Consider the following 72,089-nt stretch of genomic DNA (forward strand, 5'->3'; position numbering starts at 1 on the left):
AATTTATAAAATGATAGAAGTAGAACTGAAAGATGTGCTGTCAAGCTCCGATCGAGAAGAAAATAAGACAACGATGGCATCGGTCATATTCAATAATTAAAACGATTAAAAAACACACCAAATTCTAATGGCGTAAACCTTAACTTTTTTTTAACTTTTACTTTAAATTGTTTTAGACTTTACTTTTAAATTAATTTAGAATTTATTCAAAATTAAGTTAAACAGGAACAAAGACGTCAGCGCTAGCAGATAAATTCACTTTAGCGCCAGTACCATCTATTAGGGGCATATTTGTTATAAAACTGATTAAAAAAATTACGTTTTTTGATAGTCGTGGAGTTCGACACTATAGTGTTCTTCTTGTTAAGATTCTTGTTTCTATACATTTTCAATTTAAAATATAGTGATTTGAAATAACGTTCAAAGAGGAATGAAGAGAACCAAAGATAAAAACAAACTTTATACCCGTTACTCGTAGAGTAAAAGTTTAGTTGTTCATGAGAACTCCAGCGTTTGAATCTCTAGCTTAGTTCGTCCGTTTACTAAAAATATTCTAAGCATTCTGTGACATCATTTCGTGAACCACTGTACTTTGAAAATAAAGTTTTTTTGTACTTAAATTTACTTTTCATTAGACTTTGAAAGGCGTATTGTATCCATAATATTAGTTTTCCGAAAAGCCAATGAAAAGCATTAACAAAAAACATTTTTATCCATGAAAATCAAATTTTGGTTTGGATACTAAAATACAGAGAAGTTTAATCATCAACACCAAGTATGTATATGGTGAATAATAATACTATTAACATCTCACAGCTTATTGAACCATATTTTTACTCCGATTTCTCGGAACTCGTTGAACGAATTACGGGAATTCCTTTTGCTACATATGTCTTCATTCGTGTTCGAAGGAATTTGTTTCCTAAATTTTAGCCATAATTCGACACTGTCGAAGAACGGGAGATATCCGGCAAATAAGCTTTATAGGTAACTCTTTGAACACGTCATGGGCTTTTGTATCTTTGAAACCCGTTGAGTTAAGAACCTTAAAATCGACACATATAAAAAGTGCAAAGGATCCGTATCAGTTTTATAAGTTTGTTAAACCCATCTTACTTTACGAATTACGGGTATACAAGGTATAAAATAAAACATCAAAATATATTGCAAAATTAAAATTTTCATATTTTTGATATAGAAATCTCGGGTAACAATTTTTGATGGTTCCCGTTCCATCATTTCGTTAACCACTTTACATTGAAAATAAGGTTTTTTCCGAGTCATTCTTTTTCTTTTCGTCAGACTTTCATAGGCGTATTAGTTAATTTTTGCGGAAAGCATTGACAGAAAAAAACCTTTTTAAAAAAAAAAATTTGGTTTCGATAAATAACTACAGTGACACACAGCTTATTTGACCCACATTAAACAGCTATAACTCCAGAACCATAAGAGATACCCATAAAAATAAAACGCAGAAAGGTTAACTTTTGTTTTAACTTAAAAAATATGTTTTCATTTATTTATTATAGCAAGGAACTTCTTAATGAAACAATAAAAACAAAAAATACTGCCTTTTTCAACATCACAGCTTTTCAACATGACCCAGTTCATCAAATTAATTATAAAAAATTGCTCATTGGACCCCAAAATATTACGTCATTTTCGCTGATGAGTAAAAAATTTTATATTTTTGGGTCCGAAGGACGTTCTTACGTATTGCGTAAAGCCAATACAGAGCTGCAGGACAAACATCTAAAACCCACCGTTAAGCATGAAGTTCCTTGATATAATAAATAATTGAAAAAATATTTTTTAAGTTAAAACAACAGTTAACCTTTCTGCGTTTTATTTAATGGGTATCTCTTATGGTTCAGGAGTTTTACCTGTTTAATGTTGAAAAATAGGTGTGGGTCAAATAAGCTGTGAGCCACTGTATCTATACATATATATATGAAAAGAGGAGGCGACTGAGCGGTCGCGCATGCCAGACATGCCGTCTCAGCACTGTCCAGGCCCATAGAAGCGGGCGTTCCACAAGGTAGTGTGCTTGGCCCTACATTGTATACACTATTCTCTGACGACATGCCAAACCACTCGTCAATCACAGCACTTGCAGGAAGGGATACGCTGGTTGCAACCTACGCTGACGATACCGCGGTGCTCACCAGAAACAGCTCCATAGACCTGGCAAAAATAGGTCTCCAAGAATATCTAGATGCATTTCAGGAATGGGCTAGGATTTGGAACGTGTGCATCAATGCAGATAAATGCGCAAACGTGACCTTCGCAAATCGGGCGCTAAACTGCCCGAGTGTGACGCTTAATGGTAGAGTGTTAACTCACTCAACATCACACAAATATCTAGGAGTCATTCTAGACAGAAAGCTCAAACTCGAAAGCAATGTCAAGTCGCTGCTGCATTCTTATAGAACTAAGTTAAATCGCATGTCCTGGCTACTCTCCGCTAAAAACAAGCATATTTGTTATAAAACTGATTAAAAAAATTACGTTTTTTGATAGTCGTGGAGTTCGACACTATAGTGTTCTTCTTGTTAAGATTCTTGTTTCTATACATTTTCAATTTAAAATATAGTGATTTGAAATAACGTTCAAAGAGGAATGAAGAGAACCAAAGATAAAAACAAACTTTATACCCGTTACTCGTAGAGTAAAAGTTTAGTTGTTCATGAGAACTCCAGCGTTTGAATCTCTAGCTTAGTTCGTCCGTTTACTAAAAATATTCTAAGCATTCTGTGACATCATTTCGTGAACCACTGTACTTTGAAAATAAAGTTTTTTTTGTGCTTAAATTTACTTTTCATTAGACTTTGAAAGGCGTATTGTATCCATAATATTAGTTTTCCGAAAAGCCAATGAAAAGCATTAACAAAAAACATTTTTATCCATGAAAATCAAATTTTGGTTTGGATACTAAAATACAGAGAAGTTTAATCATCAACACCAAGTATGTATATGGTGAATAATAATACTATTAACATCTCACAGCTTATTGAACCATATTTTTACTCCGATTTCTCGGAACTCGTTGAACGAATTACGGGAATTCCTTTTGCTACATATGTCTTCATTCGTGTTCGAAGGAATTTGTTTCCTAAATTTTAGCCATAATTCGACACTGTCGAAGAACGGGAGATATCCGGCAAATAAGCTTTATAGGTAACTCTTTGAACACGTCATGGGCTTTTGTATCTTTGAAACCCGTTGAGTTAAGAACCTTAAAATCGACACATATAAAAAGTGCAAAGGATCCGTATCAGTTTTATAAGTTTGTTAAACCCATCTTACTTTACGAATTACGGGTATACAAGGTATAAAATAAAACATCAAAATATATTGCAAAATTAAAATTTTCATATTTTTGATATAGAAATCTCGGGTAACAATTTTTGATGGTTCCCGTTCCATCATTTCGTTAACCACTTTACATTGAAAATAAGGTTTTTTCCGAGTCATTCTTTTTCTTTTCGTCAGACTTTCATAGGCGTATTAGTTAATTTTTGCGGAAAGCATTGACAGAAAAAAACCTTTTTTATAAAAAAAAAATTTGGTTTCGATAAATAACTACAGTGACACACAGCTTATTTGACCCACATTAAACAGCTATAACTCCAGAACCATAAGAGATACCCATAAAAATAAAACGCAGAAAGGTTAACTTTTGTTTTAACTTAAAAAATATGTTTTCATTTATTTATTATAGCAAGGAACTTCTTAATGAAACAATAAAAACAAAAAATACTGCCTTTTTCAACATCACAGCTTTTCAACATGACCCAGTTCATCAAATTAATTATAAAAAATTGCTCATTGGACCCCAAAATATTACGTCATTTTCGCTGATGAGTAAAAAATTTTATATTTTTGGGTCCGAAGGACGTTCTTACGTATTGCGTAAAGCCAATACAGAGCTGCAGGACAAACATCTAAAACCCACCGTTAAGCATGACGGCGTACACGTTATGGTTTGGGCCTGTAAGTCCGCAGCAGGAGTCGGAAACCTTAAATTTATTGAAAACACAATAGATAAAAATGTTTATCTCAATATCCTTAAGGATAATTTACTCCAAAGTGCTGAGAAATTGGGAAAAAAAACAGGGTTCTACCAAGACAATGACCCAAAGCAAAAATCGAGTATAGTTCAATATGGGCTGGGTTATAATTGCCCCCATATAATGAAATCGCTAGCTCAGTCACCCGATTTTAATGTTATTGAGAATTTGTGGGCTTTGCTGGACTCAAAAATTCGGGAGCGCAATATTTCCAATAAAAATGACTTGAAGACGGCTTTGCTCTAAGAATGGGCTAAAATCACCCCAGAAACCACAAAAAAATTGGTCGAATCTATTCCCAATCGACTGAAGTCGGTTGTGGACCAAAAGAGCGGACATACCAAATACTAAAAGTTAAAAAAATATTTTTTTTGCAATTTTTTATAATTAATTTGATTAACTGGGTCAAATAAGCTGTGACGTTGAATAAGGCAGTATTTATAGTTTTTATTGTTTAATTAAGAAGTTCCTTGATATAATAAATAATTGAAAAAATATTTTTTAAGTTAAAACAACAGTTAACCTTTCTGCGTTTTATTTAATGGGTATCTCTTATGGTTCAGGAGTTTTACCTGTTTAATGTTGAAAAATAGGTGTGGGTCAAATAAGCTGTGAGCCACTGTATCTATACATATATATATGAAAAGAGGAGGCGACTGAGCGGTCGCGCATGCCAGACATGCCGTCTCAGCACTGTCCAGGCCCATAGAAGCGGGCGTTCCACAAGGTAGTGTGCTTGGCCCTACATTGTATACACTATTCTCTGACGACATGCCAAACCACTCGTCAATCACAGCACTTGCAGGAAGGGATACGCTGGTTGCAACCTACGCTGACGATACCGCGGTGCTCACCAGAAACAGCTCCATAGACCTGGCAAAAATAGGTCTCCAAGAATATCTAGATGCATTTCAGGAATGGGCTAGGATTTGGAACGTGTGCATCAATGCAGATAAATGCGCAAACGTGACCTTCGCAAATCGGGCGCTAAACTGCCCGAGTGTGACGCTTAATGGTAGAGTGTTAACTCACTCAACATCACACAAATATCTAGGAGTCATTCTAGACAGAAAGCTCAAACTCGAAAGCAATGTCAAGTCGCTGCTGCATTCTTATAGAACTAAGTTAAATCGCATGTCCTGGCTACTCTCCGCTAAAAACAAGCTTTCGCTGGACAACAAGGTTCGAATTTTCAAGTGCATTCCAGCTCCGAACTTTTTTTACGCAATACAGGTGTACGGTATCACAGCTAAAACCCACCTCAACAAAATACGGGTACTTCAAGCCAAGACGCTGAGGAGGATTTGAAATAACGTTCAAAGAGGAATGAAGAGAACCAAAGATAAAAACAAACTTTATACCCGTTACTCGTAGAGTAAAAGTTTAGTTGTTCATGAGAACTCCAGCGTTTGAATCTCTAGCTTAGTTCGTCCGTTTACTAAAAATATTCTAAGCATTCTGTGACATCATTTCGTGAACCACTGTACTTTGAAAATAAAGTTTTTTTGTGCTTAAATTTACTTTTCATTAGACTTTGAAAGGCGTATTGTATCCATAATATTAGTTTTCCGAAAAGCCAATGAAAAGCATTAACAAAAAACATTTTTATCCATGAAAATCAAATTTTGGTTTGGATACTAAAATACAGAGAAGTTTAATCATCAACACCAAGTATGTATATGGTGAATAATAATACTATTAACATCTCACAGCTTATTTGAACCAACCACTTCTTACTCCGATTTCTCGGAACTCGTTGAACGAATTACGGGAATTCCTTTTGCTACATATGTCTTCATTCGTGTTCGAAGGAATTTGTTTCCTAAATTTTAGCCATAATTCGACACTGTCGAAGAACGGGAGATATCCAGCAAATAAGCTTTATAGGTAACTCTTTGAACACGTCATGGGCTTTTGTATCTTTGAAACCCGTCGAGTTAAGAACCTTAAAATCAACACATATAAAAAGTGCAAAAAATCCCTATCAGTTTTATAAGTTTGTTAAACCCATCTTAGTTTACGAATTACGGGTATACAAGGTATAAAATAAAACATCAAAATATATTGCAAAATTAAAATTTTCATATTTTTGTTATAGAAATCTCGGGTAACAATTTTTGATGGTTCCCGTTCCATCATTTCGTTAACCACTTTACATTGAAAATAAAGTTTTTTCCGAGTCATTCTTTTTCTTTTCGTCAGACTTTCATAGGCGTATTAGTTAATTTTTGCGGAAAGCATTGACAGAAAAAAACCTTTTTTATAAAAAAAAATTTGGTTTCTATAAATAACTACAGTGACACACAGCTTATTTGACCCACACCTAATTTTTAACATTAAACAGCTATAACTCCTGAACCATAAGAGATACCCATAAAAATAAAACGCAGAAAGGTTAACTTTTGTTTTAACTTAAAAAATATGTTTTCATTTATTTATTATAGCAAGGAACTTCTTAATGAAACAATAAAAACAAAAAATACTGCCTTTTTCAACGTCACAGCTTATTTGACCCAGTTCATCAAATTAATTATAAACAAGAAAGGAAAGCTAACTTCGGGCGGAGCCGAAGTTGATATACCCTTGCAGAATACTCTGTATATTATATTCTCCAAAATTATTCATATGATGCATTCTTAATACTTATAAAATATCCCAACTTCCTAACTTTAAGAACACCAAAGTTATGGCATTTATGATTGTTCAGTTATATGGCAGCTATAGGATATAGTCGGCCGATCCTTATGAAATTTGATAGGTCGGATTGATTGACCAAATATAAAACCCATAGGAAATTCCAGCTTCCTAACTTTACAAACACCAAAATTATGGCATTTCCGATCAATCAGTTATATGGCAGCTATAGGATATAGCCGTTCTGACATATATACTGCGTGCAAAGGAAAGAAGGGTGTGTGCAAAGTTTGAACTCGATAGCTTTAAAACTGAGAGACTAGTTTGCGTAGAAACAGACAGACGGACAGACGGACAGACGGACATGGCTATATCAACTCAGGAGGTGATCCTGATCAAGAATATATATACTTTATAGGGTCGGAGATGTCTCCTTCACTGCGTTGCACACTTTTGACCAAAATTATAATACCCTCTGCAAGGGTATAAAAATTGCTCATTGGACCCCAAAATATTACGTCATTTTCGCTGATGAGTAAAAATTTTATATTTTTGGGTCCGAAGGACGTTCTTACGTATTGCGTAAAGCCAATACAGAGCTGCAGGACAAACATCTAAAACCCACCGTTAAGCATGACGGCGTACACGTTATGGTTTGGGCCTGTAAGTCCGCAGCAGGAGTCGGAAACCTTAAATTTATTGAAAACACAATAGATAAAAATGTTTATCTCAATATCCTTAAGGATAATTTACTCCAAAGTGCTGAGAAATTGGGAAAAAAACAGGGTTCTACCAAGACAATGACCCAAAGCAAAAGTCGAGTATAGTTCAATATGGGCTGGGTTATAATTGCCCCCATATAATGAAATCGCCAGCTCAGTCACCCGATTTTAATGTTATTGAGAAATTTGTGGGCTTTGCTGGACTCAAAAATTCGGGAGCGCAATATTTCCAATAAAAATGACTTGAAGACGGCTTTGCTCTAAGAATGGGCTAAAATCACCCCAGAAACCACAAAAAAATTGGTCGAATCTATTCCCAATCGACTGAAGTCGGTTGTGGACCAAAAGAGCGGACATACCAAATACTAAAAGTTAAAAAAATATTTTTTTTGCAATTTTTTATAGTTAATTTGATGAACTGGGTCAAATAAGCTGTGACGTTGAATAAGGCAGTATTTATAGTTTTTATTGTTTAATTAAGAAGTTCCTTGATATAATAAATAATTGAAAAAATATTTTTTAAGTTAAAACAACAGTTAACCTTTCTGCGTTTTATTTAATGGGTATCTCTTATGGTTCAGGAGTTTTACCTGTTTAATGTTGAAAAATAGGTGTGGGTCAAATAAGCTGTGAGCCACTGTAACTATACATATATATATGAAAAGAGGAGGCGACTGAGCGGTCGCGCATGCCAGACATGCCGTCTCAGCACTGTCCAGGCCCATAGAAGCGGGCGTTCCACAAGGTAGTGTGCTTGGCCCTACATTGTATACACTATTCTCTGACGACATGCCAAACCACTCGTCAATCACAGCACTTGCAGGAAGGGATACGCTGGTTGCAACCTACGCTGACGATACCGCGGTGCTCACCAGAAACAGCTCCATAGACCTGGCAAAAATAGGTCTCCAAGAATATCTAGATGCATTTCAGGAATGGGCTAGGATTTGGAACGTGTGCATCAATGCAGATAAATGCGCAAACGTGACCTTCGCAAATCGGGCGCTAAACTGCCCGAGTGTGACGCTTAATGGTAGAGTGTTAACTCACTCAACATCACACAAATATCTAGGAGTCATTCTGGACAGAAAGCTCAAACTCGAAAGCAATGTCAAGTCGCTGCTGCATTCTTATAGAACTAAGTTAAATCGCATGTCCTGGCTACTCTCCGCTAAAAACAAGCTTTCGCTGGACAACAAGGTTCGAATTTTCAAGTGCATTCCAGCTCCGAACTTTTTCTACGCAATACAGGTGTACGGTATCACAGCTAAAACCCACCTCAACAAAATACGGGTACTTCAAGCCAAGACGCTGAGGAGGATCTCAGGAGCTCCATGGTACATGAGAACGGCGGACATCGAGCCCGACTTCAAAGTACCAAAAATTGGGGATAAAATTCGGGCGATTGCACAAACATACACGGAGAGGCTTGGAGGTCATCCTAACAGCCCAGCTAGGCGACTAACGCCGAGTCATCGCACTACGGTCAGGAGAATACTGAAACGCCATCATCCTCAAGACCTGCTGGCTCGGGTCTTGACCTAATGATTACCAGCAATGCTAAACTTAAATTTCTCGCATTTCCATAGCCTCAATGTACATAATTTTTCTATAATTTATATTTATTATGTGCTGCTGACATAACTAATTTTTCTGTATATTATTTCTGATTTGCTTAAGTTGCCCAGTTATGTAGGTAACAGTGCACCTATATTTGTTACCATTTCGTTATTATTTCACAATAAATTATTATTTCACAATTACGCATTATGCCTCGGAACCCATTTGTTTTGGTATATTAATAAGTATGCTGTCATCATACTGTTGTTTTTATTAGTGGTTGCACCTGCTATTAAAAACTTTTCCCTGAGTGATTTATTGATGGGCACTTATGTTGTCCTGATAATTTCCTGTTTATGAAATAACGTTGAACGATACGGAAGCAGATATATATAGTGGTTAATTGTAAATAGTGAACAAAACTGCCCCTGAGTTTAACGTTTATTTTATTCGTTAACAAATAGGGTCTATCGAGAAATATAATCATAGGAGGACCAAGTTTTCTATTATGGCTATTAATTAAATTCACATCTATAAATCTTAAAAAATGTGGCCATATACATATAGGTACAGACTTTCGTCTTATTGGCAAGATACAGTGTCGTTATACATAGTAGAAATCGAACATTTAGGAAAGCTCGATATCATTTTTATTTTTAAAATATTTATGGTCCCTGCACGCTATCGTAGTCACGCTTGATGGCGTCTTCCCACAGATATCCATATACCATCTACCATCCGTTGAACGGATTGTCCATTGTGCAAGCAGCACAGAACAAAACAAAAAGTAATCATTTTTTAAAATTTTTTTTCTGATTGTTCCTTTGGCAGCTATATGATATAGTCGCCCGATCCGGCTCGTTCTGACTTATATACTACCTGCAATAGAAAGACAACATTTGGGAAAGTTTCAATCAGATAGCTTTAAAACTGAGGGACAAGTTTGCGTAGAAACGGACGGACCGACGAACGGACGGACAGACGGACAGGGCTACTCTCCTGTTTTTGGGTTGTCCTCTTAAGCCGAGAACAAAAGCTCTTTTTAGTGGCTGTGAGAGCGATATTTGTATTTTATGCTCAATATTGCGTAACGCACAAACATGCGGTTCAATTCTGGAAAAACTAAGCTAACACACTAAGTCAGGGACCTACCACCTTATTCGATATTGTCGACTACGCAGATCTATTTTTGATAAGGTCGGATATCTGTTAAACTCATTGTTGTGCTAGACTCAAAGTATACCAAAGCTAAGGAAAGTACCATAGCTGAAGTAAAGACCAACGAAGGAGCTGGACAATTTATATCGAAATTAAGAACAACCGATCAAGTTTTTCCTCATCATCTTAAACCGGTTGCACAAAATCTACACAAACTTGACTGATACTCCGTTTTTTGCACGAATTTATAAAATGATAGAAGTAGAACTGAAAGATGTGCTGTCAAGCTCCGATCGAGAAGAAAATAAGACAACGATGGCATCGGTCATATTCAATAATTAAAACGATTAAAAAACACACCAAATTCTACTGGCGTAAACCTTAACTTTTTTTAACTTTTACTTTAAATTGTTTTAGACTTTACTTTTAAATTGTTTTAGAATTTATTCAAAATTAAGTTAATCAAGAACAATGACGTCAGCGCTAGCAGATAAATTCACTTTAGCGCCAGTACCATCTATTAGGGGCATATTTGTTATAAAACTGATTAAAAAAATTACGTTTTTTGATAGTCGTGGAGTTCGACACTATAGTGTTCTTCTTGTTAAGATTCTTGTTTCTATACATTTTCAATTTAAAATATAGTGATTTGAAATAACGTTCAAAGAGGAATGAAGAGAACCAAAGATAAAAACAGACTTTATACCCGTTACTCGTAGAGTAAAAGTTTAGTTGTTCATGAGAACTCCAGCGTTTGAATCTCTAGCTTAGTTCGTCCGTTTACTAAAAATATTCTAAGCATTCTGTGACATCATTTCGTGAACCACTGTACTTTGAAAATAAAGTTTTTTTTGTGCTTAAATTTACTTTTCATTAGACTTTGAAAGGCGTATTGTATCCATAATATTAGTTTTCCGAAAAGCCAATGAAAAGCATTAACAAAAAACATTTTTATCCATGAAAATCAAATTTTGGTTTGGATACTAAAATACAGAGAAGTTTAATCATCAACACCAAGTATGTATATGGTGAATAATAATACTATTAACATATCACAGCTTATTTGAACCAACCACTTCTTACTCCGCTTTCTCGGAACTCGTTGAACGAATTACGGGAATTCCTTTTGCTACATATGTCTTCATTCGTGTTCGAAGGAATTTGTTTCCTAAATTTTAGCCATAATTAGACACTGTCGAAGAACGGGAGATATCCAGCAAATAAGCTTTATAGGTAACTCTTTGAACACGTCATGGGCTTTTGTATCTTTGAAACCCTTTGAGTTAAGAACCTTAAAATCAACACATATAAAAAGTGCAAAGGATCCGTATCAGTTTTATAAGTTTGTTAACACCAATCTTACTTTACGAATTACGGGTATACAAGGTATAAAATAAAACCTCAAAATATATTGCAAAATTAAAATTTTCATATTTTTGATATAGAAATCTCGGGTAGCAATTTTTGATGGTTCCCGTTCCATCATTTCGTTAACCACTTTACATTGAAAATAAGGTTTTTTCCGAGACATTCTTTTTCTTTTCGTCAGAATTTCATAGGCGTATTAGTTAATTTTTGCGGAAAGCATTGACAGAAAAAAACCTTTTTTATAAAAAAACAAGAAAGGAAAGCTAACTTCGGGCGGAGCCGAAGTTGATATACCCTTGCAGAATACTCTGTAAATTATATTCTCCAAAATTATTCATATGATGCATTCTTAATACTCATAAAAAATCCCAACTTCCTAACTTTAAAAACACCAAAGTTATGGCATTTCCAATCGTTCAGTTATATGGCAGCTATAGGATATAGTCGGCCGATCCTTATGAAATTTGATAGGTCGGATTGATTGGCCAAAAATAAAACTCATAGAAAATCCCAACTTCCTAACTTAACAAACACCAAAGTTATGGCATTTCCGATCAATCAGATATATGGCGGCTATAGGATATAGTCGGCCGATCATATGAAATTTGGTAGGTCGGATTGATTGGCCAAATATAAAACCCATAGAAAATCCCAGCTTCCTAACTTTACAAACACCAAAGTTATGGCATTTCCGATCAATCAGATATATGGCAGCTATAGGATATAGTCGGCCGATCCTTATGAAATTTGGTAGGTCGGATTGATTGGTCAAATATAACACCCATATAAAATCCCAACTTCCTAACTTTACAAACACCAAAGTTATGGCATTTCCGATCGTTCAGTTATATGGCAGCTATAGGATATAGTCGGCCGATCCCGGCCGTTCCGACTTATATACTGCGTGCAAAGGAAAGAAGGGTGTGTGCAAAGTTTCAATTCGATAGCTTTAAAACTGAGAGACTAGTTTGCGTAGAAACAGACAGACGGACAGACGGACAGACAGACGGACAGACAGACGGACATGGCTATATCAACTCAGGAGGTGATCCTGATCAAGAATATATATACTTTATAGGGTCGGAGATGTCTCCTTCACTGCGTTGCACACTTTTGACCAAAATTATAATACCCTCTGCAAGGGTATAAAAATTTGGTTTCGATAAATAACTACAGTGACACACAGCTTATTTGACCCACACCTAATTATACCCTTGCAGAGGGTATTATAATTTTGGTCAAAAGTGTGCAACGCAGTGAAGGAGACATCTCCGACCCTATAAAGTATATATATTCTTGATCAGGATCACCTCCTGAGTTGATATAGCCATGTCCGTCTGTCCGTCTGTCCGTCTGTCCGTCTGTCTGTCCGTCTGTCTGTCCGTCTGTCTGTTTCTACGCGAACTAGTCTCTCAGTTTTAAAGATATCGAATTGAAACTTTGCACACACCCTTCTTTCCTTTGCACGCAGTATATATGTCAGAACGGCTGGGATCGGCCGACTATATCCTATAGCTGCCATATAACTGATTGATCGGAAATGCCATAACCTTGGTGTTTGTTAAGTTCGGAAGTTGGAATTTTCTATGGGTTTTATTTTTGGCCAATCAATCCGACCTGCCAAATTTCATAAGGATCGGCCGACTATATCCTATAGCTGCCATATAACTGATTGATCGGAAATGCCATAACTTTGGTGTTTGTAAAGTTAGGAAGGTGGGATTTCCTATGGGTTTTATATTTGGCCAATCAATCCGACCTACCAAATTTCATAAGGATCGGCCGACTATATCTTATAGCTGCCATATAACTGATTGATCGGAAATGCCATAACTTTGGTGTTTGTAAAGTTAGGAAGTTGGGATTTTCTATGGATTGTATTTTTGGCCAATCAATCCGACGTTCCCAATTTCATATGGATCGGTCGACTATATCCTATAGCTGCGATATAACTGAACGATCGGAAATGCCATAACTTTGGTGTTTTTAAGGTTAGGAAGTTGGGATTTTTTATGGGTTCTATACTTGGCCAATCAATCTGACCTACCAAATTTTAAAAGGATCGATCGACTATATTCTATAGCTGCCATATAACTGAACGATCGGAAATGCCATAACATTGGTGTTTTTAAAGTTAGGAAGTTGGGATTTTTATGGGTTCTATAGTTGGCCAATCAATCTGACCTACCAAATTTGAAAAGGATCGGTCGACTATATTCTATAGCTGCCATATAACTGAACGATCGGAAATGCCATAACATTGGTGTTTTTAAAGTTAGGAAATTGGGATTTTGTATTGGTTTTTATACCCTTGCAGAGGGTATTATAATTTCAGTCAAAAGTTTGCAACGCAGTGAAGGAGACATTTCCGACCCTATAAAGTATATATATTCTTGATCAGGATCACCTCCTGAGTTGATATAGCCATGTCCGTCTGTCCGTCTGTCCGTCCGTCTGTCCGTCCGTCCGTCCGTTTCTACGCAAACTAGTCCCTCAGTTTTAAAGCTATCTGCTTGAAACTTTCCCAAAAGTTGTCTTTTTATTGCAGGTAGTATATAAGTCGGAACGAGCCGGATCGGGCAACTATATCATATAGCTGCCATATAACTGAACGATCGGAAAAGCCATAACTTTGGTGTTTTTAAAGTTAGGAAGAAGGGATTTTCTATGAGCTTTATTTTTGGCCAATTAATCCGACCTACCGAATTTCATAAGGATCGGACGACTATATCCTATAGCCGCCATATAACTGATTGATCGGAAGTGCCATAACTTTGGTGTTTGTAAAGTTAGGAAGTTAGGATTTTCTATGGGTTCTATTTTTGGCCAATCAATCCGACCTACCAAATTTCATAAGGATCGGCCGACTATATCTTATAGCTGCCATATAACTGAACGATTGGAAATGACATAACTTTGGTGTTTTTAAAGTTGGGAAGTTGGGACTTTTTATGAGTATTAAGAATGCATCATATGAATAATTTGGGAGAATATAATTTATAGAATATTCTGCAAGGGTATATCAACTTCGGCTCCACCCGAAGTTAGCTTTCCTTTCTTGTTTAAAATGGAAACATAATTTCTAGGATATGTAGTATCACAAAAGTTATGGCATATCCGATCAATCAGTTATATGGCAGCTATAGGATATAGTCGGCCGATCCTTATGAAATTTGGTAGGTCGGACTGATTGGCCAAATATAAAAGCCATAGAAAATCCCAGCTTCCTAACTTTACAAACACCAAAATTATGGCATTTCCGATCAATCAGTTATATGGCAGCTATAGGATATAGTCGGCCGATCCCGGCCGTTCTGACATATATATTGCGTGCAAAGGAAAGAAGGGTGTGTGCAAAGTTTGAACTCGATAGCTTTAAAACTGAGAGACTAGTTTGCGTAGAAACAGACAGACGGACATGGCTATATCAACTCAGGAGGTGATCCTGATCAAGAATATATATACTTTATAGGGTCGGAGATGTCTCCTTCACTGCGTTGCACACTTTTGACCAAAATTATAATACCCTCTGCAAGGGTATAAAAATTGCTCATTGGACCCCAAAATATTACGTCATTTTCGCTGATGAGTAAAAATTTTATATTTTTGGGTCCGAAGGACGTTCTTACGTATTGCGTAAAGCCAATACAGAGCTGCAGGACAAACATCTAAAACCCACCGTTAAGCATGACGGCGTACACGTTATGGTTTGGGCCTGTAAGTCCGCAGCAGGAGTCGGAAACCTTAAATTTATTGAAAACACAATAGATAAAAATGTTTATCTCAATATCCTTAAGGATAATTTACTCCAAAGTGCTGAGAAATTGGGAAAAAAAACAGGGTTCTACCAAGACAATGACCCAAAGCAAAAGTCGAGTATAGTTCAATATGGGCTGGGTTATAATTGCCCCCATATAATGAAATCGCCAGCTCAGTCACCCGATTTTAATGTTATTGAGAAATTTGTGGGCTTTGCTGGACTCAAAAATTCGGGAGCGCAATATTTCCAATAAAAATGACTTGAAGACGGCTTTGCTCTAAGAATGGTCTAAAATCACCCCAGAAACCACAAAAAAAATTGGTCGAATCTATTCCCAATCGACTGAAGTCGGTTGTGGACCAAAAGAGCGGACATACCAAATACTAAAAGTTAAAAAAATATTTTTTTTGCAATTTTTTATAATTAATTTGATTAACTGGGTCAAATAAGCTGTGACGTTGAATAAGGCAGTATTTATAGTTTTTATTGTTTAATTAAGAAGTTCCTTGATATAATAAATAATTGAAAAAATATTTTTTAAGTTAAAACAACAGTTAACCTTTCTGCGTTTTATTTAATGGGTATCTCTTATGGTTCAGGAGTTTTACCTGTTTAATGTTGAAAAATAGGTGTGGGTCAAATAAGCTGTGAGCCACTGTATCTATACATATATATATGAAAAGAGGAGGCGACTGAGCGGTCGCGCATGCCAGACATGCCGTCTCAGCACTGTCCAGGAACATAGAAGCGGGCGTTCCACAAGGTAGTGTGCTTGGCCCTACATTGTATACACTATTATCTGACGACATGCCAAACCACTCGTCAATCACAGCACTTGCAGGAAGGGATACGCTGGTTGCAACCTACGCTGACGATACCGCGGTGCTCACCAGAAACAGCTCCATAGACCTGGCAAAAATAGGTCTCCAAGAATATCTAGATGCATTTCAGATAAATGCGCAAACGTGACCTTCGCAAATCGGGCGCTAAACTGCCCGAGTGTGACGCTTAATGGTAGAGTGTTAACTCACTCAACATCACACAAATATCTAGGAGTCATTCTAGACAGAAAGCTCAAACTCGAAAGCAATGTCAAGTCGCTGCTGCATTCTTATAGAACTAAGTTAAATCGCATGTCCTGGCTACTCTCCGCTAAAAACAAGCTTTCGCTGGACAACAAGGTTCGAATTTTCAACTGCATTCCAGCTCCGAACTTTTTCTACGCAATACAGGTGTACGGTATCACAGCTAAAACCCACCTCAACAAAATACGGGTACTTCAAGCCAAGACGCTGAGGAGGATCTCAGGAGCTCCATGGTACATAAGAACGGCGGACATCGAGCCCGACTTCAAAGTACCAAAAATTGGGGATAAAATTCGGCCGATTGCACAAACATACACGGAGAGGCTTGGAGGTCATCCTAACAGCCCAGCTAGGCGACTAACGCCGAGTCATCGCACTACGGTCAGGAGAATACTGAAACGCCATCATCCTCAAGACCTGCTGGCTCGGGTCTTGACCTAATGATTACCAGCAATGCTAAACTTAAATTTCTCGCATTTCCATAGCCTCAATGTATATAATTTTTCTATAATTTATATTTATTATGTGCTGCTGACATAACTAATTTTTCTGTATATTATTTCTGATTTGCTTAAGTTGTAGGTAACAGTGCACCTATCTTTGTTACCATTTCGTTATTATTTCACAATAAATTATTATTTCACAATTACGCATTATGCCTCGGAACCCATTTGTTTTGGTATATTAATAAGTATGCTGTCATCATACTGTTGTTTTTATTAGTGGTTGCACCTGCTATTAAAAACTTTTCCCTGAGTGATTTATTGATGGGCACTTACAGTCAACACAATATTTATTCGGACACCCGTGATTTTGATTTTGATTCATTAATAACTCAACAAAAACGTAATGAAAACAAACAATTTATATTTCATCGTGAAGGTTAACATTCTTAGAATATATTTTAACAAAAAAATAAGGAACTTTCAACAGTAAAATTAGATATTTTCTTAAATTAACTTGAAAAGTCATAATTTTACGCACAGAAATTATTCGGACACTTCATATAATATTAAAAAAAACATATTTCTTGATGTTTTAATATTTTTAATATTTGGTGGGTCCTCCACTAACATCAATGACAGCTTGTAAGCGTCGACCCATGCTTTTTACCAAGTTGCTTGTCTCATTAGCGCTAATTTGACCCCATTCAGCCATCAATGCAGTTTTTAAGGACTCCCTGGACGAAATGACGTGCTTCCGAATCCTTTTCTCAAGAATATCTCAAACATGTTCTATGGGACTTAAATTAGGTGACTGGGGAGGTGTTTTCAGCTGCTTGCAGTGATATAAAAGCCACTCTTGCACCAAAGACGAAGAATGTTGTCTTGTTGAAACAACAATGTCTTCGGATCTAGACCAAGTTTTATATCACTTGGAATCAAATTTTCGCTTAAAATGTTTTTGTAGATATTCTTATTAATTTTGTCGTCAATAAAGACCATTTGACCGACTTCTTCTACCGATACACACCCCCAAATCATTACATTCCCGCCACCATGCTAAACAGTTGGAATTAAGTTCTTCTCATTCATGGCTTCATTTGGTTTCCTCCACACTTTCGAGGGCCCATAGTGTCCAAATATGTAAAATTTGGATTTGTCGCCTAAAACTACGTTCTCCCAAAACGAATCCGGGTGGTTATATGCAGTTTTCCAAACTCCAAATGCTTTTTTTTGTTGATGGCAGAAAATAATTGCTTTCGACGAGCAACTCTGCCATGTAAGCCAGCCTTGTACAGGTAGTTTCGGATGGTTGTGGCCCAAACTTTTTTTATTTTCGCTTGCTCTACATTCTTTTGAATTGTTGTAGATGTTGTTTTCGGATTTTTCAGGACTGTAGACATAAATTTCCGTCCCTCACGTGAGTACAGAATCTTAGACCTTCTAGCTTTCTTGTGATTTGAAGCTCATTATTCCGTTTTTAAGTATTTTTGGATTATACTATGTATTGTGGAAGGTGATTTTTCCATTAATACGACCGATTTCGCGATAACTACGATTTTCCAAAAATGAATTTAAGATAGGTTTTCGAAAATCTAGTGACAAATCTTGAACTCCTTTCATCACCAATCGTATCAAAAAAACACATAAAAACTAACAAAAAAAAAAAAAAAAGCACGCCGAAAATTACTCCGAAGTAATTTCAACTAAACTACTTTAAAAAGAATCGCCTATTACCGTTGAGCTCAGAAATAAACACAATAAATGAGAAATGTACGAATAATTTTTGTGCAACATTTTAGCAACTTTTTGCTTTTCTTTTAATATTTTTAAGGCTAATTTAAAAAATTACATTTTTGTTTGTGTAATGTCTTCTGAAAATCACTGTTTCTATGATAAGTACAAAAAAACCTGCTAAAATTACGAAAATTCCGGCAAATAAGCTGTTAAACTTGATAATAGTCAGTGTCCGAATAAATTTTGTGCTGACTGTATGTTGTCCTGATAATTTCCTGTTTATGAAATAACGTTGAACGATACGGAAGCAGATATATATAGTGGTTAATTGTAAATAGTGAACAAAACTGCCCCTGAGTTTAACGTTTATTATATTCGTTAACAAATAGGGTCCAAGTTTTCTATTATGGCTATTAATTAAATTCACATCTATAAATCTTAAAAAATGTGGCCATATACATATAGGTACAGACTTTCGTCTTATTGGCAAGATACAGTGTCGTTATACATAGTAGAAATCGAACATTTAGGAAAGCTCGATATCATTTTTATTTTTAAAATATTTATGGTCCCTGCACGCTATCGTAGTCACGCTTGATGGCGTCTTCCCACAGATATCCATATACCATCTACCATCCGTTGAACGGATTGTCCATTGTGCAAGCAGCACAGAACAAAACAAAAAGTAATCATTTTTTAAAATTTTTTTTCTGATTGTTCCTTTGGCAGCTATATGATATAGTCGCCCGATCCGGCTCGTTCTGACTTATATACTACCTGCAATAGAAAGACAACATTTGGGAAAGTTTCAATCAGATAGCTTTAAAACTGAGGGACAAGTTTGCGTAGAAACGGACGGACCGACGAACGGACGGACAGACGGACAGGGCTACTCTCCTGTTTTTGGGTTGTCCTCTTAAGCCGAGAACAAAAGCTCTTTTTAGTGGCTGTGAGAGCGATATTTGTATTTTATGCTCAATGTTGCGTAACGCACAAACATGCGGTTCAATTCTGGAAAAACTAAGCTAACACAATAAGTCAGGGACCTACCACCATTTTATTTGGTATTGTCGACTACGCAGATCTATTTTTGATAAGGTCGGATATCTGTTAAACTCATTGTTGTGCTAGACTCAAAGTATACCAAAGCTAAGGAAAGTACCATAGCTGAAGTAAAGACCAACGAAGGAGCTGGACAATTTATATCGAAATTAAGAACAACCGATCAAGTTTTTCCTCATCATCTTAAACCGGTTGCACAAAATCTACACAAACTTGACTGATACTCCGTTTTTTGCACGAATTTATAAAATGATAGAAGTAGAACTGAAAGATGTGCTGTCAAGCTCCGATCGAGAAGAAAATAAGACAACGATGGCATCGGTCATATTCAATAATTAAAACGATTAAAAAACACACCAAATTCTACTGGCGTAAACCTTAACTTTTTTTTAACTTTTACTTTAAATTGTATTAGACTTTACTTTTAAATTGTTTTAGAATTTATTCCAAATTAAGTTAAACAAGAACAATGACGTCAGCGCTAGCAGATAAATTCACTTTAGCGCCAGTACCATCTATTAGGGGCATATTTGTTATAAAACTGATTAAAAAAATTACGTTTTTTGATAGTCGTGGAGTTCGACACTATAGTGTTCTTCTTGTTAAGATTCTTGTTTCTATACATTTTCAATTTAAAATATAGTGATTTGAAATAACGTTCAAAGAGGAATGAAGAGAACCAAAGATAAAAACAAACTTTATACCCGTTACTCGTAGAGTAAAAGTTTAGTTGTTCATGAGAACTCCAGCGTTTGAATCTCTAGCTTAGTTCGTCCGTTTACTAAAAATATTCTAAGCATTCTGTGACATCATTTCGTGAACCACTGTACTTTGAAAATAAAGTTTTTTTGTGCTTAAATTTACTTTTCATTAGACTTTGAAAGGCGTATTGTATCCATAATATTAGTTTTCCGAAAAGCCAATGAAAAGCATTAACAAAAAACATTTTTATCCATGAAAATCAAATTTTGGTTTGGATACTAAAATACAGAGAAGTTTAATCATCAACACCAAGTATGTATATGGTGAATAATAATACTATTAACATCTCACAGCTTATTTGAACCAACCACTTCTTACTCCGATTTCTCGGAACTCGTTGAACGAATTACGGGAATTCCTTTTGCTACATATGTCTTCATTCGTGTTCGAAGGAATTTGTTTCCTAAATTTTAGCCATAATTCGACACTGTCGAAGAACGGGAGATATCCAGCAAATAAGCTTTATAGGTAACTCTTTGAACACGTCATGGGCTTTTGTATCTTTGAAACCCGTTGAGTTAAGAACCTTAGAATCAACACATATAAAAAGTGCAAAGGATCCCTATCAGTTTTATAAGTTTGTTAAACCCATCTTACTTTACGAATTACGGGTATACAAGGTATAAAATAAAACATCAAAATATATTGCAAAATTAAAATTTTCATATTTTTGATATAGAAATCTCGGGTAACAATTTTTGATGGTTCCCGTTCCATCATTTCGTTAACCACTTTACATTGAAAATAAAGTTTTTTCCGAGTCATTCTTTTTCTTTTCGTCAGACTTTCATAGGCGTATTAGTTAATTTTTGCGGAAAGCATTGACAGAAAAAAACCTTTTTTATAAAAAAAAATTTGGTTTCGATAAATAACTACAGTGACACACAGCTTATTTGACCCACACCTAATTTTTAACATTAAACAGCTATAACTCCTGAACCATAAGAGATACCCATAAAAATAAAACGCAGAAAGGTTAACTTTTGTTTTAACTTAAAAAATATGTTTTCATTTATTTATTATAGCAAGGAACTTCTTAATGAAACAATAAAAACAAAAAATACTGCCTTTTTCAACGTCACAGCTTATTTGACCCAGTTCATCAAATTAATTATAAACAAGAAAGGAAAGCTAACTTCGGGCGGAGCCGAAGTTGATATACCCTTGCAGAATATTCTGTATATTATATTCTCCAAAATTATTCATATGATGCATTCTTAATACTTATAAAATATCCCAACTTCCTAACTTTAAGAACACCAAAGTTATGGCATTTATGATCGTTCAGTTATATGGCAGCTATAGGATATAGTCGGCCGATCCTTATGAAATTTGATAGGTCGGATTGATTGACCAAATATAAAACCCATAGGAAATTCCAGCTTCCTAACTTTACAAACACCAAAATTATGGCATTTCCGATCAATCAGTTATATGGCAGCTATAGGATATAGTCGGCCGATCCCTGCGTGCAAAGGAAAGAAGGGTGTGTGCAAAGTTTGAACTCGATAGCTTTAAAACTGAGAGACTAGTTTGCGTAGAAACAGACAGACGGACAGACGGACATGGCTATATCATGGCAGATCAAGAATATATATACTTTATAGGGTCGGAGATGTCTCCTTCACTGCGTTGCACACTTTTGACCAAAATTATAATACCCTCTGCAAGGGTATAAAAATTGCTCATTGGACCCCAAAATATTACGTCATTTTCGCTGATGAGTAAAAATTTTATATTTTTGGGTCCGAAGGACGTTCTTACGTATTGCGTAAAGCCAATACAGAGCTGCAGGACAAACATCTAAAACCCACCGTTAAGCATGACGGCGTACACGTTATGGTTTGGGCCTGTAAGTCCGCAGCAGGAGTCGGTAACCTTAAATTTATTGAAAACACAATAGATAAAAATGTTTATCTCAATATCCTTAAGGATAATTTACTCCAAAGTGCTGAGAAATTGGGAAAAAAACAGGGTTCTACCAAGACAATGACCCAAAGCAAAAGTCGAGTATAGTTCAATATGGGCTGGGTTATAATTGCCCCCATATAATGAAATCGCCAGCTCAGTCACCCGATTTTAATGTTATTGAGAAATTTGTGGGCTTTGCTGGACTCAAAAATTCGGGAGCGCAATATTTCCAATAAAAATGACTTGAAGACGGCTTTGCTCTAAGAATGGGCTAAAATCACCCCAGAAACCACAAAAAAATTGGTCGAATCTATTCCCAATCGACTGAAGTCGGTTGTGGACCAAAAGAGCGGACATACCAAATACTAAAAGTTAAAAAAATATTTTTTTTGCAATTTTTTATAATTAATTTGATTAACTGGGTCAAATAAGCTGTGACGTTGAATAAGGCAGTATTTATAGTTTTTATTGTTTAATTAAGAAGTTCCTTGATATAATAAATAATTGAAAAAATATTTTTTAAGTTAAAACAACAGTTAACCTTTCTGCGTTTTATTTAATGGGTATCTCTTATGGTTCAGGAGTTTTACCTGTTTAATGTTGAAAAATAGGTGTGGGTCAAATAAGCTGTGAGCCACTGTATCTATACATATATATATGAAAAGAGGAGGCGACTGAGCGGTCGCGCATGCCAGACATGCCGTCTCAGCACTGTGCAGGCCCATAGAAGCGGGCGTTCCACAAGGTAGTGTGCTTGGCCCTACATTGTATACACTATTCTCTGACGACATGCCAAACCACTCGTCAATCACAGCACTTGCAGGAAGGGATACGCTGGTTGCAACCTACGCTGACGATACCGCGGTGCTCACCAGAAACAGCTCCATAGACCTGGCAAAAATAGGTCTCCAAGAATATCTAGATGCATTTCAGGAATGGGCTAGGATTTGGAACGTGTGCATCAATGCAGATAAATGCGCAAACGTGACCTTCGCAAATCGGGCGCTAAACTGCCCGAGTGTGACGCTTAATGGTAGAGTGTTAACTCACTCAACATCACACAAATATCTAGGAGTCATTCTAGACAGAAAGCTCAAACTCGAAAGCAATGTCAAGTCGCTGCTGCATTCTTATAGAACTAAGTTAAATCGCATGTCCTGGCTACTCTCCGCTAAAAACAAGCTTTCGCTGGACAACAAGGTTCGAATTTTCAAGTGCATTCCAGCTCCGAACTTTTTTTACGCAATACAGGTGTACGGTATCACAGCTAAAACCCACCTCAACAAAATACGGGTACTTCAAGCCAAGACGCTGAGGAGGATTTGAAATAACGTTCAAAGAGGAATGAAGAGAACCAAAGATAAAAACAAACTTTATACCCGTTACTCGTAGAGTAAAAGTTTAGTTGTTCATGAGAACTCCAGCGTTTGAATCTCTAGCTTAGTTCGTCCGTTTACTAAAAATATTCTAAGCATTCTGTGACATCATTTCGTGAACCACTGTACTTTGAAAATAAAGTTTTTTTTGTGCTTAAATTTACTTTTCATTAGACTTTGAAAGGCGTATTGTATCCATAATATTAGTTTTCCGAAAAGCCAATGAAAAGCATTAACAAAAAACATTTTTATCCATGAAAATCAAATTTTGGGTTGGATACTAAAATACAGAGAAGTTTAATCATCAACACCAAGTATGTATATGGTGAATAATAATACTATTAACATCTCACAGCTTATTTGAACCAACCACTTCTTACTCCGATTTCTCGGAACTCGTTGAACGAATTACGGGAATTCCTTTTGCTACATATGTCTTCATTCGTGTTCGAAGGAATTTGTTTCCTAAATTTTAGCCATAATTCGACACTGTCGAAGAACGGGAGATATCCAGCAAATAAGCTTTATAGGTAACTCTTTGAACACGTCATGGGCTTTTGTATCTTTGAAACCCGTTGAGTTAAGAACCTTAGAATCAACACATATAAAAAGTGCAAAGGATCCCTATCAGTTTTATAAGTTTGTTAAACCCATCTTACTTTACGAATTACGGGTATACAAGGTATAAAATAAAACATCAAAATATATTGCAAAATTAAAATTTTCATATTTTTGATATAGAAATCTCGGGTAACAATTTTTGATGGTTCCCGTTCCATCATTTCGTTAACCACTTTACATTGAAAATAAAGTTTTTTCCGAGTCATTCTTTTTCTTTTCGTCAGACTTTCATAGGCGTATTAGTTAATTTTTGCGGAAAGCATTGACAGAAAAAAACCTTTTTTATAAAAAAAATTTGGTTTCGATAAATAACTACAGTGACACACAGCTTATTTGACCCACACCTAATTTTTAACATTAAACAGCTATAACTCCTGAACCATAAGAGATACCCATAAAAATAAAACGCAGAAAGGTTAACTTTTGTTATACCCGTTACTCGTAGAGTAAAAGGGTATATTGTATTCGTGCAAAAGTATGTAACAGCTAGAAGGAAGCGTTTCCGACCCTATAAAGTATATATATTCTTGATCAGGGTCACTAGCCGAGTCGATATAGCCATGTCCGTCTGTCCGTCTGTCTGTCCGTCTGTCCGTCTGTCTGTCCGTATGAACGCTGAGATCTCGGAAACTATAAAAGCTAGAAGATTGGCATTTTGCATGCAGATTCTAGGAGTTCCTACGCAGCGCAAGTTTGTTTCAAAAAGGTGCCACGCCCCCTTTAACGCCCACAATCGCTTATATACGATTTTAAAAATTTAAATATTTCGGAAAAGTAAAAATGCAGTTTTATTGTGTTTATCAATACCTATCGAAATGTAGAAGAACTTTTTCAAATCGGAACATTCGTTAAAAAGATATGCGTGATCAAAGTTTCTAACTCCATCTCCCTCGCACTCCCTTTACCTGAGTAACGGGTATCTGATAGTCGGGGCACCCGACTATAGCGTTCTCTCTTGTTTTTCATTATACCCGTTACTCGTAGAGTAAAAGGGTATATTGTATTCGTGCAAAAGTATGTAACAGGTAGAAGGAAGCGTTTCCGACCCTATAAAGTATATATATTCTTATTCAGGATCACTAGCCGAGTCGATCTAGCCATGTCCGTCTGTCCGTCTGTCTGTCCGTCTGTCTGTCCGTATGAACGCTGAGATCTCGGAAACTATAAAAGCTAGAAGATTGGCATTTTGCATGTAGATTTTAGGAGTTCCTACGCAGCGCAAGTTTTTTTCAAAATCGTGCCACGCCCCCTCTGACGCCCACAAGCCACAAGCTGTGGCCACAGTTTTGATGCTATTCTGAAAATTTTAATTGATATGTATTTGTTTCGTCAATACCTATCGATTGGCCTAATAAAAGTTTGCCACGCCCACTCTAACGCCCAAAAACCCATTAAACGCTTAAGCCTGGCTACCGCCTACATTTCCGCCTTTCATGGCCCGTAGCGCCATCTAACGGATGACTTTGGATCAGCTGGCCAAGGTGCTAATTCGAGCGGCGAAAAACATACAAGAAGGCATATTTATATTAAGTTGTTTAGCTGAGTAACGGGTATCTAATAGTCGAGGCACTCGACTTTAGCGTTCTCTCTTGTTTTAACTTAAAAAATATGTTTTCATTTATTTATTATAGCAAGGAACTTCTTAATGAAACAATAAAAACAAAAAATACTGCCTTTTTCAACGTCACAGCTTATTTGACCCAGTTCATCAAATTAATTATAAACAAGAAAGGAAAGCTAACTTCGGGCGGAGCCGAAGTTGATATACCCTTGCAGAATATTCTGTATATTATATTCTCCAAAATTATTCATATGATGCATTCTTAATACTTATAAAATATCCCAACTTCCTAACTTTAAGAACACCAAAGTTATGGCATTTATGATCGTTCAGTTATATGGCAGCTATAGGATATAGTCGGCCGATCCTTATGAAATTTGATAGGTCGGATTGATTGACCAAATATAAAACCCATAGGAAATTCCAGCTTCCTAACTTTACAAACACCAAAATTATGGCATTTCCGATCAATCAGTTATATGGCAGCTATAGGATATAGTCGGCCGATCCCTGCGTGCAAAGGAAAGAAGGGTGTGTGCAAAGTTTGAACTCGATAGCTTTAAAACTGAGAGACTAGTTTGCGTAGAAACAGACAGACGGACAGACGGACATGGCTATATCATGGCAGATCAAGAATATATATACTTTATAGGGTCGGAGATGTCTCCTTCACTGCGTTGCACACTTTTGACCAAAATTATAATACCCTCTGCAAGGGTATAAAAATTGCTCATTGGACCCCAAAATATTACGTCATTTTCGCTGATGAGTAAAAATTTTATATTTTTGGGTCCGAAGGACGTTCTTACGTATTGCGTAAAGCCAATACAGAGCTGCAGGACAAACATCTAAAACCCACCGTTAAGCATGACGGCGTACACGTTATGGTTTGGGCCTGTAAGTCCGCAGCAGGAGTCGGAAACCTTAAATTTATTGAAAACACAATAGATAAAAATGTTTATCTCAATATCCTTAAGGATAATTTACTCCAAAGTGCTGAGAAATTGGGAAAAAAACAGGGTTCTACCAAGACAATGACCCAAAGCAAAAGTCGAGTATAGTTCAATATGGGCTGGGTTATAATTGCCCCCATATAATGAAATCGCCAGCTCAGTCACCCGATTTTAATGTTATTGAGAAATTTGTGGGCTTTGCTGGACTCAAAAATTCGGGAGCGCAATATTTCCAATAAAAATGACTTGAAGACGGCTTTGCTCTAAGAATGGGCTAAAATCACCCCAGAAACCACAAAAAAATTGGTCGAATCTATTCCCAATCGACTGAAGTCGGTTGTGGACCAAAAGAGCGGACATACCAAATACTAAAAGTTAAAAAAATATTTTTTTTGCAATTTTTTATAATTAATTTGATTAACTGGGTCAAATAAGCTGTGACGTTGAATAAGGCAGTATTTATAGTTTTTATTGTTTAATTAAGAAGTTCCTTGATATAATAAATAATTGAAAAAATATTTTTTAAGTTAAAACAACAGTTAACCTTTCTGCGTTTTATTTAATGGGTATCTCTTATGGTTCAGGAGTTTTACCTGTTTAATGTTGAAAAATAGGTGTGGGTCAAATAAGCTGTGAGCCACTGTATCTATACATATATATATGAAAAGAGGAGGCGACTGAGCGGTCGCGCATGCCAGACATGCCGTCTCAGCACTGTGCAGGCCCATAGAAGCGGGCGTTCCACAAGGTAGTGTGCTTGGCCCTACATTGTATACACTATTCTCTGACGACATGCCAAACCACTCGTCAATCACAGCACTTGCAGGAAGGGATACGCTGGTTGCAACCTACGCTGACGATACCGCGGTGCTCACCAGAAACAGCTCCATAGACCTGGCAAAAATAGGTCTCCAAGAATATCTAGATGCATTTCAGGAATGGGCTAGGATTTGGAACGTGTGCATCAATGCAGATAAATGCGCAAACGTGACCTTCGCAAATCGGGCGCTAAACTGCCCGAGTGTGACGCTTAATGGTAGAGTGTTAACTCACTCAACATCACACAAATATCTAGGAGTCATTCTAGACAGAAAGCTCAAACTCGAAAGCAATGTCAAGTCGCTGCTGCATTCTTATAGAACTAAGTTAAATCGCATGTCCTGGCTACTCTCCGCTAAAAACAAGCTTTCGCTGGACAACAAGGTTCGAATTTTCAAGTGCATTCCAGCTCCGAACTTTTTTTACGCAATACAGGTGTACGGTATCACAGCTAAAACCCACCTCAACAAAATACGGGTACTTCAAGCCAAGACGCTGAGGAGGATTTGAAATAACGTTCAAAGAGGAATGAAGAGAACCAAAGATAAAAACAAACTTTATACCCGTTACTCGTAGAGTAAAAGTTTAGTTGTTCATGAGAACTCCAGCGTTTGAATCTCTAGCTTAGTTCGTCCGTTTACTAAAAATATTCTAAGCATTCTGTGACATCATTTCGTGAACCACTGTACTTTGAAAATAAAGTTTTTTTTGTGCTTAAATTTACTTTTCATTAGACTTTGAAAGGCGTATTGTATCCATAATATTAGTTTTCCGAAAAGCCAATGAAAAGCATTAACAAAAACATTTTTATCCATGAAAATCAAATTTTGGTTTGGATACTAAAATACAGAGAAGTTTAATCATCAACACCAAGTATGTATATGGTGAATAATAATACTATTAACATATCACAGCTTATTTGAACCAACCACTTCTTACTCCGATTTCTCGGAACTCGTTGAACGAATTACGGGAATTCCTTTTGCTACATATGTCTTCATTCGTGTTCGAAGGAATTTGTTTCCTAAATTTTAGCCATAATTCGACACTGTCGAAGAACGGGAGATATCCAGCAAATAAGCTTTATAGGTAACTCTTTGAACACGTCATGGGCTTTTGTATCTTTGAAACCCGTTGAGTTAAGAACCTTAGAATCAACACATATAAAAAGTGCAAAGGATCCCTATCAGTTTTATAAGTTTGTTAAACCCATCTTACTTTACGAATTACGGGTATACAAGGTATAAAATAAAACATCAAAATATATTGCAAAATTAAAATTTTCATATTTTTGATATAGAAATCTCGGGTAACAATTTTTGATGGTTCCCGTTCCATCATTTCGTTAACCACTTTACATTGAAAATAAAGTTTTTTCCGAGTCATTCTTTTTCTTTTCGTCAGACTTTCATAGGCGTATTAGTTAATTTTTGCGGAAAGCATTGACAGAAAAAAACATTTTTTATAAAAAAAAATTTGGTTTCGATAAATAACTACAGTGACACACAGCTTATTTGACCCACACCTAATTTTTAACATTAAACAGCTATAACTCCTGAACCATAAAAGATACCCATAAAAATAAAACGCAGAAAGGTTAACTTTTGTTTTAACTTAAAAAATATGTTTTCATTTATTTATTATAGCAAGGAACTTCTTAATGAAACAATAAAAACAAAAAATACTGCCTTTTCAACGTCACAGCTTATTTGACCCAGTTCATCAAATTAATTATAAACAAGAAAGGAAAGCTAACTTCGGGCGGAGCCGAAGTTGATATACCCTTGCAGAATATTCTGTATATTATATTCTCCAAAATTATTCATATGATGCATTCTTAATACTTATAAAATATCCCAACTTCCTAACTTTAAGAACACCAAAGTTATGGCATTTATGATCGTTCAGTTATATGGCAGCTATAGGATATAGTCGGCCGATCCTTATGAAATTTGATAGGTCGGATTGATTGACCAAATATAAAACCCATAGGAAATTCCAGCTTCCTAACTTTACAAACACCAAAATTATGGCATTTCCGATCAATCAGTTATATGGCAGCTATAGGATATAGTCGGCCGATCCCTGCGTGCAAAGGAAAGAAGGGTGTGTGCAAAGTTTGAACTCGATAGCTTTAAAACTGAGAGACTAGTTTGCGTAGAAACAGACAGACGGACAGACGGACATGGCTATATCATGGCAGATCAAGAATATATATACTTTATAGGGTCGGAGATGTCTCCTTCACTGCGTTGCACACTTTTGACCAAAATTATAATACCCTCTAATGTTGAAAAATAGGTGTGGGTCAAATAAGCTGTGAGCCACTGTATCTATACATATATATATGAAAAGAGGAGGCGACTGAGCGGTCGCGCATGCCAGACATGCCGTCTCAGCACTGTCCAGGCCCATAGAAGCGGGCGTTCCACAAGGTAGTGTGCTTGGCCCTACATTGTATACACTATTCTCTGACGACATGCCAAACCACTCGTCAATCACAGCACTTGCAGGAAGGGATACGCTGGTTGCAACCTACGCTGACGATACCGCGGTGCTCACCAGAAACAGCTCCATAGACCTGGCAAAAATAGGTCTCCAAGAATATCTAGATGCATTTCAGGAATGGGCTAGGATTTGGAACGTGTGCATCAATGCAGATAAATGCGCAAACGTGACCTTCGCAAATCGGGCGCTAAACTGCCCGAGTGTGACGCTTAATGGTAGAGTGTTAACTCACTCAACATCACACAAATATCTAGGAGTCATTCTAGACAGAAAGCTCAAACTCGAAAGCAATGTCAAGTCGCTGCTGCATTCTTATAGAACTAAGTTAAATCGCATGTCCTGGCTACTCTCCGCTAAAAACAAGCTTTCGCTGGACAACAAGGTTCGAATTTTCAAGTGCATTCCAGCTCCGAACTTTTTTTACGCAATACAGGTGTACGGTATCACAGCTAAAACCCACCTCAACAAAATACGGGTACTTCAAGCCAAGACGCTGAGGAGGATTTGAAATAACGTTCAAAGAGGAATGAAGAGAACCAAAGATAAAAACAAACTTTATACCCGTTACTCGTAGAGTAAAAGTTTAGTTGTTCATGAGAACTCCAGCGTTTGAATCTCTAGCTTAGTTCGTCCGTTTACTAAAAATATTCTAAGCATTCTGTGACATCATTTCGTGAACCACTGTACTTTGAAAATAAAGTTTTTTTGTGCTTAAATTTACTTTTCATTAGACTTTGAAAGGCGTATTGTATCCATAATATTAGTTTTCCGAAAAGCCAATGAAAAGCATTAACAAAAAACATTTTTATCCATGAAAATCAAATTTTGGTTTGGATACTAAAATACAGAGAAGTTTAATCATCAATACCAAGTATGTATATGGTGAATAATAATACTATTAACATATCACAGCTTATTTGAACCAACCACTTCTTACTCCGATTTCTCGGAACTCGTTGAACGAATTACGGGAATTCCTTTTGCTACATATGTCTTCATTCGTGTTCGAAGGAATTTGTTTCCTAAATTTTAGCCATAATTCGACACTGTCGAAGAACGGGAGATATCCAGCAAATAAGCTTTATAGGTAACTCTTTGAACACGTCATGGGCTTTTGTATCTTTGAAACCCGTTGAGTTAAGAACCTTAAAATCAACACATATAAAAAGTGCAAAGGATCCCTATCAGTTTTATAAGTTTGTTAAACCCATCTTACTTTACGAATTACGGGTATACAAGGTATAAAATAAAACATCAAAATATATTGCAAAATTAAAATTTTCATATTTTTGATATAGAAATCTCGGGTAACAATTTTTGATGGTTCCCGTTCCATCATTTCGAGTCATTCTTTTTCTTTTCGTCAGACTTTCATAGGCGTATTAGTTAATTTTTGCGGAAAGCATTGACAGAAAAAAACCTTTTTTATAAAAAAAAATTTGGTTTCGATAAATAACTGCAGTGACACACAGCTTATTTGACCCACACCTAATTTTAAACATTAAACAGCTATAACTCCTGAACCATAAGAGATACCCATAAAAATAAAACGCAGAAAGGTTAACTTTTGTTTTAACTTAAAAAATATGTTTTCATTTAATTATTATAGCAAGGAACTTCTTAATGAAACAATAAAAACAAAAAATACTACCTTTTTCAACGTCACAGCTTATTTGACCCAGTTCATCAAATTAATTATAAACAAGAAAGGAAAGCTAACTTCGGGCGGAGCCGAAGTTGATATACCCTTGCAGAATATTCTGTATATTATATTCTCCAAAATTATTCATATGATGCATTCTTAATACTTATAAAATATCCCAACTTCCTAACTTTAAGAACACCAAAGTTATGGCATTTATGATCGTTCAGTTATATGGCAGCTATAGGATATAGTCGGCCGATCCTTATGAAATTTGATAGGTCGGATTGATTGACCAAATATAAAACCCATAGGAAATTCCAGCTTCCTAACTTTACAAACACCAAAATTATGGCATTTCCGATCAATCAGTTATATGGCAGCTATAGGATATAGTCGGCCGATCCCTGCGTGCAAAGGAAAGAAGGGTGTGTGCAAAGTTTGAACTCGATAGCTTTAAAACTGAGAGACTAGTTTGCGTAGAAACAGACAGACGGACAGACGGACATGGCTATATCATGGCAGATCAAGAATATATATACTTTATAGGGTCGGAGATGTCTCCTTCACTGCGTTGCACACTTTTGACCAAAATTATAATACCCTCTGCAAGGGTATAAAAATTGCTCATTGGACCCCAAAATATTACGTCATTTTCGCTGATGAGTAAAAATTTTATATTTTTGGGTCCGAAGGACGTTCTTACGTATTGCGTAAAGCCAATACAGAGCTGCAGGACAAACATCTAAAACCCACCGTTAAGCATGACGGCGTACACGTTATGGTTTGGGCCTGTAAGTCCGCAGCAGGAGTCGGAAACCTTAAATTTATTGAAAACACAATAGATAAAAATGTTTATCTCAATATCCTTAAGGATAATTTACTCCAAAGTGCTGAGAAATTGGGAAAAAAACAGGGTTCTACCAAGACAATGACCCAAAGCAAAAGTCGAGTATAGTTCAATATGGGCTGGGTTATAATTGCCCCCATATAATGAAATCGCCAGCTCAGTCACCCGATTTTAATGTTATTGAGAAATTTGTGGGCTTTGCTGGACTCAAAAATTCGGGAGCGCAATATTTCCAATAAAAATGACTTGAAGACGGCTTTGCTCTAAGAATGGGCTAAAATCACCCCAGAAACCACAAAAAAATTGGTCGAATCTATTCCCAATCGACTGAAGTCGGTTGTGGACCAAAAGAGCGGACATACCAAATACTAAAAGTTAAAAAAATATTTTTTTTGCAATTTTTTATAATTAATTTGATTAACTGGGTCAAATAAGCTGTGACGTTGAATAAGGCAGTATTTATAGTTTTTATTGTTTAATTAAGAAGTTCCTTGATATAATAAATAATTGAAAAAATATTTTTTAAGTTAAAACAACAGTTAACCTTTCTGCGTTTTATTTAATGGGTGTCTCTTATGGTTCAGGAGTTTTACCTGTTTAATGTTGAAAAATAGGTGTGGGTCAAATAAGCTGTGAGCCACTGTATCTATACTATATATATGAAAAGAGGAGGCGACTGAGCGGTCGCGCATGCCAGACATGCCGTCTCAGCACTGTCCAGGCCCATAGAAGCGGGCGTTCCACAAGGTAGTGTGCTTGGCCCTACATTGTATACACTATTCTCTGACGACATGCCAAACCACTCGTCAATCACAGCACTTGCAGGAAGGGATACGCTGGTTGCAACCTACGCTGACGATACCGCGGTGCTCACCAGAAACAGCTCCATAGACCTGGCAAAAATAGGTCTCCAAGAATATCTAGATGCATTTCAGGAATGGGCTAGGATTTGGAACGTGTGCATCAATGCAGATAAATGCGCAAACGTGACCTTCGCAAATCGGGCGCTAAACTGCCCGAGTGTGACGCTTAATGGTAGAGTGTTAACTCACTCAACATCACACAAATATCTAGGAGTCATTCTAGACAGAAAGCTCAAACTCGAAAGCAATGTCAAGTCGCTGCTGCATTCTTATAGAACTAAGTTAAATCGCATGTCCTGGCTACTCTCCGCTAAAAACAAGCTTTCGCTGGACAACAAGGTTCGAATTTTCAAGTGCATTCCAGCTCCGAACTTTTTTTACGCAATACAGGTGTACGGTATCACAGCTAAAACCCACCTCAACAAAATACGGGTACTTCAAGCCAAGACGCTGAGGAGGATTTGAAATAACGTTCAAAGAGGAATGAAGAGAACCAAAGATAAAAACAAACTTTATACCCGTTACTCGTAGAGTAAAAGTTTAGTTGTTCATGAGAACTCCAGCGTTTGAATCTCTAGCTTAGTTCGTCCGTTTACTAAAAATATTCTAAGCATTCTGTGACATCATTTCGTGAACCACTGTACTTTGAAAATAAAGTTTTTTTGTGCTTAAATTTACTTTTCATTAGACTTTGAAAGGCGTATTGTATCCATAATATTAGTTTTCCGAAAAGCCAATGAAAAGCATTAACAAAAAACATTTTTATCCATGAAAATCAAATTTTGGGTTGGATACTAAAATACAGAGAAGTTTAATCATCAACACCAAGTATGTATATGGTGAATAATAATACTATTAACATCTCACAGCTTATTTGAACCAACCACTTCTTACTCCGATTTCTCGGAACTCGTTGAACGAATTACGGGAATTCCTTTTGCTACATATGTCTTCATTCGTGTTCGAAGGAATTTGTTTCCTAAATTTTAGCCATAATTCGACACTGTCGAAGAACGGGAGATATCCAGCAAATAAGCTTTATAGGTAACTCTTTGAACACGTCATGGGCTTTTGTATCTTTGAAACCCGTTGAGTTAAGAACCTTAGAATCAACACATATAAAAAGTGCAAAGGATCCCTATCAGTTTTATAAGTTTGTTAAACCCATCTTACTTTACGAATTACGGGTATACAAGGTATAAAATAAAACATCAAAATATATTGCAAAATTAAAATTTTCATATTTTTGATATAGAAATCTCGGGTAACAATTTTTGATGGTTCCCGTTCCATCATTTCGTTAACCACTTTACATTGAAAATAAAGTTTTTTCCGAGTCATTCTTTTTCTTTTCGTCAGACTTTCATAGGCGTATTAGTTAATTTTTGCGGAAAGCATTGACAGAAAAAAACCTTTTTTATAAAAAAAAATTTGGTTTCGATAAATAACTACAGTGACACACAGCTTATTTGACCCACACCTAATTTTTAACATTAAACAGCTATAACTCCTGAACCATAAGAGATACCCATAAAAATAAAACGCAGAAAGGTTAACTTTTGTTTTAACTTAAAAAATATGTTTTCATTTATTTATTATAGCAAGGAACTTCTTAATGAAACAATAAAAACAAAAAATACTGCCTTTTTCAACGTCACAGCTTATTTGACCCAGTTCATCAAATTAATTATAAACAAGAAAGGAAAGCTAACTTCGGGCGGAGCCGAAGTTGATATACCCTTGCAGAATATTCTGTATATTATATTCTCCAAAATTATTCATATGATGCATTCTTAATACTTATAAAATATCCCAACTTCCTAACTTTAAGAACACCAAAGTTATGGCATTTATGATCGTTCAGTTATATGGCAGCTATAGGATATAGTCGGCCGATCCTTATGAAATTTGATAGGTCGGATTGATTGACCAAATATAAAACCCATAGGAAATTCCAGCTTCCTAACTTTACAAACACCAAAATTATGGCATTTCCGATCAATCAGTTATATGGCAGCTATAGGATATAGTCGACCGATCCCTGCGTGCAAAGGAAAGAAGGGTGTGTGCAAAGTTTGAACTCGATAGCTTTAAAACTGAGAGACTAGTTTGCGTAGAAACAGACAGACGGACAGACGGACATGGCTATATCATGGCAGATCAAGAATATATATACTTTATAGGGTCGGAGATGTCTCCTTCACTGCGTTGCACACTTTTGACCAAAATTATAATACCCTCTGCAAGGGTATAAAAATTGCTCATTGGACCCCAAAATATTACGTCATTTTCGCTGATGAGTAAAAATTTTATATTTTTGGGTCCGAAGGACGTTCTTACGTATTGCGTAAAGCCAATACAGAGCTGCAGGACAAACATCTAAAACCCACCGTTAAGCATGACGGCGTACACGTTATGGTTTGGGCCTGTAAGTCCGCAGCAGGAGTCGGAAACCTTAAATTTATTGAAAACACAATAGATAAAAATGTTTATCTCAATATCCTTAAGGATAATTTACTCCAAAGTGCTGAGAAATTGGGAAAAAAACAGGGTTCTACCAAGACAATGACCCAAAGCAAAAGTCGAGTATAGTTCAATATGGGCTGGGTTATAATTGCCCCCATATAATGAAATCGCCAGCTCAGTCACCCGATTTTAATGTTATTGAGAAATTTGTGGGCTTTGCTGGACTCAAAAATTCGGGAGCGCAATATTTCCAATAAAAATGACTTGAAGACGGCTTTGCTCTAAGAATGGGCTAAAATCACCCCAGAAACCACAAAAAAATTGGTCGAATCTATTCCCAATCGACTGAAGTCGGTTGTGGACCAAAAGAGCGGACATACCAAATACTAAAAGTTAAAAAAATATTTTTTTTGCAATTTTTTATAATTAATTTGATTAACTGGGTCAAATAAGCTGTGACGTTGAATAAGGCAGTATTTATAGTTTTTATTGTTTAATTAAGAAGTTCCTTGATATAATAAATAATTGAAAAAATATTTTTTAAGTTAAAACAACAGTTAACCTTTCTGCGTTTTATTTAATGGGTATCTCTTATGGTTCAGGAGTTTTACCTGTTTAATGTTGAAATGTTAGCGATTTCGTTTGGGCGAAACTCAATTGGTTCATGTTGAAGCTGAGGCTCATGTGGTAAAGTCGGCAAGGTGAACGCACTAGTGGCAGGATTTGGTTTGAAGACATTTTTAAGGTGGTTGGCAAACGTGCTGGCTCTGTCTGCATCGCTGCGCGCCCAGCCGCCTGTGGGGTTTCTAATAGGCATCACGGTTACTTTCGGTGAGCTTAGAGTAGGGTGAGCTCTCCATAGTGAGTGTTTTGTGCTAGATGTTGACAATTGCTCTATGTAGCGTCGGTGGACATGTGCTTCTTCTTGCTGTAAAGCTTTTGTGAGTTGACGTGAGGCATATTTTAAGCTTTGCCTAGCAGATGGTGATCTGTGGAGTTGCCACTCTCGACGTAAGCGTCGCTTTTCGAGGACGAGCTGTTCTATTTGTAGATTTGTCTTCTTTTGGTTGCTTTGTGTACTTGTAGTTTGGGGTGTTGAAACTCGAGCTGCAGAGACGAGTACAGACTCCAGTGTATTAACAAATCTGTCTACGTTGGCTTCATCGTTGAGATGAGGACTTAGCTCAATGTGTGAGCTAATGTATTTCTTGTACTTAACCCAATTGGTTTTCTGAGATGTCAATTTAAACGATTGCTCCAATGCGCCTGGATGTCGGAGAAGAATAAACAGGACAGGCGAGTGATCCGATGAAAGATCCGAGAGGCATTCGGCGCTTATCAGATTTTTAGAAATGTTTTTGGTAATTGCAAAGTCTATTAAATCGGGTAGTTTCCTTGGGTCTGCCGGCCAGTATGTTGGTCTGCCAGGAGAAACATAGTCCAGCTTGTTCTTGGCTTTTATAACTGCATTATAGAGCTGTTTTCCTTTTGGAGTCACGAGACGTGATCCCCAGTGTGTGTGCTTGGCGTTGTAGTCCCCTGCTGCTATGAAGTGGTCTCCTAGTGAGTTGAAAAACTGCATAAACTCATCTTCAGCTATGGTGAAGCGAGGGGGGCAGTATACGGCGGCTAGTGTAAGTTGGTTGCCAGTATTTGTTTGTATATTTATAGATGTGGCCTGTAGATAATTTTTAGCAAATTTGTTATGATAGTGGTGCTTAATACGGCTTCTGATTAGAATTCCAGTCCCACCATGTGCTTTACCATCTGGATGATTTGTTCCGTAAAATGAGTAACCTCGTAGTTGAAAATTGTATTTATTTGTAAGGTGTGTTTCTGAAAGCAGCATTACGTCGATATGGTTGTCGAGTAGGAATTGAGCTAACTCAAGTTTATGCTGTGAGACGCCGTTAGCGTTCCACGTAGATATCCTTAGGGAAGTCATTATTTGGATTGTTGTGAAACCAGCATTTGAATCAGTAGATTTTGGTTTCGCATTAAATCTTGCATAGTTGTGCGCATAAACGACATAAACTCCGTAAGGCTTTGCTGCAGGCTGTATATCATATCTTCGAAGTTGCTTTTTGACTGCTCCGGGAATTGTTGCTGCTGAGCCGTGTTCGGTTCTTGGTATGCTGATTGCAGAAATGAACTTTTTGAGACAGGGTTAGCCAGTCCTGATTTTAAAGCGCTTGCGTAAGTCACATTTTTATCAGAGTTTAAGGGTCCTAGTGAGGATCTGGCTGCAGTCGAGAAGAAGACTTCAGGGTTTGATCTGGAAGCTGTCATCTGTTTATTTTGGGTGCGGGCGGCAGTTCCTCTCTGGTGGATGCGACTTTTCAGCTCCTTGTAAACAGGGCAGCCTCTGTAGTTAGCAGTGTGATTGCCACCGCAGTTGCCGCACTTTTTCGAGTTGCAGTCATCTTTGCTCGTTGGGCAGTGTGCGGAGTCATGAAGATCTCCACAAACTACACACACCGGGCGCAGTTTACAGTATGACCTTGTATGGCCATATTCTTGGCAGTTCGCACATTGTACCGGGCCATTGCGTTTGTGCGGTTCCTCAACTGTAATTCTGCGGTGCAGCAGGAACTGAAGATTGTAAATGGGGTGCACTTCGTATTTCTTTAGGGGCTTATTTTCTGGTTCGAGCTCAACCTTAAAGAGTGGCTGCGGCTTTCTATCCCTGTTAAGGATGTTGAAGACTGTCTTAGCGTTAAATCCCTTCTCTTGAAGCGCCTTTGTTATCTCTGCAGGCGTTACGTCGGACTCTATGCCCTTAAGTACGACTTGCAGGCCCTTGCTACTTTTTAGCTGATACGTGTAAAAGTTCTTTTTATTCTCGGAAAGATATTTCGATAATACTCTGTAATTATCTTCAGACGCTATATGTTTTCATTTAATTATTATAGCAAGGAACTTCTTAATGAAACAATAAAAACAAAAAATACTGCCTTTTTCAACGTCACAGCTTATTTGACCCAGTTCATCAAATTAATTATAAACAAGAAAGGAAAGCTAACTTCGGGCGGAGCCGAAGTTGATATACCCTTGCAGAATATTCTGTATATTATATTCTCCAAAATTATTCATATGATGCATTCTTAATACTTATAAAATATCCCAACTTCCTAACTTTAAGAACACCAAAGTTATGGCATTTATGATCGTTCAGTTATATGGCAGCTATAGGATATAGTCGGCCGATCCTTATGAAATTTGATAGGTCGGACTGATTGGCCAAATATAAAAGCCATAGAAAATCCCAGCTTCCTAACTTTACAAACACCAAAATTATGGCATTTCCGATCAATCAGTTATATGGCAGCTATAGGATATAGTCGGCCGATCCCTGCGTGCAAAGGAAAGAAGGGTGTGTGCAAAGTTTGAACTCGATAGCTTTAAAACTGAGAGACTAGTTTGCGTAGAAACAGACAGACGGACAGACGGACATGGCTATATCATGGCAGATCAAGAATATATATACTTTATAGGGTCGGAGATGTCTCCTTCACTGCGTTGCACACTTTTGACCAAAATTATAATACCCTCTGCAAGGGTATAAAAATTGCTCATTGGACCCCAAAATATTACGTCATTTTCGCTGATGAGTAAAAATTTTATATTTTTGGGTCCGAAGGACGTTCTTACGTATTGCGTAAAGCCAATACAGAGCTGCAGGACAAACATCTAAAACCCACCGTTAAGCATGACGGCGTACACGTTATGGTTTGGGCCTGTAAGTCCGCAGCAGGAGTCGGAAACCTTAAATTTATTGAAAACACAATAGATAAAAATGTTTATCTCAATATCCTTAAGGATAATTTACTCCAAAGTGCTGAGAAATTGGGAAAAAAAACAGGGTTTTACCAAGACAATGACCCAAAGCAAAAGTCGAGTATAGTTCAATATGGGCTGGGTTATAATTGCCCCCATATAATGAAATCGACAGCTCAGTCACCCGATTTTAATGTTATTGAGAAATTTGTGGGCTTTGCTGGACTCAAAAATTCGGGAGCGCAATATTTCCAATAAAAATGACTTGAAGACGCCTTTGCTCTAAGAATGGGCTAAAATCACCCCAGAAACCACAAAAAAATTGGTCGAATCTATTCCCAATCGACTGAAGTCGGTTGTGGACCAAAAGAGCGGACATACCAAATACTAAAAGTTAAAAAAATATTTTTTTTGCAATTTTTTATAATTAATTTGATGAACTGGGTCAAATAAGCTGTGACGTTGAATAAGGCAGTATTTATAGTTTTTATTGTTTAATTAAGAAGTTCCTTGATATAATAAATAATTGAAAAAATATTTTTTAAGTTAAAACAACAGTTAACCTTTCTGCGTTTTATTTAATGGGTATCTCTTATGGTTCAGGAGTTTTACCTGTTTAATGTTGAAAAATAGGTGTGGGTCAAATAAGCTGTGAGCCACTGTATCTATACATATATATATGAAAAGAGGAGGCGACTGAGCGGTCGCGCATGCCAGACATGCCGTCTCAGCACTGTCCAGGCCCATAGTAGCGGGCGTTCCACAAGGTAGTGTGCTTGGCCCTACATTGTATACACTATTCTCTGACGACATGCCAAACCACTCGTCAATCACAGCACTTGCAGGAAGGGATACGCTGGTTGCAACCTACGCTGACGATACCGCGGTGCTCACCAGAAACAGCTCCATAGACCTGGCAAAAATAGGTCTCCAAGAATATCTAGATGCATTTCAGGAATGGGCTAGGATTTGGAACGTGTGCATCAATGCAGATAAATGCGCAAACGTGACCTTCGCAAATCGGGCGCTAAACTGCCCTTTGTGTGAACATCACATCATTCTAGACAGAAAGCTCAAACTCGAAAGCAATGTCAAGTCGCTGCTGCATTCTTATAGAACTAAGTTAAATCGCATGTCCTGGCTACTCTCCGCTAAAAACAAGCTTTCGCTGGACAACAAGGTTCGAATTTTCAAGTGCATTCCAGCTCCGAACTTTTTCTACGCAATACAGGTGTACGGTATCACAGCTAAAACCCACCTCAACAAAATACGGGTACTTCAAGCCAAGACGCTGAGGAGGATCTCAGGAGCTCCATGGTACATGAGAACGGCGGACATCGAGCCCGACTTCAAAGTACCAAAAATTGGGGATAAAATTCGGGCGATTGCACAAAAATACACGGAGAGGCTTGGAGGTCATCCTAACAGCCCAGCTAGGCGACTAACGCCGAGTCATCGCACTACGGTCAGGAGAATACTGAAACGCCATCATCCTCAAGACCTGCTGGCTCGGGTCTTGACCTAATGATTACCAGCAATGCTAAACTTAAATTTCTCGCATTTCCATAGCCTCAATGTATATAATTTTTCTATAATTTATATTTATTATGTGCTGCTGACATAACTAATTTTTCTGTATATTATTTCTGATTTGCTTAAGTTGCCCAGTTATGTAGGTAACAGTGCACCTATCTTTGTTACCATTTCGTTATTATTTCACAATAAATTATTATTTCACAATTACGCATTAATCCTCGGAACCCATTTGTTTTGGTATATTAATAAGTATGCTGTCATCATACTGTTGTTTTTATTAAGGGGTGGCACCTGCTATTAAAAACTTTTCCCTGAGTGATTTATTGATGGGCACTTATGCTGTCCTGATAATTTAATGTTTATGAAATAACGTTGAACGATACGGAAGCAGATATATATAGTGGTTAATTGTAAATAGTGAACAAAACTGCACCTGAGTTTAACGTTTATTATATTCGTTAACAAATAGGGTCTATCGAGAAATATAATCATAGGAGCACCAAGTTTTCTATTATGGCTATTAATTAAATTCACATCTATAAATCTTAAAAAATGTGGCCATATACATATAGGTACAGACTTTCGTCTTATTGGCAAGATACAGTGTCGTTATACATAGTAGAAATCGAACATTTAGGAAAGCTCGATATCATTTTTATTTTTAAAATATTTATGGTCCCTGCACGCTATCGTAGTCACGCTTATCAAATAGTCCTGTATCGTTATTCTGATATTTACAAAATATAATTTGTTACTTCATAATTTGTCATAAAATATCTTTAACAACATTTTTGGATACAATTTTCGGGCTTATTTTCACACGCATGGAAGGCTATATCCAATCTACGTCGGGTTATGGTGTTATCAAGTTAAGTAAGCAAAAGTCGAAATAACTAGACTTGATGGCGTCTTCCCACAGATATCCATATACCATCTACCATCCGTTGAACGGATTGTCCATTGTGCAAGCAGCACAGAACAAAACAAAAAGTAATAATTTTTTAAAATTTTTTTTCTGATTGTTCCTTTGGCAGCTATATGATATAGTCGCCCGATCCGGCTCGTTCTGACTTATATACTACCTGCAATAGAAAGACAACATTTGGGAAAGTTTCAATCAGATAGCTTTAAAACTGAGGGACAAGTTTGCGTAGAAACGGACGGACCGACGAACGGACGGACAGACGGACAGACGGACAGGGCTACTCTCCTGTTTTTGGGTTGTTCTCTTAAGCCGAGAACAAAACCTCTTTTTAGTGGCTGTGAGAGCGATATTTGTATTTTATGCTCAATGTTGCGTAACGCACAAACATGCGGTTCAATTCTGGAAAAACTAAGCTAACACACTAAGTCAGGGACCTACCACCTTATTCGATATTGTCGACTACGCAGATCTATTTTTGATAAGGTCGGATATCTGTTAAACTCATTGTTGTGCTAGACTCAAAGTATACCAAAGCTTAGGAAAGTACCATAGCTGAAGTAAAGACCAACGAAGGAGCTGGACAATTTATATCGAAATTAAGAACAACCGATCAAGTTTTTCCTCATCATCTTAAACCGGTTGCACAAAATCTACACAAACTTGACTGATACTCCGTTTTTTGCACGAATTTATAAAATGATAGAAGTAGAACTGAAAGGTGTGCTGTCAAGCTCCGATCGAGAAGAAAATAAGACAACGATGGCATCGGTCATATTCAATAATTAAAACGATTAAAAAACACACCAAATTCTACTGGCGTAAACCTTAACTTTTTTTTAACTTTTACTTTAAATTGTTTTAGACTTTACTTTTAAATTGTTTTAGAATTTATTCAAAATTAAGTTAAACAAGAACAATGACGTCAGCGCTAGCAGATAAATTCACTTTAGCGCCAGTACCATCTATTAGGGGCATATTTGTTATAAAACTGATTTAAAAAACAAGAAAGGAAAGCTAACTTCGGACGGAGCCGAAGTTGAAATACCCTTGCAGAATATTCTGCAAATTATATTCTCCAATATTATTCATATGTTGCATTCTTAATACTCATAAAAAATCCCAACTTCCTAACTTTAAAAACACCAAAGTTATGGCATTTCCAATCGTTCAGTTATGTATATGGCAGCTATAGAATATAGTCGGCCGATCCTTATGAAATTTGATATGTCGGATTGATTGGGCAAAAATAAAACCCATAGAAAATCCCAACTTCCTAACTTAACAAACACTAAAGTTATGGCATTTCCGATCAATCAGTTATATGGCAGCTATAGGATATAGTCGGCCGATCCTTATGAAATTTGGTACGTCGGATTGACTGGGCAAAAATAAAGCCCATAGAAAATCCCAACTTCCTAACTTAACAAACACTAAAGTTATGGCATTTCCGATCAATCAGTTATATGGCAGCTATAGGATATAGTCGGCCGATCCTTATGAAATTTGGTACGTCGGATTGATTGGGCAAAAATAAAGCCCAGAGAAAATCCCAACTTCCTAACTTAACAAACACTAAAGTTATGGCATTTCCGATCAATCAGTTATATGGCAGCTATAAGATATAGTCGGCCGATCCTTATGAAATTTGGTAGGTCGGATTAATTGGCCAAATATAACACCCAAAGAAAATCCCAACTTCCTAACCTTACAAACACCAAAGTTATGGCATTTCCGATCAATCAGTTATATGGCAGCTATAGGATATAGTCGGCCGATCCCGGCCGTTCCGACTTATATACTGCGTGCAAAGGAAAGAAGGGTGTGTGCAAAGTTTCAATTCGATATCTTTAAAACTGAGAGACTAGTTCGCGTAGAAACAGACAGACGGACAGACAGACGGACAGACAGACGGACAGACAGACGGACAGACGGACAGACGGACAGACGGACAGACGGACATGGCTATATCAACTCAGGAGGTGATCCTGATCAAGAATATATATACTTTATAGGGTCGGAGATGTCTCCTTCACTGCGTTGCACACTTTTGACCAAAATTATAATACCCTCTGCAAGGGTATAAAAATTACGTTTTTTGATAGTCGTGGAGTTCGACACTATAGTGTTCTTCTTGTTAAGATTCTTGTTTCTATACATTTTCAATTTAAAATATAGTGATTTGAAATAACGTTCAAAGAGGAATGAAGAGAACCAAAGATAAAAACAAACTTTATACCCGTTACTCGTAGAGTAAAAGTTTAGTTGTTCATGAGAACTCCAGCGTTTGAATCTCTAGCTTAGTTCGTCCGTTTACTAAAAATATTCTAAGCATTCTGTGACATCATTTCGTGAACCACTGTACTTTGAAAATAAAGTTTTTTTTGTGCTTAAATTTACTTTTCATTAGACTTTGAAAGGCGTATTGTATCCATAATATTAGTTTTCCGAAAAGCCAATGAAAAGCATTAACAAAAAACATTTTTATCCATGAAAATCAAATTTTGGTTTGGATACTAAAATACAGAGAAGTTTAATCATCAACACCAAGTATGTATATGGTGAATAATAATACTATTAACATATCACAGCTTATTTGAACCAACCACTTCTTACTCCGATTTCTCGGAACTCGTTGAACGAATTACGGGAATTCCTTTTGCTACATATGTCTTCATTCGTGTTCGAAGGAATTTGTTTCCTAAATTTTAGCCATAATTCGACACTGTCGAAGAACGGGAGATATCCAGCAAATAAGCTTTATAGGTAACTCTTTGAACACGTCATGGGCTTTTGTATCTTTGAAACCCGTTGAGTTAAGAACCTTAAAATCAACACATATAAAAAGTGCAAAGGATCCCTATCAGTTTTATAAGTTTGTTAAACCCATCTTACTTTACGAATTACGGGTATACAAGGTATAAAATAAAACATCAAAATATATTGCAAAATTAAAATTTTCATATTTTTGATATAGAAATCTCGGGTAACAATTTTTGATGTTTCCCGTTCCATCATTTCGTTAACCACTTTACATTGAAAATAAGGTTTTTTCCGAGTCATTCTTTTTCTTTTCGTCAGACTTTCATAGGCGTATTAGTTAATTTTTGCGGAAAGCATTGACAGAAAAAAAACCTTTTTTATAAAAAAAAATTTGGTTTCGATAAATAACTACAGTGACACACAGCTTATTTGACCCACACCTAATTTTTAACATTAAACAGCTATAACTCCTGAACCATAAGAGATACCCATAAAAATAAAACGCAGAAAGGTTAACTTTTGTTTTAACTTAAAAAATATGTTTTCATTTATTTATTATAGCAAGGAACTTCTTAATGAAACAATAAAAACAAAAAATACTGCCTTTTTCAACGTCACAGCTTATTTGACCCAGTTCATCAAATTAATTATAAACAAGAAAGGAAAGCTAACTTCGGGCGGAGCCGAAGTTGATATACCCTTGCAGAATATTCTGTATATTATATTCTCCAAAATTATTCATATGATGCATTCTTAATACTTATAAAATATCCCAACTTCCTAACTTTAAGAACACCAAAGTTATGGCATTTATGATCGTTCAGTTATATGGCAGCTATAGGATATAGTCGGCCGATCCTTATGAAATTTGATAGGTCGGATTGATTGACCAAATATAAAACCCATAGGAAATTCCAGCTTCCTAACTTTACAAACACCAAAGTTATGGCATATCCGATCAATCAGTTATATAGCAGCTATAGGATATAGTCGGCCGATCCTTATGAAATTTGGTAGGTCGGACTGATTGGCCAAATATAAAAGCCATAGAAAATCCCAGCTTCCTAACTTTACAAACACCAAAATTATGGCATTTCCGATCAATCAGTTATATGGCAGCTATAGGATATAGTCGGCCGATCCCTGCGTGCAAAGGAAAGAAGGGTGTGTGCAAAGTTTGAACTCGATAGCTTTAAAACTGAGAGACTAGTTTGCGTAGAAACAGACAGACGGACAGACGGACATGGCTATATCATGGCAGATCAAGAATATATATACTTTATAGGGTCGGAGATGTCTCCTTCACTGCGTTGCACACTTTGGACCAAAATTATAATACCCTCTGCAAGGGTATAAAAATTGCTCATTGGACCCCAAAATATTACGTCATTTTCGCTGATGAGTAAAAATTTTATATTTTTGGGTCCGAAGGACGTTCTTACGTATTGCGTAAAGCCAATACAGAGCTGCAGGACAAACATCTAAAACCCACCGTTAAGCATGACGGCGTACACGTTATGGTTTGGGCCTGTAAGTCCGCAGCAGGAGTCGGAAACCTTAAATTTATTGAAAACACAATAGATAAAAATGTTTATCTCAATATCCTTAGGGATAATTTACTCCAAAGTGCTGAGAAATTGGGAAAAAAAACAGGGTTCTACCAAGACAATGACCCAAAGCAAAAGTCGAGTATAGTTCAATATGGGCTGGGTTATAATTGCCCCCATATAATGAAATCGCCAGCTCAGTCACCCGATTTTAATGTTATTGAGAAATTTGTGGGCTTTGCTGGACTCAAAAATTCGGGAGCGCAATATTTCCAATAAAAATGACTTGAAGACGGCTTTGCTCTAAGAATGGGCTAAAATCACCCCAGAAACCACAAAAAAATTGGTCGAATCTATTCCCAATCGACTGAAGTCGGTTGTGGACCAAAAGAGCGGACATACCAAATACTAAAAGTTAAAAAAATATTTTTTTTGCAATTTTTTATAATTAATTTGATGAACTGGGTCAAATAAGCTGTGACGTTGAATAAGGCAGTATTTATAGTTTTTATTGTTTAATTAAGAAGTTCCTTGATATAATAAATAATTGAAAAAATATTTTTTAAGTTAAAACAACAGTTAACCTTTCTGCGTTTTATTTAATGGGTATCTCTTATCGTTCAGGAGTTTTACCTGTTTAATGTTGAAAAATAGGTGTGGGTCAAATAAGCTGTGAGCCACTGTATCTATACATATATATATGAAAAGAGGAGGCGACTGAGCGGTCGCGCATGCCAGACATGCCGTCTCAGCACTGTCCAGGCCCATAGAAGCGGGCGTTCCACAAGGTAATGTGCTTGGCCCTACATTGTATACACTATTCTCTGACGACATGCCAAACCACTCGTCAATCACAGCACTTGCAGGAAGGGATACGCTGGTTGCAACCTACGCTGACGATACCGCGGTGCTCACCAGAAACAGCTCCATAGACCTGGCAAAAATAGGTCTCCAAGAATATCTAGATGCATTTCAGGAATGGGCTAGGATTTGGAACGTGTGCATCAATGCAGATAAATGCGCAAACGTGACCTTCGCAAATCGGGCGCTAAACTGCCCGAGTGTGACGCTTAATGGTAGAGTGTTAACTCACTCAACATCACACAAATATCTAGGAGTCATTCTAGACAGAAAGCTCAAACTCGAAAGCAATGTCAAGTCGCTGCTGCATTCTTATAGAACTAAGTTAAATCGCATGTCCTGGCTACTCTCCGCTAAAAACAAGCTTTCGCTGGACAACAAGGTTCGAATTTTCAAGTGCATTCCAGCTCCGAACTTTTTCTACGCAATACAGGTGTACGGTATCACAGCTAAAACCCACCTCAACAAAATACGGGTACTTCAAGCCAAGACGCTGAGGAGGATCTCAGGAGCTCCATGGTACATGAGAACGGCGGACATCGAGCCCGACTTCAAAGTACCAAAAATTGGGGATAAAATTCGGGCGATTGCACAAAAATACACGGAGAGGCTTGGAGGTCATCCTAACAGCCCAGCTAGGCGACTAACGCCGAGTCATCGCACTACGGTCAGGAGAATACTGAAACGCCATCATCCTCAAGACCTGCTGGCTCGGGTCTTGACCTAATGATTACCAGCAATGCTAAACTTAAATTTCTCGCATTTCCATAGCCTCAATGTATATAATTTTTCTATAATTTATATTTATTATGTGCTGCTGACATAACTAATTTTTCTGTATATTATTTCTGATTTGCTTAAGTTGCCCAGTTATGTAGGTAACAGTGCACCTATCTTTGTTACCATTTCGTTATTATTTCACAATAAATTATTATTTCACAATTACGCATTAATCCTCGGAACCCATTTGTTTTGGTATATTAATAAGTATGCTGTCATCATACTGTTGTTTTTATTAGGTGTTGCACCTGCTATTAAAAACTTTTCCCTGAGTGATTTATTGATGGGCACTTATGTTGTCCTGATAATTTAATGTTTATGAAATAACGTTGAACGATACGGAAGCAGATATATATAGTGGTTAATTGTAAATAGTGAACAAAACTGCACCTGAGTTTAACGTTTATTATATTCGTTAACAAATAGGGTCTATCGAGAAATATAATCATAGGAGCACCAAGTTTTCTATTATGGCTATTAATTAAATTCACATCTATAAATCTTAAAAAATGTGGCCATATACATATAGGTACAGACTTTCGTCTTATTGGCAAGATACAGTGTCGTTATACATAGTAGAAATCGAACATTTAGGAAAGCTCGATATCATTTTTATTTTTAAAATATTTATGGTCCCTGCACGCTATCGTAGTCACGCTTATCAAATAGTCCTGTATCGTTATTCTGATATTTACAAAATATAATTTGTTACTTCATAATTTGTCATAAAATATCTTTAACAACATTTTTGGATACAATTTTCGGGCTTATTTTCACACGCATGGAAGGCTATATCCAATCTACGTCGGGTTATGGTGTTATCAAGTTAAGTAAGCAAAAGTCGAAATAACTAGACTTGATGGCGTCTTCCCACAGATATCCATATACCATCTACCATCCGTTGAACGGATTGTCCATTGTGCAAGCAGCACAGAACAAAACAAAAAGTAATAATTTTTTAAAATTTTTTTTCTGATTGTTCCTTTGGCAGCTATATGATATAGTCGCCCGATCCGGCTCGTTCTGACTTATATACTACCTGCAATAGAAAGACAACATTTGGGAAAGTTTCAATCAGATAGCTTTAAAACTGAGGGACAAGTTTGCGTAGAAACGGACGGACCGACGAACGGACGGACAGACGGACAGACGGACAGGGCTACTCTCCTGTTTTTGGGTTGTTCTCTTAAGCCGAGAACAAAACCTCTTTTTAGTGGCTGTGAGAGCGATATTTGTATTTTATGCTCAATGTTGCGTAACGCACAAACATGCGGTTCAATTCTGGAAAAACTAAGCTAACACACTAAGTCAGGGATCTACCACCATTTTATTTGGTATTGTCGACTACGCAGATCTATTTTTGATAAGGTCGGATATCTGTTAAACTCATTGTTGTGCTAGACTCAAAGTATACCAAAGCTTAGGAAAGTACCATAGCTGAAGTAAAGACCAACGAAGGAGCTGGACAATTTATATCGAAATTAAGAACAACCGATCAAGTTTTTCCTCATCATCTTAAACCGGTTGCACAAAATCTACACAAACTTGACTGATACTCCGTTTTTGCACGAATTTATAAAATGATAGAAGTAGAACTGAAAGATGTGCTGTCAAGCTCCGATCGAGAAGAAAATAAGACAACGATGGCATCGGTCATATTCAATAATTAAAACGATTAAAAAACACACCAAATTCTACTGGCGTAAACCTTAACTTTTTTTTAACTTTTACTTTAAATTGTTTTAGACTTTACTTTTAAATTGTTTTAGAATTTATTCAAAATTAAGTTAAACAAGAACAATGACGTCAGCGCTAGCAGATAAATTCACTTTAGCGCCAGTACCATCTATTAGGGGCATATTTGTTATAAAACTGATTTAAAAAATTACGTTTTTTGATAGTCGTGGAGTTCGACACTATAGTGTTCTTCTTGTTAAGATTCTTGTTTCTATACATTTTCAATTTAAAATATAGTGATTTGAAATAACGTTCAAAGAGGAATGAAGAGAACCAAAGATAAAAACAAACTTTATACCCGTTACTCGTAGAGTAAAAGTTTAGTTGTTCATGAGAACTCCAGCGTTTGAATCTCTAGCTTAGTTCGTCCGTTTACTAAAAATATTCTAAGCATTCTGTGACATCATTTCGTGAACCACTGTACTTTGAAAATAAAGTTTTTTTTGTGCTTAAATTTACTTTTCATTAGACTTTGAAAGGCGTATTGTATCCATAATATTAGTTTTCCGAAAAGCCAATGAAAAGCATTAACAAAAAACATTTTTATCCATGAAAATCAAATTTTGGTTTGGATACTAAAATACAGAGAAGTTTAATCATCAACACCAAGTATGTATATGGTGAATAATAATACTATTAACATCTCACAGCTTATTTGAACCAACCACTTCTTACTCCGATTTCTCGGAACTCGTTGAACGAATTACGGGAATTCCTTTTGCTACATATGTCTTCATTCGTGTTCGAAGGAATTTGTTTCCTAAATTTTAGCCATAATTCGACACTGTCGAAGAACGGGAGATATCCAGCAAATAAGCTTTATAGGTAATTCTTTGAACACGTCATGGGCTTTTGTATCTTTGAAACCCGTCGAGTTAAGAACCTTAAAATCAACACATATAAAAAGTGCAAAGGATCCCTATCAGTTTTATAAGTTTGTTAAACCCATCTTACTTTACGAATTACGGGTATACAAGGTATAAAATAAAACATCAAAATATATTGCAAAATTAAAATTTTCATATTTTTGATATAGAAATCTCGGGTAACAATTTTTGATGGTTCCCGTTCCATCATTTCGTTAACCACTTTACATTGAAAATAAAGTTTTTTCCGAGTCATTCTTTTTCTTTTCGTCAGACTTTCATAGGCGTATTAGTTAATTTTTGCGGAAAGCATTGACAGAAAAAAACCTTTTTTATAAAAAAAAATTTGGTTTCGATAAATAACTACAGTGACACACAGCTTATTTGACCCACACCTAATTTTTAACATTAAACAGCTATAACTCCTGAACCATAAGAGATACCCATAAAAATAAAACGCAGAAAGGTTAACTTTTGTTTTAACTTAAAAAATATGTTTTCATTTATTTATTATAGCAAGGAACTTCTTAATGAAACAATAAAAACAAAAAATACTGCCTTTTTCAACGTCACAGCTTATTTGACCCAGTTCATCAAATTAATTATAAACAAGAAAGGAAAGCTAACTTCGGGCGGAGCCGAAGTTGATATACCCTTGCAGAATATTCTGTATATTATATTCTCCAAAATTATTCATATGATGCATTCTTAATACTTATAAAATATCCCAACTTCCTAACTTTAAGAACACCAAAGTTATGGCATTTATGATCGTTCAGTTATATGGCAGCTATAGGATATAGTCGGCCGATCCTTATGAAATTTGATAGGTCGGATTGATTGACCAAATATAAAACCCATAGGAAATTCCAGCTTCCTAACTTTACAAACACCAAAGTTATGGCATATCCGATCAATCAGTTATATGGCAGCTATAGGATATAGTCGGCCGATCCTTATGAAATTTGGTAGGTCGGACTGATTGGCCAAATATAAAAGCCATAGAAAATCCCAGCTTCCTAACTTTACAAACACCAAAATTATGGCATTTCCGATCAATCAGTTATATGGCAGCTATAGGATATAGTCGGCCGATCCCTGCGTGCAAAGGAAAGAAGGGTGTGTGCAAAGTTTGAACTCGATAGCTTTAAAACTGAGAGACTAGTTTGCGTAGAAACAGACAGACGGACAGACGGACATGGCTATATCATGGCAGATCAAGAATATATATACTTTATAGGGTCGGAGATGTCTCCTTCACTGCGTTGCACACTTTGGACCAAAATTATAATACCCTCTGCAAGGGTATAAAAATTGCTCATTGGACCCCAAAATATTACGTCATTTTCGCTGATGAGTAAAAATTTTATATTTTTGGGTCCGAAGGACGTTCTTACGTATTGCGTAAAGCCAATACAGAGCTGCAGGACAAACATCTAAAACCCACCGTTAAGCATGACGGCGTACACGTTATGGTTTGGGCCTGTAAGTCCGCAGCAGGAGTCGGAAACCTTAAATTTATTGAAAACACAATAGATAAAAATGTTTATCTCAATATCCTTAGGGATAATTTACTCCAAAGTGCTGAGAAATTGGGAAAAAAAACAGGGTTCTACCAAGACAATGACCCAAAGCAAAAGTCGAGTATAGTTCAATATGGGCTGGGTTATAATTGCCCCCATATAATGAAATCGCCAGCTCAGTCACCCGATTTTAATGTTATTGAGAAATTTGTGGGCTTTGCTGGACTCAAAAATTCGGGAGCGCAATATTTCCAATAAAAATGACTTGAAGACGGCTTTGCTCTAAGAATGGGCTAAAATCACCCCAGAAACCACAAAAAAATTGGTCGAATCTATTCCCAATCGACTGAAGTCGGTTGTGGACCAAAAGAGCGGACATACCAAATACTAAAAGTTAAAAAAATATTTTTTTTGCAATTTTTTATAGTTAATTTGATGAACTGGGTCAAATAAGCTGTGACGTTGAATAAGGCAGTATTTATAGTTTTTATTGTTTAATTAAGAAGTTCCTTGATATAATAAATAATTGAAAAAATATTTTTTAAGTTAAAACAACAGTTAACCTTTCTACGTTTTATTTAATGGGTATCTCTTATGGTTCAGGAGTTTTACCTGTTTAATGTTGAAAAATAGGTGTGGGTCAAATAAGCTGTGAGCCACTGTATCTATACATATATATATGAAAAGAGGAGGCGACTGAGCGGTCGCGCATGCCAGACATGCCGTCTCAGCACTGTCCAGGCCCATAGAAGCGGGCGTTCCACAAGGTAGTGTGCTTGGCCCTACATTGTATACACTATTCTCTGACGACATGCCAAACCACTCGTCAATCACAGCACTTGCAGGAAGGGATACGCTGGTTGCAACCTACGCTGACGATACCGCGGTGCTCACCAGAAACAGCTCCATAGACCTGGCAAAAATAGGTCTCCAAGAATATCTAGATGCATTTCAGATAAATGCGCAAACGTGACCTTCGCAAATCGGGCGCTAAACTGCCCGAGTGTGACGCTTAATGGTAGAGTGTTAACTCACTCAACATCACACAAATATCTAGGAGTCATTCTAGACAGAAAGCTCATACTCGAAAGCAATGTCAAGTCGCTGCTGCATTCTTATAGAACTAAGTTAAATCGCATGCCCTGGCTACTCTCCGCTAAAAACAAGCTTTCGCTGGACAACAAGGTTCGAATTTTCAAGTGCATTCCAGCTCCGAACTTTTTCTACGCAATACAGGTGTACGGTATCACAGCTAAAACCCACCTCAACAAAATACGAGTACTTCAAGCCAAGACGCTGAGGAGGATCTCAGGAGCTCCATGGTACATGAGAACGGCGGACATCGAGCCCGACTTCAAAGTACCAAAAATTGGCGATAAAATTCGGGCGTTTGCACAAAAATACACGGAGAGGCTTGGAGGTCATCCTAACAGCCCAGCTAGGCGACTAACGCCGAGTCATCGCACTACGGTCAGGAGAATACTGAAACGCCATCATCCTCAAGACCTGCTGGCTCGGGTCTTGACCTAATGATTACCAGCAATGCTAAACTTAAATTTCTCGCATTTCCATAGCCTCAATGTATATAATTTTTCTATAATTTATATTTATTATGTGCTGCTGACATAACTAATTTTTCTGTATATTATTTCTGATTTGCTTAAGTTGCCCAGTTATGTAGGTAACAGTGCACCTATCTTTGTTACCATTTCGTTATTATTTCACAATAAATTATTATTTCACAATTACGCATTATTCCTCGGAACCCATTTGTTTTGGTATATTAATAAGTATGCTGTCATCATACTGTTGTTTTTATTAGTGGTTGCACCTGCTATTAAAAACTTTTCCCTGAGTGATTTATTGATGGGCACTTATGTTGTCCTGATAATTTCCTGTTTATGAATAGATATATATAGTGGTTAATTGTAAATAGTGAACAAAACTGCACCTGCGTTTATCGTATATCGAGAAATATAATCATAGGAGCACCAAGTTTTCTATTATGGCTATTAATTAAATTCACATCTATAAATCTTAAAAAATGTGGCCATATACATATACAGTGGATCACATTAATATTCGGTTTTTTTTTTTTACTACAATTGCAAATAAAATGTTTAAAACTAACAATAACAACAAACTTCAAAATGGGAAAATAAAGCTTTTTTTATTACCTATTCGGAAAGGTGCATATAGTAAGGTTTTATTTAAAATTAAAACTAAAAAACATAGATAAACAAAAAAAACTCAACATTTTGCGTTACTTTAGTATTCGGTTTTATCTTATATAACTACACATTTTTAATCATGAAAATAAACTTAATTTAATACTTCGTATGATAGCCATTATTTTTTATGGTATCGGCCAAACGTTCTGGCATATTTTGAATAATTTTTTTGGTGTATTCGGGGCCAATTTTAGCCCACTTTTTCTGAAGCCGTTCCTTCAAGGCCGATATGGATGAAATTGGCATTTTGTGGACACGGCGGTCCAACTCACTCCACAAATTCTCAATCGGATTGAGATCAGGCGATTGAGGAGGCGTTTCCAAAACTATTGGACAGTTATAAAGCAGCCAGGACCTAACCTTATGGGCCTTATGTTTCCGGTCATTGTCTTGGTACAACTTAAAAGTCTCGCCAATGCCCATTTTTTCCGCCGACTGCTTCAAATTCTCCTTCAAAATTTTTAGTATATTGGTCTGTTTGCTGTCAATTATTGACACATAGATGTTGGCTTTTTTGGGAAACCCATTTTGCCATAGAGTAAGAAACTATATAGAGGTTTCATTTGCTCTGCCCGGGCCTCTGCCAAAGCTCTGCTGAGAGCCATGTTCGAAGCTAACTTCTTCTAACTTCGGTTTCTCACCACTTCTAACATGTGCGAAGCACAAGCAATAGTATGGGGAGTTTTCGCACCAATCCTTAGGAATAAGAGCGACCAGTGCAGCAATAAGAATTCACCATGGGCATGGAATGAAGCTCGATTCGAACAAATGAAAAACTCTCTTTTTTTCCGTTTTTCCCCTACGTGGCATCACTGGCAAAGTCACTCGAGAGCGCGGGCAGAACAAATGAAACCTCTATGTAGTTTCTTACTCTATGATTTTGCGGGCTAATTTTTGGGTATTCGGAGTTGCCACAGGGTTTTTTTTGACGACTTTCAAAAAATACCGAATACTAAAGTAACGCAAATTTTGAGCTTTTTATACCCTTGCAGAGGGTATTATAATTTTGGTCAAAAGTGTGCAACGCAGTGAAGGAGACATCTCCGACCCTATAAAGTATATATATTCTTGATCAGGATCACCTCCTGAGTTGATATAGCCATGTCCGTCTGTCCGTCTGTCTGTCCGTCTGTCTGTCCGTCTGTCTGTCCGTCTGTCTGTCCGTCTGTCTGTTTCTACGCGAACTAGTCTCTCAGTTTTAAAGATATCGAATTGAAACTTTGCACACACCCTTCTTTCATTTGCACGCAGTATATAAGTCGGAACGGCCGGGATCGGCCGACTATATCCTATCGCTGCCATATAACTGAACGATCGGAAATGCCATAACTTTGGTGTTTGTAAAGTTAGAATGTTGGGATTTTCTATGGGTTTTATATTTGGCTAATCAATCCGACATGCCGAATTTCATAAGGATCGGCCGACTATATCCTATAGCTGCCATATAACTGATTGATCGGAAATGCCATAACTTTGGTGTTTGTAAAGTTAGGAAGTTGGCATTTTCTATGGGTGTTATATTTGGCCAGCCAATCCGACCTACCAAATTTCATAAGGATCGGCCGACTATATCCTATAGCTGCCATATAACTGAACGATTGGAAATGTCATAACTTTGGTGTTTTTAAAGTTAGGAAGTTGGGATTTTTTATGAGTATTAAGAATGCATCATATGAATAATTTTGGAGAATATAATTTACAGAGTATTTGGCAAGGGTATATCAACTTCGGCTCCGCCCGAAGTTAGCTTTCCTTTCTTGTTTTTTGTTTACATATGTTTCTTCTGTAAATTTTAAATAAAGTCTGAATATATATATACCTATGAAAAGGTAATACTACCAACTTTAATACCACATAAAAAAAAATTGTTTTTTCAAAGTCTTGTACATTTTATATGCTTTTGAAGTTTAAAAAACAAAAAACCGAATATTAATGAGATCCACTGTAGGTACAGACTTTCGTCTTATTGGCAAGATACAGTGTCGTTATACATAGTAGAAATCGAACATTTAGGAAAGCTCGATATCATTTTTATTTTTAAAATATTTATGGTCCCTGCACGCTATCGTAGTCACGCTTATCAAATAGTCCTGTATCGTTATTCTGATATTTACAAAATATAATTTGTTACTTCATAATTTGTCATAAAATATCTTTAACAACATTTTTGGATACAATTTTCGGGCTTATTTTCACACGCATGGAAGGCTATATCCAATCTACGTCGGGTTATGGTGTTATCAAGTTAAGTAAGCAAAAGTCGAAATAACTAGACTTGATGGCGTCTTCCCACAGATATCCATATACCATCCGTTGAACGGATTGTCCATTGTGCAAGCAGCACAGAACAAAACAAAAAGTAATCATTTTTTAAAATTTTTTTTCTGATTGTTCCTTTGGCAGCTATATGATATAGTCGCCCGATCCGGCTCGTTCTGACTTATATACTACCTGCAATAGAAAGACAACATTTGGGAAAGTTTCAATCAGATAGCTTTAAAACTGAGGGACAAGTTTCCGTAGAAACGGACGGACCGACGAACGGACGGACAGACGGACAGGGCTACTCTGCTGTTTTTGGGTTGTTCTCTTAAGCCGAGAACAAAACCTCTTTTTAGTGGCTGTGAGAGCGATATTTGTATTTTATGCTCAATGTTGCGTAACGCACAAACATGCGGTTCAATTCTGGAAAAACTAAGCTAACACACTAAGTCAGGGATCTACCACCATTTTATTTGGTATTGTCGACTACGCAGATCTATTTTTGATAAGGTCGGATATCTGTTAAACTCATTGTTGTGCTAGACTCAAAGTATACCAAAGCTAAGGAAAGTACCATAGCTGAAGTAAAGACCAACGAAGGAGCTGGACAATTTATATCGAAATTAAGAACAACCGATCAAGTTTTTCCTCATCATCTTAAACCGGTTGCACAAAATCTACACAAACTTGACTGATACTCCGTTTTTTGCACGAATTTATAAAATGATAGAAGTAGAACTGAAAGGTGTGCTGTCAAGCTCCGATCGAGAAGAAAATAAGACAACGATGGCATCGGTCATATTCAATAATTAAAACGATTAAAAAACACACCAAATTCTACTGGCGTAAACCTTAACTTTTTTTTAACTTTTACTTTAAATTGTTTTAGACTTTACTTTTAAATTGTTTTAGAATTTATTCAAAATTAAGTTAAACAAGAACAATGACGTCAGCGCTAGCAGATAAATTCACTTTAGCGCCAGTACCATCTATTAGGGGCATATTTGTTATAAAACTGATTTAAAAAATTACGTTTTTTGATAGTCGTGGAGTTCGACACTATAGTGTTCTTCTTGTTAAGATTCTTGTTTCTATACATTTTCAATTTAAAATATAGTGATTTGAAATAACGTTCAAAGAGGAATGAAGAGAACCAAAGATAAAAACAAACTTTATACCCGTTACTCGTAGAGTAAAAGTTTAGTTGTTCATGAGAACTCCAGCGTTTGAATCTCTAGCTTAGTTCGTCCGTTTACTAAAAATATTCTAAGCATTCTGTGACATCATTTCGTGAACCACTGTACTTTGAAAATAAAGTTTTTTTTGTGCTTAAATTTACTTTTCATTAGACTTTGAAAGGCGTATTGTATCCATAATATTAGTTTTCCGAAAAGCCAATGAAAAGCATTAACAAAAAACATTTTTATCCATGAAAATCAAATTTTGGTTTGGATACTAAAATACAGAGAAGTTTAATCATCAACACCAAGTATGTATATGGTGAATAATAATACTATTAACATCTCACAGCTTATTTGAACCAACCACTTTTTACTCCGATTTCTCGGAACTCGTTGAACGAATTACGGGAATTCCTTTTGCTACATATGTCTTCATATGTGTTCGAAGGAATTTGTTTCCTAAATTTTAGCCATAATTCGACACTGTCGAAGAACGGGAGATATCCAGCAAATAAGCTTTATAGGTAACTCTTTGAACACGTCATGGGCTTTTGTATCTTTGAAACCCGTCGAGTTAAGAACCTTAAAATCAACACATATAAAAAGTGCAAAGGATCCCTATCAGTTTTATAAGTTTGTTAAACCCATCTTACTTTACGAATTACGGGTATACAAGGTATAAAATAAAACATCAAAATATATTGCAAAATTAAAATTTTCATATTTTTGATATAGAAATCTCGGGTAACAATTTTTGATGGTTCCCGTTCCATCATTTCGTTAACCACTTTACATTGAAAATAAAGTTTTTTCCGAGTCATTCTTTTTCTTTTCGTCAGACTTTCATAGGCGTATTAGTTAATTTTTGCGGAAAGCATTGACAGAAAAAAACCTTTTTATAAAAAAAATTTGGTTTCGATAAATAACTACAGTGACACACAGCTTATTTGACCCACACCTAATTTTTAACATTAAACAGCTATAACTCCTGAACCATAAGAGATACCCATAAAAATAAAACGCAGAAAGGTTAACTTTTGTTTTAACTTAAAAAATATGTTTTCATTTATTTATTATAGCAAGGAACTTCTTAATGAAACAATAAAAACAAAAAATACTGCCTTTTTCAACAAGAAAGGAAAGCTAACTTCGGGCGGAGCCGAAGTTGATATACCCTTGCAGAATACTCTGTATATTATATTCTCCAAAATTATTCATATGATGCATTCTTAATACTTATAAAATATCCCAACTTCCTAACTTTAAGATCACCAAAGTTATGGCATTTATGATCGTTCAGTTATATGGCAACTATAGGATATAGTCGGCCGATCCTTATGAAATTTGATAGGTCGGATTGATTGGCCAAAAATAAAAGCCATAGAAAATCCCAACTTCCTAACTTAACAAACACCAAAGTTATGGCATTTCCGATCAATCAGTTATATGGCAGCTATAGGATATAGTCGGCCGATCCTTATGAAATTTGGTAGGTCGGATTGATTGACCAAATATAAAACCCATAGGAAATTCCAGCTTCCTAACTTTACAAACACCAAAGTTATGGCATATCCGATCAATCAGTTATATGGCAGCTATAGGATATAGTCGGCCGATCCTTATGAAATTTGGTAGGTCGGACTGATTGGCCAAATATAAAAGCCATAGAAAATATCAGCTTCCTAACTTTACAAACACCAAAATTATGGCATTTCCGATCAATCAGTTATATGGCAGCTATAGGATATAGTCGGCCGATCCCGGCCGTTCTGACATATATACTGCGTGCAAAGGAAAGAAGGGTGTGTGCAAAGTTTGAACTCGATAGCTTTAAAACTGAGAGACTAGTTTGCGTAGAAACAGACAGACGGACAGACGGACAGACGGACATGGCTATATCAACTCAGGAGGTGATCCTGATCAAGAATATATATATGTCGGAGAGCTGGTACATGTTCTCTGTAGGTCAGTGTGTGTTCGCTTAAGTGCATTTCCTAGAACGTCATTACAAGTAGGCGACGCATAGGCGGGACATATTTTGGAACTTTGGATTGTAAATGCGCAGTTAAAGGGAAAGAAGCATAGTAGCGGAAATTGAGTGTCTGCTACTGAGTGAGGTCTGATCGTATGTCGCGAACTGAGTGAGAACAGAGGCAGGAGCAAAGAAGGAATTGATAAAATTGAGCTCTGCGTTCTCGGAGGTCAGTTCGATTTGCGGCATAGAGACGAGCAGAACTTGCTGTGCTTAGGAAATTAAATAAAAATGAATCCGTTACCAAACGAGCCCCCGATATCAGAAGTGGGATCGGCTGAGCCTAGAGTTCAAGATTCAAACCAGATCCTCGCAGCTCTTGAAGCACAGAACCGGAGTCTAATGGACATTATCAAATCCATGCAGAATCCAAGGCCGGTAGCAGATGCAAAGCCTGTACATGTTGCTTTGCCGAAAGCGTTCTGACTGTGCGGGAGCAGGCATACTGGAGTGAAAGGATCGCATTATACCATGTTTTAAGTGCAACGAACTGGGGCATTACGCTAATTCATGTCCTAAAATCCGGACCAGCGGAAATGAGAAGATCTTCGAGAAGCGTGTGGAGATTTGCACTGTTTCCCCGCTCAAGGGAATAATAAAAGTATCCGGTGAGTCAATTCCAATTTGCCTTGACTCAGGAGCTGAATGTTCGTTGGTCAAGGAAAGTGTTGCAGACAAGTTTAAAGGAAAGCGACTAAACAATATTGTGAAACTAAATGGCATCTGTAACGACTCTATCTATAGTACAATGCAAATCCTTTCTAATATAAATATTGAACAGTATTGCGTAGAAACTTTATTGCATGTTGTAATGGACAAATACCTAAATTACGATGTTTTGATTGGTCGCGAAATATTAAGCCAGGGCTTTAGTGTAGCAATAGACGCTGAAAAATTTAGTATTTACAAAACTAAAAGAGTGAATGTCGTAAATTTTGCCAATTATAAAAACCTTGTAGATTCCGATGGCGACTTGAGTAACTCCGATAAGATGGCCTTGAAAAATATTCTGGAACGTTATTCTGATTGGTTTATAGAGGGAATACCAAAGACTCGGGTAACAACAGGGCACTTGGAAATTAGGTTAATAGATCTACAAAAGACAGTGCAGCGCCGGCCATATAGACTTAGCGAAGATGAGAAAGTGCATGTACGTTCTAAAATCGATGAGCTCCTTAAATCTAATATTATTCGTCCCAGCTGTTCACCTTTCGCTAGTCCTATGATGCTCGTTAAAAAAAAAAATGGCAGTGATCGTCTTTGTGTAGATTACCGTGCTTTGAATGAGAACACAGTCTCAGACAAGTATCCTTTGCCTTTGATTTCTGATCAGATTGCTAGGCTACGTGGGGCAAGTTATTTCTTATGTCTCGATATGGCCAGCGGCTTCTACCAAATACCGGTACATCCAGATTCAATTGAGCGCACCGCTTTTGTCACCCCCGAGGGTCAATATGAATTTTTGACTATGCCGTTTGGTTTAAAAAACGCTCCGTCCGTGTTTCAGCGCGCTATTATTGCAGCATTGGGAAGTCTTGCTTACACTTACGCCATCGTTTACATCGATGATGTTTTGATTGTGGCCGAAACTAAGGATGAAGCCTTAGATCGATTGGAGATTGTACTAGAAACTTTGAGCAAGGCTGGGTTTTCATTCAATGTAACTAAGTGTTCCTTTCTTAAAACTAGGATAGAATATCTGGGGTTTGAAGTGAGCAAAGGACAGATTCGCCCTAATCCACGCAAAATTCAAGCGCTGACAGAATTGCCACCCCCAAAAACGGTTACGCAATTAAGACAATTTATAGGGCTAGCATCTTACTTTCGGCAGTTTGTGCCAAAATTTTCTGAGACTTTAAAAACACTGTATTCGCTCACTTCAAAGAAAAATTCAGATTTCGTTTGGCTGTTAGAGCATGAAAGAATTCGCTCGAAAATAATATCCGTTTTAACCCAGGAGCCTGTGCTAACCATATTCGACCCTCAACATTCGATTGAACTTCATACAGATGCCAGCGCAATTGGCTATGGTGCCATTTTGCTTCATAGAATCGACAAAAAGCCTCATGTTGTTGAATATTTCAGTAAATGCACGTCACCTGCTGAATCAAAATACCACTCATATGAGCTTGAGACTTTGGCAGTCGTCAACGCCATTAAACATTTTCGTCATTATTTACAGGGGCGTAAATTTGTTGTATTTACAGATTGCAATTCGCTAAAAGCTAGTCGAACAAAATCGGACCTTTCACCAAGGGTGCATCGATGGTGGGCTTTTCTACAGTCGTTTGATTTTGACATTCAGTACACGAAAGGTGAAAGAATGGCACACGTAGATTTTTTATCAAGGAATCCGATGATTAAAGAATGCAAGAGCATAGAGAAAATTGTTGAAAAGCGAATTGAATTGACTGAGGTAACTGACAATTGGATAGTTTCTGAGCAACAGCGGGACCCTGAAATAGCTGATTTATTAGCTAAGCTTAAAAATAACGAATTGCCGGAAAATTTAGATAAAACTTATGAATTGAGAAAAGGCGTTTTATATCGAAAAATACAAAGGAACGGCAAAAACAAGTGTTTACCTGTAATACCTAGGGCATTTAGATGGGCAGTGATTAATCACGTCCACGAATCTATTATGCATTTAGGTTGGGAAAAAACCTTGGATAAGGTATATGGGTTTTATTGGTTTGAAAATATGTCGAAGTACGTTCGAAGGTTTGTCGAAAACTGCATTACCTGTAAACTAGCCAAGCCACCGGTTGCGAAAATTCAGGTGGAATTACATCCGATTAATAAGGTCGAAATTCCGTGGCACACAGTGCACATAAATATTACTGGAAAGTTGAGTGGAAAGAACGACCTAAAGGAGTATGTAATTGTTTTGGTGGATGCGTTCACAAAATTTGTTTATTTTCATCATATCTTAAATATTGACACAGAAAGTTCTATTAAAGCCCTTAAAGCCGTCGTGTGTTTGTTTGGTGTGGCTACTCGAATTATAGCGGATCAGGGCCGTAACTTTGCCAGCTCAGGATTTCGTGATTTTTGTTCTTCCCAAAAAATTGAGCTTCACTTAATTGCAACGGGCGCGAGTAGGGCAAATGGCCAGGTTGAACGTATTATGAGCACACTTAAAAGTATGTTGACCGCTGTCGAAACAAGTCAGAGATCGTGGCAAGATGCATTGGCCGAAGTACAGTTGGCAATGAATTCCACAGCTAATCGAGTCACCAAGGTCAGCCCATAAGAAATGCTTATCGGTAGGGAAGCTAGACCTTTCGGCCTATTGCCAATAGGTGAAGAAGAGGATAATTTAATTAATAGAGAATCCGTAAGAAAACAAGCTAAGGAGAATATGGAAGTTAATGCTCGTTACGACAAACGTAGATTTGATAAGAACAAAGCAAAAATAATTAAATTTAACGTTGGAGACCATGTATTGTTGAGAAAGGAAGAGCGACACCAGATAAAACTTGACCCAAAACATAAAGGTCCGTTTGAAATCATTGAGTTACTAGATGAGTAAGAGAACATATAAGAGAACATATAAGTATGCGCATGAATTTTTGAGAGCATTGCCGAATAGACAAATAAGTGAAGAAGTTGATGAAGAATTCGACGACTCAAAAGGAGCTTAGTCTGATTCCCAAGTGGGAAATGAAGATATGGATGGCACTGTAGGTGCTTTGGAATCCCAAGAGGGGATTTAATGACCGCACCATAACAGATGGACATGTTATGGCGGGGGTCAGTGGTGACCGCACCATAGCAGAAGGACTTGCTATGGCGGGGGTCAGTGGTGACCGCACCATAGCAGAAGGACTTGCTATGGCGGGGGTCGGTAATTTGGTGTGAATGAAAATGCACAAGTTGATAAAGTTCATAAGTTAGTATGAATTGTTAAATATGGTTAAGAAATAAAAGTAATGTAAAGAATGTTATCAAGAAACTACACTAATGTTATTGTAATGTGTTAGAGGAACTACACAAATGTTAAAAAGTGTTAAAGGAACTACACTAATGTTATATAGTAAAATGTGTTAAAGGAATTACACAATTGTTAAAATGTGCCAAAGGAAATGCACAAATGTTTTATTTTACAAAAAGAGAATAATGTTATTAAAGAATAACTAAATGAATTAATGAGATTATGTTTAATTGAAGAAATGTTAATGAAATGTTTTAAAGAATAAAAATGAATAACAACTGACGTGTGAACATGGAGTGATTTAATAATAGCACACGAGGACGTGTGATTTGTCAGGAAGGCCGTGTCGGAGAGCTGGTACATGTTCTCTGTAGGTCAGTGTGTGTTCGCTTAAGTGCATTTCCTAGAACGTCATTAAAAGTAGGAGACGCATAGGCGGGACATATTTTGGAACTTTGGATTGTAAATGCGCAGTTAAAGGGAAAGAAGCATAGTAGCGGAAATTGAGTGTCTGCTACTGAGTGAGGTCTGATCGTATGTCGCGAACTGAGTGAGAACAGAGGCAGGAGCAAAGAAGGAATTGATAAAATTGAGCTCTGCGTTCTCGGAGGTCAGTTCGATTTGCGGCATAGAGACGAGCAGAACTTGCTGTGCTTAGGAAATTAAATATAAATGAATCCGTCACCAAACGAGCCCCCGATATATACTTTATAGGGTCGGAGATGTCTCCTTCACTGCGTTGCACACTTTGGACCAAAATTATAATACCCAAGGGTATAAAAATTGCTCACTGGACCCCAAAATATTACGTCATTTTCGCTGATGAGTAAAAATTTTATATTTTTGGGTCCGAAGGACGTTCTTACGTATTGCGTAAAGCCAATACAGAGCTGCAGGACAAACATCTAAAACCCACCGTTAAGCATGACGGCGTACACGTTATGGTTTGGGCCTGTAAGTCCGCAGCAGGAGTCGGAAACCTTAAATTTATTGAAAACACAATAGATAAAAATGTTTATCTCAATATCCTTAAGGATAATTTACTCCAAAGTGCTGAGAAATTGGGAAAAAAAACAGGGTTCTACCAAGACAATGACCCAAAGCAAAAGTCGAGTATAGTTCAATATGGGCTGGGTTATAATTGCCCCCATATAATGAAATCGCCAGCTCAGTCACCCGATTTTAATGTTATTGAGAAATTTGTGGGCTTTGCTGGACTCAAAAATTCGGGAGCGCAATATTTCCAATAAAAATGACTTGAAGACGGCTTTGCTCTAAGAATGGGCTAAAATCACCCCAGAAACCACAAAAAAAATTGGTCGAATCTATTCCCAATCGACTGAAGTCGGTTGTGGACCAAAAGAGCGGACATACCAAATACTAAAAGTTAAAAAAATATTTTTTTTGCAATTTTTTATAATTAATTTGATTAACTGGGTCAAATAAGCTGTGACGTTGAATAAGGCAGTATTTATAGTTTTTATTGTTTAATTAAGAAGTTCCTTGATATAATAAATAATTGAAAAAATATTTTTTAAGTTAAAACAACAGTTAACCTTTCTGCGTTTTATTTAATGGGTATCTCTTATGGTTCAGGAGTTTTACCTGTTTAATGTTGAAAAATAGGTGTGGGTCAAATAAGCTGTGAGCCACTGTATCTATACATATATATATGAAAAGAGGAGGCGACTGAGCGGTCGCGCATGCCAGACATGCCGTCTCAGCACTGTCCAGGCCCATAGAAGCGGGCGTTCCACAAGGTAGTGTGCTTGGCCCTACATTGTATACACTATTCTCTGACGACATGCCAAACCACTCGTCAATCACAGCACTTGCAGGAAGGGATACGCTGGTTGCAACCTACGCTGACGATACCGCGGTGCTCACCAGAAACAGCTCCATAGACCTGGCAAAAATAGGTCTCCAAGAATATCTAGATGCATTTCAGATAAATGCGCAAACGTGACCTTCGCAAATCGGGCGCTAAACTGCCCGAGTGTGACGCTTAATGGTAGAGTGTTAACTCACTCAACATCACACAAATATCTAGGAGTCATTCTAGACAGAAAGCTCAAACTCGAAAGCAATGTCAAGTCGCTGCTGCATTCTTATAGAACTAAGTTAAATCGCATGCCCTGGCTACTCTCCGCTAAAAACAAGCTTTCGCTGGACAACAAGGTTCGAATTTTCAAGTGCATTCCAGCTCCGAACTTTTTCTACGCAATACAGGTGTACGGTATCACAGCTAAAACCCACCTCAACAAAATACGGGTACTTCAAGCCAAGACGCTGAGGAGGATCTCAGGAGCTCCATGGTACATGAGAACGGCGGACATCGAGCCCGACTTCAAAGTACCAAAAATTGGCGATAAAATTCGGGCGTTTGCACAAAAATACACGGCTTGGAGGTCATCCTAACAGCCCAGCTAGGCGACTAACGCCGAGTCATCGCACTACGGTCAGGAGAATACTGAAACGCCATCATCCTCAAGACCTGCTGGCTCGGGTCTTGACCTAATGATTACCAGCAATGCTAAACTTAAATTTCTCGCATTTCCATAGCCTCAATGTATATAATTTTTCTATAATTTATATTTATTATGTGCTGCTGACATAACTAATTTTTCTGTATATTATTTCTGATTTGCTTAAGTTGCCCAGTTATGTAGGTAACAGTGCACCTATCTTTGTTACCATTTCGTTATTATTTCACAATAAATTATTATTTCACAATTACGCATTATTCCTCGGAACCCATTTGTTTTGGTATATTAATAAGTATGCTGTCATCATACTGTTGTTTTTATTAGTGGTTGCACCTGCTATTAAAAACTTTTCCCTGAGTGATTTATTGATGGGCACTTATGTTGTCCTGATAATTTCCTGTTTATGAATAGATATATATAGTGGTTAATTGTAAATAGTGAACAAAACTGCACCTGAGTTTAACGTTTATTATATTCGTTAACAAATAGGGTATATCGAGAAATATAATCATAGGAGCACCAAGTTTTCTATTATGGCTATTAATTAAATTCACATCTATAAATCTTAAAAAATGTGGCCATATACATATACAGTGGATCACATTAATATTCGGTTTTTTTTTTTACTACAATCGCAAATAAAATGTTTAAAACTAACAATAACAACAAACTTCAAAATGGGAAAATAAAGCTTTTTTTATTACCTATTCGGAAAGGTGCATATAGTAAGGTTTTATTTAAAATTAAAACTAAACAAGAAAGGAAAGCTAACTTCGGGCGGAGCCGAAGTTGAAATACCCTTGCAGAATATTCTTCAAATTATATTCTCCAAAATTATTCATATGATGCATTCTTAATACTCATAAAAAATCCCAACTTCCCAACTTTAAAAACACCAAAGTTATGGCATTTCCAATCGTTCAGTAATGTATATGGCAGCTATAGAATATAGTCGGCCGATCCTTATGAAATTTGATATGTCGGATTGATTGGGCAAAAATAAAACCCATAGAAAATCCCAACTTCCTAACTTTACAAACACCAAAGTTATGGCATTTCCGATCAATCAGTTATATAGCAGCTATAGGATATAGTCGGCCGATCCTTATGAAATTTGGTACGTCGGATTGATTGGCCAAATATAATACCCATAGAGAGTCCCAACTTCCTAACTTAACAAACAGCAGAGTTATGGCATTTCCGATCAATCAGTTATATGGCAGCTATAGGATATAGTCGGCCGATCCCGGCCGTTCCGACTTATTTACTGCGTGCAAAGGAAAGAAGGGTGTGTGCAAAGTTTCAATTCGATATCTTTAAAACTGAGAGACTAGTTCGCGTAGAAACAGACAGACGGACAGACAGACGGACAGACAGACGGACAGACAGACGGACAGACAGACAGACAGACGGACAGACGGACAGACGGACATGGCTATATCAACTCAGGAGGTGATCCTGATCAAGAATATATATACTTTATATGGTCGGAGATGTCTCCTTCACTGCGTTGCACACTTTTGACCAAAATTATAATACCCTCTGCAAGGGTATAAAAACATAGATAAACAAAAAAAAATCAACATTTTGCGTTACTTTAGTATTCGGTTTTATCTTATATAACTACAAAAAACATTTTTTATCATGAAAATAAACTTAATTTAATACTTCGTATGATAGCCATTATTTTTTATGGTATCGGCCAAACGTTTTGGCATATTTTGAATAATTTTTTTGGTGTATTCGGGGCCAATTTTAGCCCACTTTTTCTGAAGCCGTTCCTTCAAGGCCGATATGGATGAAATTGGCATTTTGTGGACACGGCGGTCCAACTCACTCCACAAATTCTCAATCGGATTGAGATCAGGCGATTGAGGAGGCGTTTCCAAAACTATTGGACAGTTATAAAGCAGCCAGGACCTAACCTTATGGGGGTTATGTTTCCGGTCATTGTCTTGGTACAACTTAAAAGTCTCGCCAATGCCCATTTTTTCCGCCGACTGCTTCAAATTCTCCTTCAAAATTTTCATAATTCCTTCAATAAATACAAGATTTCCCACTCCTTTTGCGGAAATGCAGCCCCAAATTATCACACTTCCGCCGCCGTGTTTTACAGTCGGTCTTAGGTGTTTTTTTTGCAGCTCCGTAATTGGTTGCCGCCAAACCATGGTCTTGCCGTCACTGCCAAAAAGGTTAAATTTACTCTCGTCCAAGAAAATTACATCGTCCCACCAGCTTTGGTCCTTTTTCGAGTACTTCAGGGCAAAATTTTTCCTTAACTTCCGGTTACGCTGAGCCAGCAAAGGCTTTTTGCGAGCGACTCTGCCGTTGTACCCATGGTTTTTTATGGTACGACGAACGGTTTGGGCTGAAACGGTCTTCCCATGGTCGGCGAAGAGTTCGGCCTTCAATTCTGGCGCACTAAGTCTAGGATTTTTCTTCACTTTTCGGACTATTTCCGCTTTCTCGCGCTCAGTCAATTTTTTCGGTTGTCCTTTTTGCTTAATTGAGGCGACTCTTCCCTCATTTTTAAACCGTCGGACGATGTCACCAACCGTATTTGGCTTCATCTCCAGGATTTTGGCAGTTTCCTTGTAAGTTTTGCCCTCTAAATGCAGTTGGAGAACGAGTTTTCGCTGCTCCAAGGAGGAATTTTTGCTCTTACGGCCCATCTTAAATTTTGGAGCTAAAACTTAGTATATTGGTCTGTTTGCTGTCAATTATTGACACATAGATGTTGGCTTTTTTGGGAAACCCATTTTGCCATAGAGTAAGAAACTATATAGAGGTTTCAATTGCTCTGCCCGGGCCTCTGTCAAAGCTCTGCTGAGAGCCATGTTCGAAGCTAACTTCTTCTAACTTCGGTTTCTCACCACTTCTAACATGTGCGAAGCACAAGCAATAGTATGGGGAGTTTTCGCACCAATCCTTAGGAATAAGAGCGACCAGTGCAGCAATAAGAATTCACCATGGGCATGGAATGAAGCTCGATTCGAACAAATGAAAAACTCTCTTTTTTCCGTTTTTCCCCTACGTGGCATCACTGGCAAAGTCACTCGAGAGCGCGGGCAGAGCAAATGAAACCTCTATGTAGTTTCTTACTCTATGATTTTGCGGGCTAATTTTTGGGTATTCGGAGTTGCCACAGGGTTTTTTTTTACGACTTTCAAAAAATACCGAATACTAAAGTAACGCAAATTTTGAGCTTTTTTTTTGTTTACATATGTTTCTTCTGTAAATTTTAAATAAAGTCTGAATATATATATACCTATGAAAAGGTAATATTACCAACTTTAATACCACATAAAAAAAATTGTTTTTTCAAAGTCTTGTACATTTTATTTGCTTTTGAAATTTAAAAAACAAAAAACCGAATATTAATGAGATCCACTGTAGGTACAAGATACAGTGTCGTTATACATAGTAGAAATCGAACATTTAGGAAAGCTCGATATCATTTTTATTTTTAAAATATTTATGGTCCCTGCACGCTATCGTAGTCACGCTTATCAAATAGTCCTGTATCGTTATTCTGATATTTACAAAATATAATTTGTTACTTCATAATTTGTCATAAAATATCTTTAACAACATTTTTGGATACAATTTTCGGGCTTATTTTCACACGCATGGAAGGCTATATCCAATCTACGTCGGGTTATGGTGTTATCAAGTTAAGTAAGCAAAAGTCGAAATAACTAGACTTGATGGCGTCTTCCCACAGATATCCATATACCATCCGTTGAACGGATTGTCCATTGTGCAAGCAGCACAGAACAAAACAAAAAGTAATCATTTTTTAAAATTTTTTTTCTGATTGTTCCTTTGGCAGCTATATGATATAGTCGCCCGATCCGGCTCGTTCTGACTTATATACTACCTGCAATAGAAAGACAACATTTGGGAAAGTTTCAATCAGATAGCTTTAAAACTGAGGGACAAGTTTCCGTAGAAACGGACGGACCGACGAACGGACGGACAGACGGACAGGGCTACTCTGCTGTTTTTGGGTTGTTCTCTTAAGCCGAGAACAAAACCTCTTTTTAGTGGCTGTGAGAGCGATATTTGTATTTTATGCTCAATGTTGCGTAACGCACAAACATGCGGTTCAATTCTGGAAAAACTAAGCTAACACACTAAGTCAGGGATCTACCACCATTTTATTTGGTATTGTCGACTACGCAGATCTATTTTTGATAAGGTCGGATATCTGTTAAACTCATTGTTGTGCTAGACTCAAAGTATACCAAAGCTTAGGAAAGTACCATAGCTGAAGTAAAGACCAACGAAGGAGCTGGACAATTTATATCGAAATTAAGAACAACCGATCAAGTTTTTCCTCATCATCTTAAACCGGTTGCACAAAATCTACACAAACTTGACTGATACTCCGTTTTTTGCACGAATTTATAAAATGATAGAAGTAGAACTGAAAGATGTGCTGTCAAGCTCCGATCGAGAAGAAAATAAGACAACGATGGCATCGGTCATATTCAATAATTAAAACGATTAAAAAACACACCAAATTCTACTGGCGTAAACCTTAACTTTTTTTTAACTTTTACTTTAAATTGTTTTAGACTTTACTTTTAAATTGTTTTAGAATTTATTCAAAATTAAGTTAAACAAGAACAATGACGTCAGCGCTAGCAGATAAATTCACTTTAGCGCCAGTACCATCTATTAGGGGCATATTTGTTATAAAACTGATTTAAAAAATTACGTTTTTTGATAGTCGTGGAGTTCGACACTATAGTGTTCTTCTTGTTAAGATTCTTGTTTCTATACATTTTCAATTTAAAATATAGTGATTTGAAATAACGTTCAAAGAGGAATGAAGAGAACCAAAGATAAAAACAAACTTTATACCCGTTACTCGTAGAGTAAAAGTTTAGTTGTTCATGAGAACTCCAGCGTTTGAATCTCTAGCTTAGTTCGTCCGTTTACTAAAAATATTCTAAGCATTCTGTGACATCATTTCGTGAACCACTGTACTTTGAAAATAAAGTTTTTTTGTGCTTAAATTTACTTTTCATTAGACTTTGAAAGGCGTATTGTATCCATAATATTAGTTTTCCGAAAAGCCAATGAAAAGCATTAACAAAAAACATTTTTATCCATGAAAATCAAATTTTGGTTTGGATACTAAAATACAGAGAAGTTTAATCATCAACACCAAGTATGTATATGGTGAATAATAATACTATTAACATCTCACAGCTTATTTGAACCAACCACTTTTTACTCCGATTTCTCGGAACTCGTTGAACGAATTACGGGAATTCCTTTTGCTACATATGTCTTCATTCGTGTTCGAAGGAATTTGTTTCCTAAATTTTAGCCATAATTCGACACTGTCGAAGAACGGGAGATATCCAGCAAATAAGCTTTATAGGTAACTCTTTGAACACGTCATGGGCTTTTGTATCTTTGAAACCCGTTGAGTTAAGAACCTTAAAATCGACACATATAAAAAGTGCAAAGGATCCGTATCAGTTTTATAAGTTTGTTAAACCCATCTTACTTTACGAATTACGGGTATACAAGGTATAAAATAAAACATCAAAATATATTGCAAAATTAAATTATTTTTGATATAGAAATCTCGGGTAACAATTTTGATGGTTCCCGTTCCATCATTTCGTTAACCACTTTACATTGAAAATAAGGTTTTTTCCGAGTCATTCTATTTCTTTTCGTCAGACTTTCATAGGCGTATT

General features: G+C 36.9%; 1 long non-coding RNA gene across 1 annotated transcript; it reads right to left on the reverse strand.

Moving 5' to 3' along the window:
* Positions 1 to 19,264: 19,264 nt before the first annotated feature.
* Positions 19,265 to 49,034, reverse strand: LOC123037648. The gene is made up of 3 exons (XR_006417596.1): positions 48,508 to 49,034; positions 41,678 to 42,326; positions 19,265 to 19,314 (listed from the first exon to the last, which is right to left on the reverse strand). It is a non-coding gene; the product is annotated as an uncharacterized LOC123037648 (long non-coding RNA).
* Between the last annotated feature and the right edge of the window lie 23,055 nt (positions 49,035 to 72,089).

Source organism: Drosophila rhopaloa, unplaced genomic scaffold, assembly GCF_018152115.1.
Source record: "Drosophila rhopaloa isolate 14029-0021.01 unplaced genomic scaffold, ASM1815211v1 contig_190, whole genome shotgun sequence".
Taxonomy (NCBI): Eukaryota; Metazoa; Arthropoda; class Insecta; order Diptera; family Drosophilidae; genus Drosophila; species Drosophila rhopaloa.